The following is a 72,089-nucleotide window of genomic DNA, read 5'->3' on the forward strand; positions in this document are numbered from 1 at the left end:
AAGTTGAACGTAATTGGGCACCCTATTTTCATGTACTCTGCCATGAAAGCCAGGTTTTAATGCATTATAATCCTTGTTCTGGAACAAATACCCTCTATTAATCTGTTCGAGTGGCCATAACAAAATACCATAAACTGAATAGTTTAAACAACAGAAATTTATTTTCCCACACTTCTTGAAGCTAATAGTCCTATATTTAGATGTTGGGAGGGTTGGTTTCTGGTAAGAGCTCTGCCATTGGGTTGCACCTTTTCACATGATTCACACGGCTTCTTTGTGTGATCCTGGAGAGAGAGAGAGAAAGAGAGGAAGCTCTCTGGTGTCTCTTCTTAAAAGGGCACTAATCACATCATGAGGGCCCTATCCTCAAGAACTTATCTAACCTTAATTCCCTCCCAAAGTCCCAATTTCAGAATGCTATCACTTTGGGAGTTAAGGCTTTAACATGTGTTTAGGGGAAACACAAACATTAAGTCCACAACATGCCACTCCCACCCCACAGTCAAATTGGCCTCATAGGCAGCAACATTCAATGTTCTATTTCTTTTCCGGACAGGCATGAACCATTGGGATATCCTGGTTCACTGCTCAGGCTCCCAATGTTTCCAAAGCATTGCTAAACATACGGACAGCTATGCCTTCCCAGGCCATGGTGGCTATTTCCTCTTTGGGATGAACAGTAGTTTACTCTTTCCCCAGAGCCGAGCCTCTCACGCCAGTATACCTCAATGATAGACCTGAATGTAAATATTTTCTTATATGTTCCAGAAATGTCCCATTTCTCTACCCTCTTTCATGTGTTATTACTCATTGATTCCCCTGGTTCTTTCTTTTGTCTCCATGTCACAGAGCCCCTGTTAATTTTACAGGTGGGAATTAGCTCAGTTATTTTTGAGGATGGCTGCCATATTTCTCTACTGTTTCCTACTGATTCTGTTATCTTCATTCATTCTCTTCTTTTTATGTCTAGACAAGAAAGTCATATTATATTTATTTATGTCCTCCAATTCTCCTGCTGGTCTTCTGTTATTCTTTTCCAAATACATATTCCGATTATTTCTCTCCTTTGCTTGAAGCACATCAGAGCCATCCCAGTGCTCTTGGGATAAAAACCAAACTCCTCATCATAGCCCACAAGGCTCTGTAGGATCTGGCTCCTGCTTTTCTCTCTGACTGTATCTTGTACCATTCTTACCCAGTGTCTCCACTTGAGCTACATGAGCTTTCTCTCTGTGCCTTGGACAAGCCAAGCTATTTATGCTTCTGGCCCTTTGTTGTTTCTGTTCAGTCTTCCCTTAACTCTCTACATGGCTGTCTGATTCTACCCTCTTCTTACTGAAGACTTCCCTGGCCCTCCTAATGAAGAAAGGCCTCACACATCATCTTGATCGCATTTTTTTTTTAATTTATTTATTTATTTTAGAGGGAGAGGGCACAAGCAGGAGTGGCAGAAGGAAAAGAAGGAGAATCTCAGGCAGACTCCAGCAGATCGTGGAGTCCAACACAGGGCTTGATCTCATGACCTGAACTAAAATCAAGAGTCAGGTGCCTAACCAACCTAACCAACCACCCAGGTGCTCCTTGATGACATTCTTTATATAACAATAACAACTACTTATATTTGTTTATCAATTTGTTTGTTTCTCCCATCAGAATGCTAGGGTAGGAATTTTGTCTTTAGTATTGTTGTGTTCCAGCAGTTCCTATAATGCCTGACAGTATGGTGCATCTTATAAGTGAAGGATTAAATCACTATAACACCGTTACATTACACAAAGTCAAAATTTATTTTTTTATAAGCTTTACCTTGAAGACCTAGTTTGACCCTCCGGAAACTTAGAGAACACATCTGTTCTGCCTTTCACTTGACAATTTACCAAATATTATAGGATATTTTGGTCTCTGTGCAACTTGTTTTCCATAGGCTTATATATCGTTCAGGTAAAATGTGCTTGTGACCATTCAGTGCTCTGTTCATTCTGTCTTGGATCTATATTAATACTTTAAAAATTTTCTCTTTTGATATTTGATTCATCACCACAGCCAGACTATCCACTTGGCCATTCAGAGGAGGACAGAGGAGCAATATAGGTGGTGAGTAAGTAGGATCCAGTGTCCCCAGAAACACTTAGGAGGTCCTTCCTGGAAATGGTTAGTTATATATGTTTTTAAGTCATAGACTTAATTTACCATGTTAAGGGGCCAAGAAAGAAAACTAAGAGATAGTATAGGAAGAGAATTGCTAAACAAATGCTTTTTTCTTCTTCAAGGGTCAGCTCTGATACCCTCTTTAGGCCTTCTTTCACTGGAGAGAGTAATTTTTGTCCTGCTTGTTCAGCAGTAAGACGTTATTTAGCCTATGGTTATTAGTAGATACAGTCTTTGTGCTTTAAAAAGTAAAAACCTGATTTTACCTTCTCTCTCGAACTGTTTTTTTTTTTTTTTTTCCATTCTTATAGAATCTTCCTCTCCATCTTTTTCTCCATCTTTTCTTTCCTCTATCCAGATGCACACGACTATGCTGGTTCACTCAGGTAACTTCTTGGGACCCAGTGAACTCTTCCTTTATGTTGGATGGAGGGGAAGATGGTCCCATGTAGATAGATCCCAATTCTCCTTATCTTTCTCTTGGCCTCTGCATTGGAATAGAGGGCACTTACATGGCCATCAGTAAGACCCTCAGACAAAAATAGCCCTTTAGCACAATATGCTAAAACAGTTTTTCTTGTTATTCCTGATTATTTTATCTAACCTAGTAACTGATATTCTGATTATATATGATTTTTAAATTTTATAAGCAGATTATCAATATCCTTAAGAAAACTTGTTCAACAGAATAGAATCGAGTACAGAGCCTTTTGTTATTCCATTAAACTCACCAGGGTGCCAACATTCCTAACACAAATCTCCATGTCAAATGTTTTGCTAATTCAGATTTACCACATGAAGAGCATTTCTCTTATTTATCTTCAGCCTACACTAAAGTCTCTGTGTTGAATGAACCATTCACCTGAACCTATTCATTTCAGTATCAATTCACCTTCTTACAAATCCATAATATATAGATTGCATCAAATATATTATGCAACAATCCCTTAGCTCTTTGGAATCAATTTGAGAGACTTTGAGTGTATTCTCAAAGCTCTTTCTGACAATGAGATCTATATCATCTCCTAAGTGTTAGGTTAGGAAACTGAAGCAAATTTGAGGTTAAGGCCCAATGTTTGTTCATTATTTGATGGGTGATTTATTTGTTTCTTCCTATTTTTTCAGTTCTATATTTTATTACTGATGAAAGATGTCAATGTCTCAAATCTGTTTTGGACAGAGAAAGGGATAAGTAATGTGTATGTGTGCATGTGTATGTATCAAAAGAAATAATAATTAGCTTCTATGCTGCTAATACTGGGAACTTTGAAAATCAGTATGATTCTGTTAATTCCTAATCTAAAATTAATCTGAATATACTATTTTTGTAGGGTATTTGTTTCAACCAAATATTAGAACACCATCTGAAATTGCTTTATCATTGCATTCTTTTAGGACAAATGGTGGTTTCATAAATAAATTTAGAAGAAAATAAAAATAGATGAATACTTTAAACTGTGGTGCCAATATATTGACTATCTAATCATCAGTCTCCATATTCTTTATCTTTACTAACAGATTGTTATTCTATCATATAGTCTCATTCTTGAAGAAGTGATGTTTTGGGATATGAAGGAAAAGATTGAGTGGAAGTACCTCAAATTTTATTGTCAGTCTATTAAGATACAAGGAATGAAGTCATTTATGTTATCTTCTTTCTTAACTCCTTGCCAAACAACCAATAAACATTTATGAGCACCTATCACACTCTAGGCTTGGTTTTAGGCCCTGAAGATATGTTGGTGAGTAGGACAGAATTGTAGATAGATGAAATTCAGCTTTGACTGCCCCTTATCTAAAGAAATGGATAAACCTTACATCAGCTGATGTCTCCCTGCTGTTTAAGAATGGCTGAAGCCCCCAATACAACATAGAAGTTAAATAACTCTACATGTTTTCAAAAATCCCCCAGTGAGTTTGTGTTTTCATGGTTACCACTACTCTCTATTTCTATGTGTGTTTTTGTTTCCTTTTAACCTGGATGTGAAATTCAGGCCCTTCCACAATTTCCATATTTCCATTAAACATCCTCCTCATGCCAAACACATACATGTGGATAGTAGATATTTCTAAACATTTATTTGTGGGGAAACAGATGAGAGTTTCACTGTAACAATATAAACAACCTCAAAGTGAGCACTAATCATGGTGCCTGGACAGCTTAGTGGGTTAAGCATTCAACTCTTGATTGCATGATTTCAGGGTTCTGGGATCAAACCCTGTGTCTGTCTCCATGCTTAGTGGAAAGTCTACTTAAGATTCTTTTCCTCTTCCCCTCTCCCTGCTCACTCTCTCTTTTTCTTTTTCTAAAATAAATAAATGAACCTTTTTTAAAAAGGGGAACACTAAGCATCTCTTCCTACTGGCTACTTCAAAACTTAGTGGCTGGCAAGACTTGTTATTATTTTTCAGTTCCATGGGTTGGCTGGGGTCAGCTAGCAAGGTCCTGCTTGGTCAACTTACATGTGGTTACAAGTAGAGTCAGCTAAGCTGAAGTTTTCTGGGGTCTCATGTGGACTGGATCTCCAAGGTGGCTCAATCACATGGCAGAGAGTTAATGGGGGGTGTTAGCTGGGAGTTTAGCTCAGCGTGTCAACTGGAGCATCTATAAGTGGTTGGCATGTGGCTTGGGATTTTCACAGCATTGGTGACGAGGTTCTGAGAGAGTCTTCCAAGAGAGAAGACTGCAATAGAACCAGGTGGAATCTACCAATCCTTCCTAACACCTAAGGCTACGGCTGTCATAGTGTCACTTTTGTCATGGCCTATCCATCAGAGGAATGCAGGTCGGTCTAATCGAAGATGTGAAAGAATGAATATCTATATCTATATCTCAGTGGACAAATAGATGGCACCATACGCACTCTCCTAACTCATGGGAATTTTCCCTGATCCTCCTCCTTCCAGTGTCCAGCCATTCCTGCCATTCCTTCTTTCTTTTCTCCCTTAGTTGGAGGTAAACAAATTTGCTCCTGTTCTCAAGAAATAAGCTGTGTTCCCTCATATTGCTTTGACCCCTGCTGTTATCTATATGCTCAGTATTCACCTTCTACTCCAGAACTTTATTAAGGTCTTTTCTCAACACAGTTTCTACCTTAAGAAAAATGGAATGAGCTAAGGAAAGGCATGTGGCATCACAGCAAGATGGCAACCTTCTGTAGGCCAGAAAGACAGATCACACCAGAATCTGACCAGCCTGGTACCCTGGTCTTGGACTTTAGCTTCCAAAACCATGAGAAAATAAACTTCTGTTGTTTAAACCACCCAATCTATGGTATTTGGTTATGATAGCCACCCAAGCTAACATAAACACTGATCTCTTTCCCTTCTAACCCATTGACTCAAACTAATTTCTTTGAAATTCATATAAATTATACTCAATCTCATTTATAAAACTAAGATACTTTTTATCTCAGATGGATAGACTAATCATTTTATTAAACATTGTTTAGCAATATATGCTACCCGTTTCCCTCAATAGCCTAAACTGCAGGGCTGTTTCACAAAATAATCTTTTATATAAAACATGATTTAGATTCAGACACAGTTATATTGATCACAAATGTTCCCTGAGCCATTTTATTGACAAGATTATCAGAATAGCTTAAGGATGTTTCAGCGTTCATTAGATCGTTAGCCATTGATAAGACACACAACAGTCATCTGTGTGGTTAGATTTTAGTGTTATATTTATATAATATATAAATTTTTCTCTGTATATTATATATTAAGTATATATATATATATATATAGTATCTGTGTATTTCTAAATATGTCCCCAAATACTGCTGCTAAAATCAAAAAGTCAGAAATGGTCTCACAAGATGTGATTCTAAATTATATCATGTAGGCATTATCTCACTGCTATGCTTTTAAGAACTTTTTTTGAGATAATGGGGTAAACAATTCAGAGAACTGGGGCCACTTACTTTATGCTCTTGGATAATGATTTTGAAACTCAAAAATGAATATAAACTCACATAATGTTTTTGTACCAAATTCAGAGTTATGGTTTCAAAATTTTCACCATACTTTAATGGTATAGGAACAAAAAAAAACAGAATATATAAGGGATATTAGGTAGGTAAAACTGCATAATTATCTCAAGCAAATTCCCTAAGATTAGTTTTCTCTTAGTTTTTTATTTTTTAAAGTTAGGCTATATTAGTCAACAGATTAATTTATTTAGTTATTCAGGGGTATATTTTGCAGGTAAAATATTTTGGATGGCCTAGTGCATGCTGTGCTGAAAACGCAAAGTAATAGCAAAGACTCACTGATGTTCCTTTACTCCTTGGAAGGGAGGGGATAGTTGGATTAAATGAATCTAAAACATTTTCAGGCTCAGATTATATTGTTATCTGCTGTATAGTATCGAATTTTGAGGTCACAATAAATCACTAGTAAGGAAGTGTGAGACAATAGTGTGTGTGTGTGTGTGTGTGTGTGTGTGTTTGTGTGTATCCTCTGACTTAAGCACGTGTCTTCTGGCCTGAAGTGGACGGTGGCCATGGTATGTTTATAATTATAGAGAAAAGGAGATGATAAGGTGCTGTGCATGTTACAATCTTATTTCAGTTAAAATGTATAATATATGTAATGAAGTAAATATACAGTAACTCATAATCTTAAGAAAGAACTATAATTTCACTTTACATGTAGTTGACTGTGTGTGTGTGTGTGTGTGTGTGTGTGTTGGGTTGATATGGAAATGCACTACCAAAAGAAATTCTCTTGGAATGGCAGGATTTCAGGTGATTTGTGTGTGTGCATTACTTAAAATTTTGAACAATTAAAGAAGTACTGCATTTCAATATGATAAAATTATTTTTAAAAAGTATATGCCATCTATGTGTTTAAAATTGTCTCTTAAACTTCTATAATAGAATGTTAATTTGCCTCTATTCTTATTTTAATCAACAAAAATCATCTTTCTCTTCACCGTTTGACTATCAAAAGCAGAGTGTCTGGACTCTATTTTATCAGACATTTACAAAAATGCCTTTGCTGGGTTGTGATAAAATGGTATGCCTTCTGTTGATGTGAGTCCTGTCCTCTTGCCCATTTTATTTATACCTTTGATAAAAAAAATGTAATGTTTTGATATTATCCATTGTAAGACTCCATGTACTTTCCATAAGGAGTGTTGCCATAAATTCCTACATGAGAACAGTTGCAAGAGCAGTTTTGACTCTGCAGATGAAAGTTCTATCCTTTTTGTTGTTAGGGAAATAAAAACAATGAAATACACTGGTGTTCCCCTTTATCTACTAAAAAACTTGATGCCAAATCTATTGTCCAAAAATTGTAATAGCCTCAAGTGTAATTACTGGAGGACTTAACTCTGCTACTTTTGGGTGTACTAATTTATTTGAAATATAAATGAATTAGGTTGCCGTATGCTTGAATAGTTCAGTTATTTTACATACTTTTCATATGTGTATGGGGTAAAAATAATGTATTATAAAATTCCTAATTACTGAAAAGGACATGTAGAAACACTACTCATATACTTCATTCACTCCTTTATTTATTACTGTTTCTAGATAGAGTTATATGGGAATGTATCAAGAGTGAAACAGAAAAGGATCTTTGCCCTCATAGGGCTTGCATTCTAGAGAGGGAGTTCTGGTAGTAAACATGATGAACAAGTAAATTATATATATAATATATATATATATACACACACACACACACATATATATTTTAGAATATGAAATGCTTTATAACAAGATTAATGTAAGTTAAGAAGTATTAGAAGGTCTTGAAAATGTTTTAAACCTTAGTAGCACTAGGTAAAATACTCTTCAAGAATCTCAGTTAATATTGAATAAAATTCTTGTGTGATTAAATTAATGTTTTCATTGGACTTTTCCTTAAAATGACAGTTTGTTATTCTGGAACATGTTTTTATTGAACAACTACATGCCAAGCAATATCCTAGGTCCTGGAGACAGAGTGGTAATAAGACAGATAGGGTCTCTGTTCTCCTGGAGTTTAAATGTACGGTGAAAGAGGCAGGCAGACAGCTGTAGGATATTACGTGGAAGAAGGTTTGATAAAGAAGTGCAGGATGCTCTGGGAGTGTAGAGGCAGGACACTTGATCTTGTCAGCAGCAACATGAAAGGCTTCCTTTGAGGAAGCAGTTGTAAAATGAGAGGCAGTTTATGTGCTGGCCAGGAAATAGTGGAGATATAGTTCCTGGCAAATGGGACTTTGTATCACAACAAAGCCATGTGGGTGAGAGAGAGCAGGACAAACATTCAGAGAACTAAAAGGTGTTCGGTGTGGCTAGAGGAAGGAGTCTGGGGAAGAGTGGCGACTTCCAGGGAGAGCCAGGAAGGCACCAGCTTCACACGGGGCTTAAATCCACGTTAAAGAGTTTGAGTATATGCCAACAGTGAAAGAAATGACCGAAGGATTTAAAGTATAAAGACTTTTTGAACAGGCAGAATGTGATTGACACACACGGAAAACAATTACATCTTTCTCACTGCTTTTCAGTTCAGCTGTGTGGACTATTTCTTTCTCTGTCTTTGAATGAAATCTCTGACAGTTCCTGTAGACTTTCCAGTCACTCTTAAATACTTAAAAAGTAGGTTTTTTGTACTATCAAGACTCTGTCTCAAGCCCATGTTTCCCTCCTTCCTGGCCAAACTTCTTGTCAAAAATTATTACACTCCTCCCTAATTCCTCACCTCCTTTTTACACTTAAACCTAATGAAATCTGACATCTGCAACTACTTTTCCACTAAAACTTGCTTCTCCACAGTCATCAATGACATCTCTGCCTTTAAACCTGAAGGGAAAGTCCTTGGTATTTGCTCGGTCAGTCAATAATGTTGGACATTTTTAATGACCCCTCTTTCTCCTTGAAATAATCTCTTCACTTTATTTTTCTGACACCATATTTTCTTTGGTTTCTGTCTCCATTTTTGGCCATTCTTTGTTAGTTTCTTTTGAAAATCACCTTTCCCTTTTATGGAACATCTACTACATTACTAGTGTTAGTTACTCAAGATTCTTTTCTAGGCCCATTTCCTTCTCATTCCTCACATTCTCTCCAGCAGTTGCCTCCCCTCCCATGGCTTCATTTACCATCTATATGTCAATTACCCCAACATCTGTATCTTAGGCAAGTATCTGCTCAGTTTCAGAATGTTTGAAATAGCTACGTGGAGAATTGGAGAGAATGCTAACCAGAGAAATACAGCATAATATCTGAACCATGCTGAATTCCCAATTGAGATTAGTGGCTGTTATTCAGTATTGGCAACAATCTGCATAGTTTGGTAGATGCTTGATTTTCTGGATTTTGCCAGGTGGGTACACAGAAAGCAATAGAAAAAGGAAATTGATGATATGGTCAACAGGCTTTTGGGGGTGGCAAAGTAACCTGGATAGGAAAATGAAACCTTTAGTGGATTAATAAAGACAGAGAGAAGATTGGCCTGCAGTTTGGAGACCCTGAAGAACAGTTTATTTGAACTGATGCTTAAGAATGCTGGAAAGTTGGAAATTTGTGGTAAGAGAACAGGATGTCTAAAATTATCATTCTATAAGGGGAGAAGTTGGTTTATAATATGGGCATTAAGTGGATGGCTGCATGCAAGTGAAAGAGAATGTCCGTGGAGATTGAGATGACAAAGAAGCAAAAAACCATGTTACTGAAGGAGCCATCATGGGCATGTTGCATCTTGCTTGTAGGATAATGCTGGACTTGGAGATAGGGAATATAATCCAGAGCTGGTGACAGAGACTTGAATGGATGAAGAGTGACTTAGAGATCCAGAGACGACACAGATGAATTTTTTGGATTACTGATACATAACAGCAAATGAGTTGTGTTAGGCATTATACAACCAAGAGAGTTTTCAAATTATACATGTTCCATCTTTTTGCTCTATTTTATTGTAGTTGGTAAGAGGCTAAAGGCAGAGGACTGTGATATTTTCTGACCATCTTAAAATAGTTGTCACATAATTAAGCATTGTAATTTCAAAGATCGTCGCACAATACGCAAGAAAGTGTAAATAGCTTACTCTGGAACTATTTAGAATAGGCATTTAAAAATATCGACAGCACAGTATCACTCACCTGTGTTTATGCTTTCCCAGACTTGTGAAGTGATTATGAAATGATTTCCGTTTCATACATGAACCACTGGGGTTAAAGGGCGACAATGTTGAGGAAGAGAAAAAGTTTCAGGGTATCTTGTAACAAGCCACCGAGATTTGATTTTTTGAGAAATTTATTTAACAATGCTGCCTCAAAAATTTTATGTATAACTTGTGGGGTTTTCAGGGGCAGTGGGTGAGGGAAGAACCTCCATTTAGAAGGTTGCTGAAGGAAACATGCAAGGTCTGTGTGCTTTTCCTATTGATTACATACGCCTGGGCATTCTGGCAAGAAGCCAAGCTCATTTTACATTCCAGCCACCTGTATCTTCTGCTTGTGAGGGAGGGAGCAGCGTGACTGGGGAAGCAGGGCAGTATTTCCAGCAGGTGGTAATAGCAGGCATCACATTATAACTTTAGGAAAATCTGATACATCGAGGCAACCACATTCACCACTGCAAGTACTGCACTTTCAATAGACTACAGTGAGGTGTTACGATGTCTCATTCTCCTAGTAAAGGTTTTATGTGAACTGAAATGTCTTCCTGTGTATCCATTCACCTAACACTGCCAAGAGAGAGAAAAGGATTGAAACATAAATCTCATCTTATTACCAAACCTAAATTGTTCCTTCTGATTTTGTCTCTATGCCTGGCTCTTGCCTTGTTCCTCTGGCATAATGAATTTCTTAACCTAGAGTCTCAACAAAATCCTCCATAATTTATTTTTATCTTAGAAGTTGTCATAAAAATTCACTGACAAGGCACAGCCCAAGGTGGTGTAGAATAAGCTACCTTGATCTGTTTGTATAGATTGAGATACACTATTGCTCTCAGATGGAAACAGTGACTTTCCTCTTTGTTCCCGTAAAAGAACATCTATCAATTCCAGTGAAGGCTCAGAGCAGGAAAATATGTGAATGTCCTTTCACATATAGGAGTTAGCCGGATGAAAAACTACTTATCTCTGTTAGTACAGTTGTTTATTACATTTTGTACAAGTCTGATTAACATTTAAACACCTAAGGAAATCTTGTACAAATGTGATCTTTATATATATATTTGCTAAGATGGCGTAGCTAGAATACTATTTTTAGAATAATAAGCTTAGTGGTTAAAATGTCATGCACTGAAGATTAACTACTGGAAGGAAATTAATCGGGAGACAAGCATGGGGTTATGAGGAAGAAATCTCAGGCTCTCATTAGTGGAGTCAATCAAGAATTTTCAAGGCACAGATTTTATCCCTGGCATAATCTTGGGGTCCCTACCTTAAACTTCAGAGAATTCTTCTACATTTGTTATATTTATATCCTTTCTTAATTAAAGGTCTCAAGACTCGAAGGATACAAAATTACAAAGCATCTTTGAGGTTCTCAGCACCCATGGGATGTTTCTATATTTCAAGTGGGCCTGTGCACTCTGTGCACTTTTATTTCTGCACACCTCAACTCCAAGTGTCAAGACGTGCATGAGTACTATTATTGAGTTGGTAAGTACCTTGAAAAGACCAAAAAAAAAAAAAAAAAAAAGAAGAAGGAAAGGAAAAAAAAAGAAAACCAAAGAACAAACAACAATCAAGCTAATTTTTTTCCCCCTTTATCTTGGGGATGTCAAGACAGACAACTTCAGAGAAGAACAACGGCAGAGAGAGCAGACACAATTGTGTGGAGAAAAAAGATTTCCATTTATTTTCTTAGGAGTCTAAAGCAGTGTGTTTCTCCCTACCTCCCTCACTTTAGAAATGAAGTACCTAGCAAGTTCTTGGCAGTGTCATTTGGGCTTCAAAGCCTATTAAATGTTTTTGGCCCTGAGGAAAAAAAAATGGGTAATTGTGAGGAAATTGCTAAATAAAGCGGCTTAAGTTTCTTTGTCTTCAGGTGTGGAAATATGTGGCTTTTTCCAAACAAGCTCTTCCTTTCCAAAGCCATTAATGGAGCCCAGAGTGTGAAAACTAGGAAACTGAGAGAAGAAATAGAAGTACATGGCTTCAGGTCTGGGAGTAGGACAGGAGGGGAGCAGAGACAATGGGACAGGCTGGCTCGCTGGTGGGTCCATTAGAGGCTGCGCAGGGAGCAGAGGGAGGCCTCTTGCCTCCTTTCCATGGCTCCCAGGGCAGCTGGTGATGGTTCTCCTCGAGCTAAGCCACCCATCCAGTAGAAAACCGTTTCCTCTGTTGTCAGAGAGGGAAGCAGCGAGCTGAATGGGAGCTGGTTAGGGAAGCCTCCTCAGGAAACATCTTCCTCCAACCTGTTATCACAGTCTTGGATCATTTTCCTGACCTCCGTTATCACCTCCTTATCTTATAACCACATTAGTCTCCTAACTGGTCTCCATGTCTCTGTTCCTTTCCCCTTTAAGTCCATTCCCCATCCTACCCCCTGAGACTCAGGTAAACCATCATATTTCTTAGCTTAAAATCCTACATAGATTCCTTTGCCTGCAAAATGAAGGAGTCTTTTTGGTAGAAAAGAGAAGCCCCTAACTTGTCTTCCTCCTAAGGACAGTGCTAAGGACAGTGCTAAGGAAGTGCTAACTTCACCCTCATTTCTTGCTCCCTAACACACAACAATTTGAAAGCTATGCATCTTCTCCCCATAGTATCCCCCTCACTTCTCCTGGATAACTTTTGTGTTTCCTTCAAACCACTGTTCAAGGGCTGGTCACTTTCTCCAGGAAGTCTTTTCTAATTCCTTCATCTCTTTTCCCAAATGGAGTCCCTCCCCTTGTGCTTCCACAGAAGCTTGCCTCTTATACAACGAGGTGATTATGAAGAACTAACTTCCCTTCTGTACAGGGAGCACCTGTACAGGCAATAAAGAACGTTGCCTTTATTATTATTATTATTATTATTATTATTATTTTTAATCTAAGCACTCTTTTTGCTTACCACAAAGCAGGATACCTGTGAAATAGTAAATGAAAATGGATTCATAAAGACAAACTTTTGGTTTATGGCTGTAGCTGCTATTTTCCAAGCCTAGCATTATTTGCAATTCTTCCTTTTAGGCAGACACTCTTGATTCCCTCACTGAAAATTAATAGCTACTATTCCTAATGCCTTCAGGTCAAGGTTGCTCTGTACTATAATTTCTCAACATTTCATAGCCAATTTCTCATTATTTGAAAATTCACAGCAATGTGTCTTTAAGTTTTCTTCTGTCTATAGTAAAGCAGCTATAATATAATGTCAGAAAAATTATCTGAAATGTAGAATAAGCAAAAGGAAATACAGGGTGCTCTTTCTGAACAGAGCTGAGATTGACCTTTTATTTTGGGGGCTATTTTAAGAGCATGTTTCAGCAATAGTTAACTTGTAGAGTCTTGTCTGGTAGAGATGTAAATGTCTTTGGGGGTATTGAAAAAGATAACCCCAGGAGTTTTGAGTTTTGGCCATGTCAGATATTAACCAGTTTTTTACCTAACTTGGAAATCTGTTAAATTGCCTATATACACCTAGCTTCTTAAATGATCTTTGAACCGGTTCTATCATTTTACTGTTTACTTCACAAACCTTTGACATGTGTGTATTTTCTATTTGTCTGAGGGTCATTATTTGACCTTTTTTATTTTCTAAGATTTTATTTGTTTGTTTGAGAAGGTGGGGGTAGCACAAGTGGTGGGGGGTGGAGGGAGAGGAAGAAACATGCCCTGCTGAGCAGGGAGCCCAATGTGGGGCTTGATCCCAGGACCCTGGGATCATGACCTGAGCTGAAGGCAGATGCTTAACTTATGGAGCCACCCAAGTGCCCATGATTTTACCCTTTTGAAAATTATTCTTTAAAATACATGGTAGAAAAGCACTTGTCTTTCTGGGAATAAAAAAATTTAATCCTGAGTCACCTGTAAGTGGCTGTTTTATGTTGAAGAGACTTAGTTTCTTTATCTGCAAAATAGGGGTGCTTGCTGCTAAGGATTGGCAAGGATTAAATATCATGTGAAAGAAATTTGTAAGCTGTAGAGTGAAATACAAATTGTGTATTATTATTTGTTACAGAGTTACTATTTATGTATCCTGACATTGAGTTTTGTGTATTTTTAGCACAATGAGACTATCACAGTGACAATCCCAGGGAACCAAACAAAATTAGAAGAGTCAAAAACAGAAGAATAATTTAACACATTAATTTTCAATCACTGCTTGATTTTCTCATTTTTACCTTTTACAGACACAAGGGAACCGATGTATATTTTCATCATCATGGATATATAAGAGTTATTTAAATAAACTAATTAGAGTGAATAAACTTTTCCTGGTTGTTTGTTTTAGGTATAAATGTCTATGACACTGGGCTTGATGTTTACTTACTGGGAGATTTTCTGATAGCCTCAGTTCTTATTAGGAATCATTTGGTCTTTAAGACAACAGCTCTCAACTCCACCGTGAGCCCTAGCAGCAGCCTGGGGAAGTGGAGACATGTGGGCAGTTTTTGTTTTTAGTGATTATGGTAAGATTTGGTCTGAAGTAAAGGTTTTGAGGCTATGTAAAACATTTGAAAAACAGTGACCTAGTGAATCTCCCTAGGCGGAGAGGGGCTGGGAATGAACTAATTTGTGACCATGTACAAGATGAGGCATCACTATTTAATGAAATTTTGTGTATAAACATTTTGCTTTTCTTTAAAGAAAAAAAAATCTAAAATGCAGATTGTAAAATGGACGCATAAGGAAATAGACCTGAAGCATGTTTTGATATGAGATCAAAATAATGTGATAGTTTTTGTTTTTAAAAATATATTGGAGCTCCTGGGTGTTCAGTCGTTAAGTATCTGCCTTCCACTCAGGTCATGATCCCGGGGTCCTGGGATGGAGCCATGCATCTGGTTCTCTGCTCAATGGGAAGCTTGCTTCTCCCTCTCACACTCACCCTGCTTGTGTTCCCTCTCTCTCTTTGTCAAATAAATAAAATCTTCAAATATATATATTTAATATATATTTAAATCTATAATCTTATATATATGTATATAAAACTAAGAATCTCAATTAAATGAACATTTCTAATTTGTACAGTAAGTCCTTTTATTTTTTCCAATTTATTTTCTTTCATGTTTAACTTTTACTCTGCACTATTGATAAATGGCTTCAATAAATATCTTTCTTCCTTTCTTTCTCTCTCTTATTCTTTTCTACTTAGCATATAGTAAGTAATGGATAAGTACAATCAGTCATATTTCTCTGATGCTCCCATGAATGTGAAAAACCAGAGTCACTGAGGCAAATTTGCTCTCTAAGAATCTAGTCCAAGGGAGAAATTTATGATATTTTACTCTATCAGAAAATCAAATTTGAGATAACTTGTCTGTCACAAATAAAGACTTTACATTTGTTAGAAGTTAAACTACTAACTCTCTTAGGATTTTCCTTCAAACAAAAGCATATGAAAATTAATTTATAATAAATAAGTAATAAATTTATTGAGCATTGTCAATATGCTAGGAATTGTGCTAGGTGTCAAGGCTATGAAGACTTGTGTGTGTTTTGTGGTGTCTTGTGGGAAAAGAGAAAGACATAAAACCAAATCTCCATACTTAACTGTGCCAAGTACTGTATATAATAGAGAAACGGACATTGCTTCCTGGAAGCATGGAGGAGGAAGTCATTCCACTTTGGGGGGGGCATGAAGGGCGATTTAAGCATCACAGTGAGAATGACATAGACTTTATTTTTTTAATTAATTATTTTTATTAACATATCATGAATTATTTTCCCCAGGGGTACAGGTCTGTGAATTGTCAGGTTTACACACTTCACAGCACTCAAATAGCACATACCTTCCCTAGTGTCCATAACCCAACCACCCTCTCCTTAACAGCCCTCCTCCCAGTGACCCTCAGTTTGTTTTGTGAGATTAAGAGTCTCTTATGGTTTGTTTCTCTCCCAAACCCATCTTGTTTCATTTTTCTTTCCCTACCTCCCAAACCCCCAACTCTGACTCTCAAATTCCTCATATCAGGGAGATCATATGATAATTGTCTTTCTCTGATTGACTTATTTCGCTCAGCAAAATACCCTCTAGTTCCATCCACGTCATTGCAATTGGGAAGATTTCATTTCTTTTGATGGCTGCATAGTATTCCATTGTATATATATACACCAAATCATCTTTATCCATTCATCTGTTGATGGACACCTAGGTTCTTTCCATAGTTTGGCTATTGTGGACATTGCTGTTATAAACATTGGGGTGCACAGTCCCCTTTGGATCACTACATTTGTATCTTTAGGGTAAATACCCAGTAGTGCGATTGCTGGGTTGTAGGGTAGCTCTATTTTCAACTTTTTGCCATTTTCTGGAGTGGCTACACCAGCTTACATACCCACCAACAACATAGGAGGGTTCCCGCTTCTCTGCATCCTTGCCAACATTTGTCTTTTCCTGACTTGTTAATGTTAGCCATTCTGACTGGTATGAGGTGGTATCTCCTTGTGGTTTTGATTTGTATTTCCCTGATGCCAAATGATGTGGAGCACATTTTCATGTGTCTATTGGTCAAATGGATGTCTTCTTTGCAGAACTTATCTGTTAATGTCTTCTGCCCATTTCTTGATTGGATTATTTGTTCTTTGGGTGTTAGATTGACAAGTTCTGTAGAGATTTTGGATACTAGCCCTTTATCTGATACGTCATTTGTGAGTATCTTCTCCCATTCTATCAGTTATCTTTTGGTTTTGTTGACTGTTTCCTTTGCTGTGCAAAAGCTTTTGATCTTGATGAAATCCCAATAGTTCATTTTTTGCCCTTCCTTCCCTTGCCTTTGGCGACGTTTCTAGGAAGAAGTTGCTGAGGCTGAGGTTGAAGAGGTTGTTATGGCTGAGGTTGAATAGGTTGCTACCTGTGTTCTCCTAAAGGATTTTGATGGGTTCCTATCTCATATTGAGGTCTTTCATCTATTTTGAGTCTATTTTTGTGTGTGGTGTAAGGAAGTGGTCCAGTTTCATTCTTCTGCATGTGGCTGTCCAATTTTCCCAACACCATTTGTTGAAGAGACTGTCTTTTTTCCATTGGATATTCTTTCCTGCTTTGTCAAAGATTAGTTGACCGTAGAGCTGAAGGTCCATTTCTGGATTCTCTATTCTGTTTTATTGATCTATGCCAATACCATACTGTCTTGATGATGACAGTTTCATAATAGAGCTTGGAGTCTGGAATTGTGATGCCACCAACTTTGGCTTTCTTTTTCAACATTCCTCTGGCTGTTCAGGATCTTTTCTGGTTCCATATAAATTTTAGGATTATTTGTCCCATTTCTTTGAAAAAAATTGGTGATATTTTGATAAGGATTGCATTAAATTTGTAGATTGCTTTGGGTAGCATAGACATTTTTACAATATTTGTTCTTCCAATCCATTAGCATGGAATGCTTTTCCATTTCTTTCTCTCTTCCTCAATTTCTTTCATGAGTACTTTATAGTTTTCTGAGTAGAGATTCTTTGCCTCTTTGGTTAGGTTTATTCCTAGGTATCTTATGGTTTTGGGTGTAATTGTAAATGGGATCAACTCCTTAATTTCTCTTTCTTCTCTCTTGTTGTTGATGTATAGAAATGAAACTGACTTCTGTGCATTGGTTTTATAGCCTGACACTTTACTGAATTCCTGTATGAGTTCTAGCAGTTTTGGAGTGGAGTCTTTTGGGTTTTCCACATAAAGTATCATATCATCTGCAAAGAGTGAGAGTTTGACTTCTTCTTTGCCAATTTGGATGCCTTTTATTTCTTTTTATTGTCTGATTGCTGAGGCTAGGACTTCTAGTACTCTGTTGAATAGCAGTGGTGATAATGGACATCCCTGCCATGTTCCTGACCTTAGCAGAAAAGCTCTCAGTTTTTTTCCATTGAGAATGATATTTGCGGTGGGTTTTTCATAGATGGCTTTGATGATATTGAGGTATGTACCCTCTATCCCTATACTGTGAAGAGTTTTGATCAAGAAAGGATGCTGTACTTTCTCAAATGCTTTTTCAACATCTATTGAGAGGATCATATGGTTCTTGTTTTTCCTTTTACTGAGGTATCGTATCACATTGATTGATTTGCAGATGTTGAACCAACCTTGCAGCCCAGGAATAGATCCCACTTGGTCGTGGTGAATGATCCTTTTAATGCACTGTTGGATCCTTTTGGTTAGTATTTTGGTGAGAATTTTCGCATCTGTGTTCATCAAGGATATTGGTCTGTAATTTTCCTTTTTGGTGGGGTATTTTCTGGTTTTGGGATCAAGGTAATGCTGGCCTCATAAAAAGAGTTTGGAAGTTTTCTTTCCATTTCTATTTTTTGGAACAGTTTCGGGAAAATGGGTTTTCATTCTTCTTTAAATGTTTGGTAGAATTCCCCTGAGAAGCCATCTGGCAGTGGGCTCTTGTTTGTTGGGTGATTTTTGATGACTGCTTCAATCTCCTTATTGGTTATGGGTCTGTTCAGTTTTTCTATTTCTTTCTGGTTTAGTTTTGGTAGTTTATACGTCTGTAGGAATGCATCCATTTCTTCTAGATTGTCAAATTTGCTGGTGTATATTTGCTCATAATATGTTCTTATAATTGTTTGTATTTCTTTGGTGTTCTTTTGGTTTCTATTTCATTGATTTCTGCTCTGATCTTTATTATTTCTCTTTTCCTGCTGAGTTTAGGGTTTATTTGCTGTTCTTTTTCCAGCTCCTTTAGGTGTAGGGTTAGGCTGTGTACTTGAGACCCTTCTTGTTTCTTGAGAAAGGCTTGTATCAATATATACTTTCTGCTCAGGACTGCCTTTGCTGTGTCCCAAAGATTTTGAACAGTTGTGTTTTTATTTTCACTTGTTTCCATGAATTTTAAAAAAATTCTTTAATTTCCTGGTTGACCTATTGATTCTTTAGTAGGATGCTCTTTGGCCTCCATGTATTTGAGTTTTTTCCAACTTTCCTCTTGTGGTTGAGTTTGAGTTTCAAAGCATTGTGGTCTGAAAATGTTCAGGGAATGATCCCAATCTTTTGGTACCGGTTGAGACCTGATTTGTGACCCAGGATGTGATCTATTCTGGAGAATGTTCCATGTGCACTAGAGAAGAATGTGTATTCTGTTGCTTTGGGATGGAATGTTCTGAATATATCTGTGATGTCCATTTGGTCCCATGTGGAATTTACGGCCTTTATTTCCTTGTTGATCTTTTGCTTGGATGATCTGTCCATTTCAATGACATTTCAGTGTTAAAGTCCCCTACTATTATTGTATTATTGTTGATGTGTTTCTTTGATTTTGTTATTAATTGGTTTATATAATTGGGTGCTCCCATATTAGGGCATAGATATTTAAAATTGTTAGATCTTCTTGTTGGACAGACCCTTTAAGTATGATATAGGGTCCTTTCTCATCTCTTATTATAGTGTTTGGCTTAAAATCTAATTTATCTGATATAAGGATGGCCACTCCAGCTTTTTTTGGATGTGCATTAGCATGCTAAATTGTTTTCCACCCCCTTACTTTAAATCTGGAAGTGTCTTTGGGTCTAAAATGAGTTTCTTGTAGACAGTATATTGATGGATTTTGTTTTTTATCCATTCTTACACCCTGTGCCTTTTGGTTGGGACATTTGGCCCATATACATTCAGGGTAGCTTGAAAGATATGAATTTAGTGCATTGTTTTGCCTGTAATGTGACTGTTAGTATATATTGTCTCTGTTCCTTTCTGGTCTTCAACTCTTAGGCTGTTCTTTGCTTGGAGGACCCCTTTCAATATTTCCTGTAAGGCTGGTATGGTGTTTGCAAATTGGGACCCCACTTTTAGTTCTTGATTGTCCTGGAAGCTTTTTATCTCTCCTTTTATTTTCAGTGATAGCCTAGCTGGATATCATATTCTTGGCTGCTTATTTTTCTCATTTAGTGCTCTGAATATATCATGCCTGTTTTTTCCTGGCCTGCCAGGTCTCTGTGGATAAGTCTGCTGCCAATCTAATATTTCTATCATTGTATGTTACAGACTAGTTTTCCCAAGCTGCTTTCAGGATTTTCTCTTTGTCACTAAGACTTGTAAGTTTTACAATTAGATGATGGGGTGTGGACCCATTCTTATTGATTTTGAGGTGGGTTTTCTATACCTCCTGGATTTTGTTGCTTGTTCCCTTTGCCATGTTAAGGAAATTCTCTACTATAATTTGCTTCAATATACCTTCTGCCCCCTCTCTCTTTTTTCTTCTTCTGGGATCCCAATTATTCTAATATTGTTTCATCTTATGGTATCACTTATCTCTTGAATTCTCCCCTCGTGGCCCAGTAGTTGTTTGTCTCCCAATCTCAGACCCAGAAGAGCCAAGAGCTTGGGACCCCACTCCTCAGTGCACCCTCAGAGAAAAGTGCTCAATCCCTCCCATCTTCTTTGTCTCTGGCCATGGTCCGACTAGGCCTGTAACTGAGCATTTCTGTCTCTGTTGCACATCCCCGTTTGGAGTCTCCAAACCCAGCAGATTCTTGCTGTGCTGCTCAGAGGAGAAAGGTGAGTCTCCCTGGATCTGCCACTTGTGGGGTCCCGGCTCAAAGAGCAGTGTCCAACTGTGCCGTGGATCATGGTTTAAGGTAAACCCAAGCTGAGAGCTCACTCCTCGGTTCTTCTTTAGTCAGCTTCCCCGTTCTGATACCTGGGAGCCCTGCCACACTGAGACACCCCTGGTCTTTCTGTGACCCTGTGGGACCTGAGATCACACTATCCCCACAAGGGCTCCACTCCTGCTTAGCCTCTGGAGTGATGTCCCTCTGTGGAGCAGACTTCTAAAAGTTCTGATTTTGTGGTTCATTGCTCTGCTTCTAGCCAGGAGCTTGCCCCTTCCCTGCAGTCTATCTTCCTATCACTTTGGATTCACTTCACCATGTCCTGCCTTTCAGAAAGTGGTTGAATTTTCTGTTCCTAGAATTACTGCTCTTCTTCTATTCTATTTGGGTTTGTAGGTGTTCGGAATGGTTTGATAACTATGTAGCTGAACTCCTGTGACCTGATGTCATCTCAGTCTGCTACTCCTCTGCCATCTTGCCTCTAGCAAGAATGATACGGACTTTAAACTCTGCTTTTATTTTTTGCAAAAGTGTTTGTTGTATCCATTACTATGTACAGAACACTATGCCATTTGATTTCACTAATTGTTTATTGACATATAAGAGAGCCCTCAGTGGAGAGGAAGATTTGGCAAAAATATTAGGCTTTGAAGTCATGCAGGATGGAATAATTACTTGGGAATATGGAATACATTTGGGGAAAATGTAATCCTTAAAGACTAGAGAACATGGGGACACAGGACTAAAGCCAAAAATCTTCCAGAGCCCTGCAAATGAGGTTTTAAGGTGTGTTAATTGCCCTTTTATTTAAAAAAAAAAAAAAAAAAGCATCTGTCACTCCTGACCAAAAAAAAAAAAAAAAAAAAAAGACATTTGTCTCCAGGTCCTGAAAAATGGGGGAACTTCAGGGGAGAAAAAGGCAGATAGATTTGATTTTTTGCTCCTCTGTTTTGGCACTCTGAAGTCCTAATATCAGATTATCTATTGGAATCCACTTAGTGAATATTTAGGGCTCTGATCTTTCTATAGTAATCCTAAACCATGAATGTTCTATATAGCAAGGACTTAACTTGGATTTTGAAGCTGGCAAGGGTGACAGAAATATCAGCTTATCCATGACAACAACAGAAGCTTCCCTCTTCTCCAGCTGGGATCTGCCACAACTGAAACTACCTGCTGTCCATATTTGACTTTCTAGAAGCTATATATTAGGACCTGTGGCCAGATGATTCCAAACCAATAAGTTAATACCCTAATCTTGTTTCTTGAGGCTTTCTGGTTGATTTATCTCAAAGAGGTGACTGGAAACCTCCCACATAAGACATTTTTTTACCTTGGCTGCTAAGTGTTTTTAGTCTCATAGGAGTGCCTGATATATAACTGATGAACTTCTATTTCACTTGGTTAAAAGAAAATAATTAAGGAAGTCATACCATTGAAACATTGCTTGCTTCATTTTAATTTTACAAGCAAGTCTTAAGTTTCTATAGAGTATTTACTCTCCACATGTGAATAGGAAATACAAGTAACTTAGAAACCCCTTTAAACCCAAATTAGGATATTCTCAGCAGTTAAAAGGAAGTCTTCCTGTGAGTGATTCAAGTCATTAGGATGACAGGCAGGAGAAGCAGGAAATTTTTCCATCAGTAACAGAGGTTATATTTTCTTTACCCCACTATGTGTTTTAAAATGTATCAGTTGATTTTCAGAGTAACACAATATTCTGATTTTAAAATGTGGGACATTAGTAGATACTCCCTCTGATGTATAAATAGAGACATTAAAAAAGTGAGAAGGAGATTGTCAAGTGAGACATGTAAAAGCCAGCTTTGTTCATTAGGTTAGAGATTTATATCACAGGACAACAGTGTCCAGAGCTTCTGTGAAAAAAGACAAATGTATTCCACATTTCTGATACCCATCCATTGAAGTGACATACCGACACAATTCATCTGCTACTTCTCTTCTTACCTTTTCTAAAAAAATACAATTCCCAACAAGAATTTGGTGATATGTGTCCTGAGGGACAAGGTCGAATCCACCACATTTTATTTCTAGTTGTGAACTAGTAAACCAGTATTTCCAATCAATTAACACTGGAATGATTTGACATGCAAGCTGAGTAAAAAATTGAATAAGGTAAAAGTCTCCATGGAGTTAGATTTTTACTATCTCATAAAAAGTCTAAAGGGACAGAAAATTCATAACTCTGCTTTTAAGATTGGAAAAAAAATTCTGATAATGGGAGAGGGCTGAAAATAAATGAGAAACTGCTAATGTAATAAAAGGGGAAAGATTCTGAGACTCTCCTTTAACAAAAGAATTGGAATATTCCAAAGGAGATAAATGAAGAAAGTGAATAGGAAAAGATTTTTGTCTCTCTCATGAGTGGGCTCTTTGTTTCTGAAACAGATTGCTTAAGAGAGAGTGGGAATGAAGCTTCCATCTTACCTTGGGGTTTAACAAACCTTTTAAAATATCAAGAACATTTTTTAGATTGTGTCGGTCCCAGAAAGGTGGTAAAAGGAGAAAAGCTGATTTCAGTAAAAGGGGATACGGAAAGAAGAAAAGGAAATTCTTTTGGTGTAACTTAAAAAAAACAGTTAGTGTATAAAATTAAAGATTTCTTTGCCATAATTTCTGTGGTGCCCACTCTGAAGCCTGACTAAGCCCATCCTTGGGAAGAGGTGAGGGTAGGGGACAGAAGGTATCCAATAGTGATGGAGACACAGAGAATTTGGGTGCCTGACATACCAGATTTCCAGTCTCCACACTGCCCATCACCAACTATGGGACCTCTACTGGTTTGTTTAAACTCTTAGACCATATTGCCTGTGACTTTTAGAGGCAGAAATAACACTTCTTGCCTGAAAAGTTTGTTGAAGATTAATTAATATATTGTTGAAATGCCCTTAGCATAATGCCTAGTAAGCTCTCAACAAGGAGAAGATACTACTCTCTGTACTAGGTTCACTACCATTATGACTGCAGAAAAGAAGGGACCCATTGAAATGAAATCCAATGCTTGTTAATGCTTTAGTAGCACATTTGAAATAAAATGTTCATAAATATCTGGTCAATGAAATTCCAGGTCAATGATTCCCTAGAACCACAAGTTTAGATTTGGTCTCTGTAGTGGCTGTGGATACATGAGAGGGCAGATAAAGAGAATCTGGTGACAGATTGAAAATATGCCTGGCTTAACTAAACTTCTTACAAATCCTTCACCCACTCTCACTAGTTTGAGCTACTTGCTATCATAATTACCTATCTGAGAAAGAGGTCTTTCACTTCCTCCTGGCAAAGTGTATCCTTTTCCTTGCCATTCTTAGCTATCTACACTGGGGAAGTTGCATTGTTTTGCCTCTTAATTGGAAAGCAAGGGTGTGGAAACAACTCATGTGAGCTCTGCCTGAGTCAGGTTCTGCCACTCTTAGGCAGATTATTTTTAGCAAGCCGGATTGCCTTGGGATTATCAATTTCCCAAATGTAAAATGGGAACACTAACATCAGTTTGCTCAAGTTGCTTGAGGATAAAATGTTACAGTGTTTGTGAAGTGCATAGCCCAAAGGAAGCACTCAGCAAAACCCAGCTCCCTCTCTGCTCTTCTTGATACAGAAACAAAACCACAGCAAAAGCTTTACAAACTCCAACCAAGCGAATTCCCAGGGCATGATAACATTTTATGTGCTGTCTACACAAGTGGCTTAAGAGGGAGGTCATTGCTGCTCTCCCTCAAAAATTCATAACACTTATTGGACTTAAGTGTAAACATCTTTTCTGATAATAAGACCCTGGTTCTCAGGATGAAAGGTGCTTAAAACTCAATGAAGAAATAATAGCAAATTGGATCAGGGAATCTCTGTTTTATTAGGATTGAATTAGAGTAAGAACCATATTATTTTATTAAATGCTACTTTGAAAAGGATGGGAAAATATAAATCCTAAAAGCAATTTACAGTTTTTATGGCACTGTCTTCTTGGTTCTTTTTAGTTCACTTCATAGTGATAGTGAAAACACTGTTACTTGATTTTCACTTGACAGGTTGGATGTTTTTAAGTGTTTCTACTGCTTTGAAGGAATGCTTGACCTAATTCAAAATTCTTTTTTTTTTCATAAATTCAACCTTTCATGATTATCTTTACCACGAATCTTTCTTCAGACAGCTCCTGAAAGATAAAATTGTATTTTCACTAGGATTCATTTACTTTACGTAGTTATCCTTTTTTTCTTTTTAGAATTATATCAATAAAAGCAAACCAGAATGTAATGATTTTTAAAAATTAAGCCAACTTTTTTGTCCATGTTTTATTCTGTGTTTGTATTCTTAAGGAAGCAGGTTACATTATTTTGTCTCTTCATAGCTCTATTGTTTTTATTTCTTCAGTTTAAATTTTTGTACTAGACCACCAAACTATGACAAGTTAGAAAGCATAATCAAATAAATGCCTTATTTTACATGTCTATATATATGTAAAAACAAAACTATGCCCATGATTGACAGAGACATGTTCCAATATTTAACATTCTTTTTAAGGGCTTTGTTCATTACTTGGGCTCCTTTCAAGGGGTTTAATATGAATAAATTTGTACATAACAATCTACCAAAGTGAGATTTGGGCTAAAAATTTGTAGACCTCAGATTTCTAGTACCTACTTTTACATGTGAGCACCAAACAACCCTATCCAAGGATAACATTCAGAAGCACAGATTCTTTCAAATGTTATCTTGGAGAGAATGGGAGTAATTGGACAATTTTTCTATGGCAATACAGAATTTAATTGAAAACAGAAAAGGAGTGACCATTACTGAGAATTTATTATGTGTCAGGTGTTATAATCTGTGTTTTCTCAAATTTTAACTCAGTTAAATTCTCTTGCAAGTTTAGATTATACCCAATTTTACATCTTAAAGTTCAGCAAGATCAGATATCTCCCAACACCACAAAGTTAGTAAGTGGTAAACCTGTGATTATCAGTCCAGATCTGTGTGATGTTATAGCTCATGGTTCTTTTTTTTTTTTTCTTTTTTCATTCATATCATTGGTGGAAGACGAAGACACTGCTTTTAAGATGTTTTCGTGCTGTTGCAATTTATCAAGGAGTTTTGGTGAATTTATGCTACAATTGACACATTTTACATGTTTTTCTATATATGTATGCATTCGCTGGTTCATTCATTTTTTTTAAAGATTTTATTTATTTATTTGAGAGAGAGAGAGAGAGAGTGTGTGTGTGTGTGAGAGAGAGAGAGATATCAAGAGCAGGGGTGAGGGGTAGAGGGAGATGCCAACTCTCCACTGAGCAGGAAGCCTGATGTGGTATTCCATCCCAGGACCCTAGGATCATGACCTGAGCCAAAGGCAGACACTTAACTGACTGAGCCACCCTGGTGCCCTGATTCATTCTCGCAACAAATAATTATTGATTGCTTACTATATTTCAAGAATTTTCCACAATCTGGTTTTCAGCGAACAATACAAAATTTCCTGATCTCATGGCATTTATGTTTTACTGTGTGTGTATGTGCCAATGTTATATCAAAGATTTAGTTTCTTACTCCCATATAGCTACTTTCCCTCTTAGGACCTCCCAACGTTTAGGGGATACATAGCTTCCTAGAATAAGAACTACAGGCTCCAGCATGCTTTGCAGTTGAAGATGACCCAGAAAGAAAGTGGAAGTCTAGTCTAGTGTGGTCATTTCAAGAAGTTTCTGACAAAGATAGCTGTTGAGTCCCATTGCCACTGTTCTTCCTTCCATCTTTCTGCTGCTTGGAATTTGGGTACATTGGCTAGGACTCCATCCTGAAAAATGAGGACAAAGGACACCCTATAGGATGGCAGAGCAAAAATCTAGAAGTATCTTGGCTCCCAGATGATGGAGAAGCTTCCAAGACAGATCAGGATTGCCTGATCCTGAGAGAAATCAATTTTTTATCTTGTTTGGACTCCTGTTACTAGCAGCTGAACTTAATCCATATTAAAACATTTATGTTTAAATGGGCAGTTCTTTTTTTTTTTTTTTTTTTTTCCTGGCCAGTATACATTTATATCTTCCCCCTTTGTCAACACTTCCCTACTCCCACCCCAACCCCTATACCCATGCACAGAGTTTTCTTATGGAAATATTGTTTGAGCTCCTGGAATCAACTGTGCCTGAATTTACCCTCCAGATTTTTCAATTACAAGAGTTAATACATTCTCCTTTTCACTTAAACCAGTTTCATTTTGCTAGGTAAAGAGTTTTGACTGAAAAGTATGCATATACTTATTTATTAATTCATGTGTTTATAACTTATTTATGTTATAACCATGTTATATGTTTATAAATGTTATAAACATAGATCAGAGTTTGATTAATGTGTAAACATGCTCTGTAGAGATTTCTCCTAGTACTCCCATTTTTATAGTTGAAGTATCTGAGCCATAAAAAAGCTAAATAATTTGCTTCCAGTCTCAGTAAAAACTCATGATTCCTTAAGATCTAGTCAATTGAAAGTTGTATCTATTTTTTGATGTTGTCTTACCCACTGAACGTCTAAAATTCCAATGCTATAATACAAGGTATATTTTCAGTTTTATTAGTTGTACTAGTATAGTTATTCTTGAGAGAAAAAAGTCCTGTATATGTGAAGATAAAAAGAATATGAATAACACCCTTCCCCCATTCTTTAAAGTTTTATTGAACAGTAGAAAAGTATAAGGATGAAATATGTCATGGAGCTCAGTTTCTTCCCAGTGCAGAACTGATTTCTTGAAAATCCTTCCTAATATGTTCCTCGGTCTGAGTTTTAAAGTCCCAAATGCTGAGGCTTTTATCAATTCTCTTTGAAGATTTTATCTCACATAGTAGATTGGAGCATACCAAACACTTCTAAAACCCAGGGTAAGCTTGTTTATTGCTGTCACTAGTGAGATTTAGCTGCCCAAACAGTTTCCCATCTTTTTTCAGGAATATCCTCATTGACTCCTGGGTCTTGCTCTTGTTTTGAACATTCTGCTGGCTGCATTTTTGTATAGATTAAGTCCCTTCTTTCTTAGTATACCTGTTGTACTTATACTGAATTCTGAACCCTTTCCAAATAATTGTGAAATATATCAGAGTGAAAATTATTTCATACTTTAGGGGAAGAACATTTAGGTTTCCTTGTATAAGTATAAATTTGACATAGAAGATCTAATTCCACTAATTACCATTGCCATTTACCTAACACAGGTAAGTTTAAATGTGTAGTTTTAAAATGTTTTGTTCAAACTTCAATAAATTGAAATACTTTCTATTTCCAATGTTCCAGTTGAATAAAACTATTTTTTATATTCTTCTTGGGAAGGCCAAAAATTAATTTTCTGGCCAATAGTCATTTATTAAAAGTCTCGAATAGCTCCCCATTCCATTCAAAATAAGACTCAAACTCCTTAATATGAACTCTGAGGTCCAACTTGACATAGCCTTGTGGGCCTTTCCAACGTCACTTCTTTCTCTCAGTGATGCTGGCTACCCTAAGCTTAAAATACATGACCAGGTTCTTCTCCTAGTCTCATCTTATCAACTACCTCCTGGTCCATGTCCCTTTTGTTCATCTTCTTTTTTTTTTTAACCCTCTTCATTTACTGCTTACCTCTACCTGCCATTGTTAGTATCACTTTCTAATTCCTTTACTAGATTGTAAATAACTTGGTATAGGAGCAGGGATCACATACTGATTTCCATGTACCCCCTTTTGTTTTCATTTCTTTGTTGTTGTTGTTTTAACACTGCTGTATTTCTTCTCTATCATACATTGTTTACCTCACAATATGTGTTCTAATATTCAATAAATGAGTATATATAAAAATAAATGTATGAGCTTGGAGTAGAAGAAAATAATTATTTTGAAAAAGAACGAGGTCATATGTAATTTAATTCTACTATGAGATTATTCTAACAGTTGATTATGGATTCAAAGAATCATAAAATGTTATTGTTGAAAAGTAATGAAGTTATCTAGTTTAATACCTTATTTTTTAGATGAGGATGCTGAGATCCAGAAGGAGAAATAACTTGCCAAAGGTCATATAACTAATGACTAGCAGACCTAAGACTAAATCTCATAGCTCCTGGGTGTTCTTGCAAATGAGTATGTCTTACTATACTTGTTTTTGAATCCTTAATATTTGTTATGGTGTTCTATTTGCACTAAAAGAATTATTGTAGAATTCACAAGAATCACTGATTCCCTCCTCCCCTCACAGCTTTTCCTTGTCATGCTTTGTACTCATAGGAAAATGTGACAATATACATATCATTTTTATTAAATACTATTTGTTGAATATATATATATACATACATATATATGTATATATATATTATGAAATACATATATATATATGTATTTCATAATAGGAATCTGGCTGGATTTTTAAAACTGTTTTTGGTGCTGAAAGAGCTCTGGATTGTTATAGGCTACCCCTAGACCTCTCTCCATGCCTTATACTCCTACCTCCCTTAGCCTTGCTGTAGCTCCATTCATCAAACTGAGGAGGGAAATGAACCAAAAAGAGGGCCAGTGAAGCTTTGTGCATCTCGAAGGAAATGAAGCATTGCAGGTATAGCAAGGAAAAGAGGTGGCAATGCTGTGGGCTGTATAATGTCTGGGAACTGCTTGTAAGGGATATGTAACATTTAGTGTTGTAGACAACTTATGACACCATTTAGAGTTTAAAACTGCTTTCAACCAGGGAGAGTAACTTGTAAAAATAAATAAAGTGATTGGATTTATTGTGTGAGGTGAAGGAAAGAGAGGGCTAAGGGAAAAGTGGAGAGAGAGTTGGGATTATACTCTTAAGAACGCAGAACTCTATCCATTTTGTTGATTTAAAAGTTGTCTATAAAATATATAAATATTAAAAGGTCTAGAGATGTTTAATGGCTTTTAAGGTAACTTTTAATAAGGTACATTCTCCTTTTATTTGATCACCAGTTAGGGAAACCACTCTTGCTGAACCATTAGGACACAGACTAATATAATAAAACACAAAGCTTCTTGGTAGATGTAGCAATATTGTAAAGCTTGATGAGAATGAAAAGAGTCTAAATTAAGCAATAACAATTGGGAAGCAGGACATTTCCTCGGGATTAATGACAGGCTGGGTGGAGTTGATGGACCATGGCTAGCCAGTGGGCCATTAACCTCAGTTGATCATTAATTCCCAAGAAATACCTGATGGTGGGGTCATTACTATAATTATCACCTTAAAGAGGGAGAAGGATGGTAGATTCCAGAGTAGTGAAGTTAAAAGAGTGATGATGATTATTTCATATAAAGCACAGTGGCTTACAGGCCAAAGGACTATAAGGTTCTTTGAATCATTTCTTGGTTGTCAGCTCTGTTTGTAAATGGAAATGAAACAGAAATTGCTCCTCTTTTTAGAGAGGATTGCATGGAGAAGGGGAACAAAAATGCATGATAGACATACACATGATAAAGGAGGTGACTTTTTCCTCAAACTAGCTTCTTGAAAAATGACTGGTGGAACATTGAGTGCGTTTCTGGTGATGCAAGATTTCCAACAACGGTGGAGTTAGGTCATGTTTAGGATTTGACATTTATACTGCGTCATTTGAATTGGTTTTATTTGACTCTGTAAATGATGGGGGTGTTGAAGGGAACTAGCTGAGAAGTGAAAGGCCTGGCTACACAGGAAGTGTGATCTTAGGTACTTAACATTCTCTAGATTTCAGTTTCTTCATCTGTAAAAGTGAAGGGGTAGGTTTAAGGATCTCCAAAGACCAGCTTAGCTCTCAAGATTCTCTGATGTGTATTAAAGGAGTCAAAGATCTTCTTGGAATAAGGCTTGTAGAACTTTGAAATAGTGAAGTAAACTACTGGGAAAGGAATCCATGAACTCCTAGAGAAATAAGCAGCTTTATGTGGGTGGGAGTGATGCTTCCTAATTCAAATTATTGATAGTATTTATTTGTTTTTGGGATTGACTCATTCTGGGTTTCAGGCTTCTAACAAAGCAAAAATTATTTAAATGGAAATTTCCTACTGTTTTAATTGAAAATTGAATTTGAAAAAAAAAAAAAATCCTACAGGTGACTGGTTCCCTGTTCTCCTGTTGTGCAATCCAGTAGTGCCAGAGGGCAGCTTTACTGGTGGTAATAGTTCAAAGCTAAAGACTTCCATACATAATGGAATTTGAATTGGGAGATTAAAGACACAGAGGGCAGAATAAACTCACTGCCTTGACCTTAAAATTCTGCTCCTTTCCATTCTCTCATCCGCAAGAACTTTCTAACATATTCATTAATTCAATCATCTGTTCTTTCAGTGTTTATTAAGAACTTTCTGTGTGCCAGGCACTGTGCTATGTGTTGAGAAGCCAAAGGTAAATAAGACATAGGCCCTGACCTCTTGGGAATCACAATTTCACAAAGATTGATATAATTAAAAGAAAGAAAAAAAGACATTCAATTATAAAAGAAATAAATTCACAAAAGAAGTAGTCTATTCTTTCTAGAGATGTCATGGAGCTCAGGTAAGGTATCACAGAAAATCTTCTATTTCAGTCTTAAAGGATAAGTGGAGATTATACAGTGACTCCAGTGGAGATGGTTTTCTTCACAAAAACACAAAAATGTGAGCATATGTAGTAAGAGAGAATCAGCAAGTAATTCAATATGACTGGAACTGAGGGAAGATGACTAGATATGAACCTGAAGGGGTAAAAAGTGTTCAGATTATGAAAGGCCCTTTGCATATTATGACAATCGGCTTGGACTTTATCCTTAAAGTAAGGGTAGAATGGTTGTATATTATACATATAATATATAGCATATTATATATATACACACATATATTATATTATATATTCAAATATAATATATATAGTTAAAGGAGGTATTATTAATAATTATACCAGGACTACTGTAACGTATAGTCAGCTAGCTATAAGGAATAAAACCATTTTAACCAGGAACATGTTGAAATTAGACTTCCATTTGAAAAAGATCACCCTGGAAGCTGAGTAGAGAATGGACGAAGTCTTACGTATAGAAAGCATTAGAATAACAAGTTGATTTGACCTGGGTAGCAGTACATATAGTAGAAAGAAGGGAAAATGTGAACAATATTTAAAAGATGGAAAACAAAAGATGGAACAATAGCTTGAATATATAAAGGTGAAGGAGACGGAGGCATCTAGGACCATTCCTGGTTTGGGTAACTAGGTAGTGGTATTAGACAGCATGGAAAAGGGAGCAGAAGGAATTGGAAATTAAAGTGATTCTATAGACAGAACATTTGTGCTCACCCAAAGCCCCATGTTGAAACATAATCCCTAAGGTGATGGCATTTGGAGTTGGGGTCTTTGGAAGTGAGGAGGTCATGACGGTGGAGCCCTGGATTAGTGCCCTTACAAAAGACTCCCTCTCCTCATTTGTTCTCCTCAGAGTTCTCCCCAGAGAACTGCCTCTCTTTATATGTCATGTGAGGACACAGCAAGAAGGTGACTATGAACCAGGAAGTGAACTCTCACTGGAAACTGAATCTGTCAGAGTCTTGATCTTGGATTCCCAGCTTCCAGAACTATGAGAAATAAATGTTTGTTGTTTAAGCCACCCAACCCTGGTATTTTTGTTCTAGTTTTGAATGGACTAAGACATGTGGGAAGGGGGCAAAGACAAAAGATAATAAATTTGGTTCTGGCCATATTGTTTCCCAGATTCAAGTGCCTGCAAGATCTGTATATGGAGATATTTTGTGGGAAGTTGAATATATGGGTCTGAGTTTAAGGGAGATATCTAAGCTAAGAAAAAGAATTGAGGACAGAATCCTTAGGGATGCCAATATTTAGAGGGTGGCCAGGAGAAGAACCTCCACCCATTCCCCAAAACTCAAAAAGAGAGTCCAGGGAGGAAATGGTAACGGAGCAGCAGCAGAGAGCTTAGAGGAACAAGTATACAAATGGCAAGAGAGCAGAGTGTGAGCTATACAAAGTGTGGAAAGTGTTCACTGTTTTCGGCAGTTAAGGGGTTACTGGTGACAATAGTAAGGAGAAGGTTATAAAATAGTAGTGTCAAGGAAATTGCTTAGTCCACACTGTTGGTTAATAACAGAGTCATAATTCAAACCTAGTGTCTCTAACTCCAAATCTGGGTTTTTTCCTGCTGTTCCAGTTTTTTCTCCCTTAGTTCATCCTTGCTTAGTTCATCCACACCCAGGATGTTCTGTATGCCATGGATGAGTCCTCAAGACCTAGTGAAACCTAGAATAGACTCTTAGCTCTCCTGGTCTTGGATTTCTGGTCTCTGTTGACAGTACCAAATACTGAAGTTTCTTTTTGCCTGTGTTTATAGTTGCTAGATTAGACCTTCTTGTAAGCCTCAGTGCCTAAATGAACCGAGCCTGATTTTGCCTTTATTTTGAACAGCATACACATCTCCCTGTAGGATAAAAGTATTCATCTGTCTCACATTTTGAGTTCATTCAATAAGTATTTTTGAATACTTATTGTATACTTGATAATGTTCTAAGTGTTAAGTAATACAAAACAGGTATGGTCCTATATAATCTCATTTCCCATTTGGGAATAAATTTCTGCTCTTCTGCTGCTGTAATCCCAGAATGTCTAGACCCAACCAACTCCTGATATGGCATTTACCTTATAATTAGAAATTAGTTAGAAATTGGAAAAACTTAAGTAATAGCGTTATTTAAAATAGTTATGAATTTTCAGTTGTGAGCATAAAAGAACAGTATTAGAGCTGGAATAAGTATGCTAAGTAATGTTTAATATATTATCTCAAGTCTAAAATTTAAAAAGTTCCCTGGAGATAACAGGTAATATGGCCAGTGCTGGTGTATTTTTTAAGATTGTATTTATTTGACAGAGAGAGAAAGAGATAGGGAGAGAGAGAGAGAGAGAGAGAGCACACAAGCAAGGGGAGTGGTAGTCAGAGGGAGAATGGAGTACCCCAGAAAATACTCAGCAGGGAGCCTGAGGAGGAGCTCGATGCCAGGACTCCAGTGAATCATGACCTGAGCTGAAGGCAGACACTAACTGACTGAGCCGCCCAGGTGCCCCCAGTGCTAGTGTATTTTTAAATTCATGGTGAGCAGGGTTCCTCTAACCAAAATTATTTTCCAAAACAATGCATGTGTTTGGTGTTTCCAGGTATAATGTATAATACATTGCCTTAATGTCGATTAGCAAGTTTGAAAAAGAAGCTTGGTGAGTAGCTAAAACACTTAATGGAAACCACAGGATTTTGTTCTATCTCCTGTTACCTTTGGAAAAATCCCCAGACTTCTCTATGTCTGTTTCCTCATCAATAAAGTGATAGTGTTGAACTTTATAACCCTTAAAATCTCTTCTGGCTTTAAGATGTTGCGATTCAATTGCACGCTAATGTCCACAGCAAAGAATAGGAATCAATAAATGTATTTATTCTCCTACTGATTATATACTGTTAACCTTCATTGGAGATAATTGTTCTTGCATGCTCCACAACACACATTTACCAGAACCTAAGTAAATTTTTTTTTTTTTCAATGAATGGAATGGATGTGTCAGAACTATGGAAACCATTTCGAATATCCTTTAGGAAGCAACCACATCCTGTTCCCCATTCACCTTTGGCTGTACTCACCGGCAAACCTCCAAATCTTGGTCAAACTAACCATTTGTCTTCTCTGAATAAAAAAAAAAAAATCATCTCTCTTTGTTTATTGGCTCTATAGTAATTCATGGATTTTAAACTTGCTTGAGCCTTCAATATTACCTGCCAACATCTTCTCTCTAGGTGATCCTATGGCAACTACTCTAAATGTCTAGGCCTCCTTTAAAGCTCATAATACAACTGAGCTAATTATCTTGACCTTCTTTTTCACTAAGAAGATAAGAAATATCATCATATGGACATGCGTCTTTACGAATTCTTCTCCAACACTTACCCAAGATTTTATCCATCTTTCTTCTTTCTCTTCTCAATGGAAGACAAGTGTTTCCTTTTTTCTGAAGTGTCCTGATCCACTTTTACTCTTCATTCCATACCAACCTGTCAGCTTAGAACTTCGCTTCATCAGCTCCTTCCTTCTTTTGTTAAAGATTCCTTTTCTTCTCCACAGGCTCCTTCTCAGCCTCAAAGGTACTGGAGTATCCCAGAAGACACTTCCTGAGGCTCCATTCCTCCTTAATGTCCTGGATTCTGTGTTCCTGAATCTCATTCTTTTCATCCCTTATCAGAGTGCTCTGACAGTATATTCTGGATGTACTATAGCATCCATTCTTTCAATATTTTGAAAACCACATCCTTCTTAAATATCTCTTTTCTTTTGGTGTCCCAGAGAAGGTCAGAAACAGATTTCTCCTTGTCTCACCTTGGGATTCTTTTCTGATCTATATTTCACCTTAACTTTTGAACTTACAAAGTCCCTTCCTCTCTTTTTAAACAGATTTATTGAGGCATAATTGATATACAGATGCTTTAAGTGTACAATTTGTTAAGTTTGACCATTTATAGACTTGTGAAACTATGACCACAATTAGATAATGAACATATTAACCCCCAGAAATTTTCTTACCCCCTTCCTCCTTTTACCCTGACCCAGCTTCATCCTTAGGCAATCAGTGATCTGCCTTATGTGACTATAGGTTACACTACATTTTCTGGAATACTACATAAATTCATACATATACAGTATGTATTGGCTTTTTTTTTTTTGGTCTGGTTTCTTTTACTCAGCTTAATTATTTTGAGATCATTTCATATTGTTGTATGTGTTAATAGTTCATTACCTTTTATATGTGAATAGTATTCCATTTTATGAATATATTACAATTTTTAAAAATACATTTACCTGTTAATAGACATTTGGATTGTTTGCAATTTTTGACAATTACAAGTAAAGCAACTGTAAATAGTTGCATAGAAGACTTTATGGGGATATTTGCTTTTATTCGTTTTGGTAGCTACTTAGAAGTGAAATGGTTAAGTTGTGTGATAAGTGTATGTATAACTCTTTAAGAGGCTACCAAGTATTTTCCATTGTGGCTGTACAATTTTATATTCCCACTAGCAATGTATGAGAGTTCCAGTTGCTTTACATTCTTTTTAACACTTTTCATGTGTTTGTCATCCTTATATCTTCTTTGGTGAAGTATTTAAAAAAAAATTTGCAGACACTTTTTAATGAGCTGTTTGTTTTGTTGTTATTGGCTTTTGAGGGTTTATGTATTCTGGATATAAGTCTTCTGTCAGATGTATGATTTGTAATATTTAAATATTGTTTCCAGTCTGCTGTGGCTTCTTTTTCACCCCCTTATCATTTTTTTGAAAAGCAAAAGTTTTTTATTTAAATAAAGTACAATTTATCATTCTTGTTTTTTAATGGGAGATATTTTTTGTATTTTATCTTAAAAAAATCTTCATCTAACTGAAGGTCACAAAATTTTCTTCTGTGCTTTCTTTAAGAAGTTATGTTATAAATTTGTGTGTGTGTTTATGTGTGTTTTAAATTTTAAACTAAGGTCTATAATGTAGAGTATGGATCAATGCTCACATTTCACATATGGATATCTAATTGTTCTGGCATCTTTTGTTGAATAGTTTGTCCTTCGCCCACTGAATAGTCTTTGTTCCTTTAATGAAAATCAATTGACAGTGTAGGTGTGGATCTATTTTTGTACTCTCCATTTCTGTTCCATTGACCTATTTGTCTATCTTAATGCCAGTGCTGTGCTATCTTCATTGCTCTGGCTTTGTAATGTGTTAAAGTCCAGTAGGATAGTCCTTCAGCTATGTTCTTCTTTTCCACATTGGTTTGGCTATTCTAGGCCCTTCACATTTCCATATGAACTTTAGATCATTTTGTCTGCTATGGATATGGTGTATTGCTCCATTTATTTAAGTCTTCTTTAATTTATCTCAGCAACACATTATAGTTTATAGTGTACACATGTTGTATATCCTTTGTCAAGTCTGTCTGTCGGTGTTTCAGGGTTTTTTTTGCTATTATAAATGGTGTTGTCTTTTTAATATCACCTCCCATTTGTTGTTAGCAGTATAACCAAAGACAGTTGATTTTTGTATGTTGGTCTCATATTCTGCAACCTGTTAAAGTCACTTTTTAGTTCTGTCTTTTTTTGTAGAAACCACAAGATTTTCCTGGTAAATGTCATGTCATCTGTGACTAAAAGCAGTTTTATTCTTTCTTTCCAATGTGGAAGGCTTATATTTTCTTTTTCTTGCCTCCTGATTTGATCTTCCTTACAATGTTGAATAGAAATGGTGATAAAAAACATTATTGTCTTAATCCTGATCTTAAAGGGAAAGCATTCAGTCACAATTAGGAATGCAATTAGCTGTAGGTTTTTTTACAAATACCTTCTATTAGTCTGAGAAAATTTCTTTACATTCTCAATTTCATGGGAGATTTTATTTTTTATTTAAAATCAGGAATAGATGTTGGATTTTGGATCTTGTCATAACCTTTTCCTGATTTATAGAGATGATCGTATTTTTTCCTCTTTAGTTTGTCAACACAGTGGATGACATTTATCAATTTCCAAATGAGAAATGAAACTTGCAATCACTGGATAAACCCACATGGGCACTATATATTATTCTCTATATATTCTTGGATTAATTCACTGAAATTTTATAAATAATTTTTTCATCTATCTATAGAAATATGCACTTTTCTTTTCTTATAATATCTTTGGTTTTGGTATCAGATTAATGTCAGATAGAATGAGTTGAAATATTTCTTCCTTTTCAGTTTTTTGTAAGAGTTTACGTAATTGGTATACTTTTTTCTGAATTGTTTGGCATAATTCACCAGTGATGCCATGTGTACTTGGAGTTTTCTCTGTGGGAATATTTTTAATGAAAATTTCAATTTATATGATAGATGTTGGGCTAGTCACCTTACCTGTTTCCTCTTGAGTGAGCTTTGGTAGTTGTATTTTCCAAGGAGTATGTTTATTTTATCTAAGTGTCAAATTTATTGTCATAAAGTTGTTTATAACTTTCCCTTATTACATTAACTGTAGAATCAGTATTGATTTTATTTTTCTCATTTCTGATACTGCTAAATTGTGTCCCCTTCTTTTTTATCAGTATTCCTATTTATAAGTTTATAAGTTTTATTGATCTCAAAAAAAGTAAGCTTTTGTTTTATTCATTTTTACTGTTGTTTTTCTGTTTCCCATTTCATTGATTTCTGCTCTTATCTTTTTTATTTCTTTTATTCTCCTTATTTTGAATATAATTTCTCTTATTTTGTTTTCTGATTTCTGAAGATAGCACCTTAAGGTAGAGTTAATTCTACAAATTCCCTTCTAAGTACTATTTTAGCACAAATTTTGATACTGTAAATTTAAATCTGCTCTAAAAAATAGTCTTAAATTTCAAAAAGGTCCTTAATTTACCTTCACTTTTGAAAAGTATTTTTGTAAGATAGTGAATTTTAGGGTTTTCTTTTTTTAATACTTTAAAGATGTTGCTCTATTGTCTTCTTGCTTTCATTGCTTCCAACAAATCTGCTGTCATTCATATAGTTGTGTTTCTGCATATAGTTTTTTTCTCTAGCAGCTTCTAATATTTCTTTCTTATCATTGGTTTTAAGTAATTGGCTTATATGTGTCATGGTAGAGTTTTCTTTACATGTATTTTGTGCTTAGGGTTTGTTAAGCTTTTTTGATATGTTTATTCATAGTTTTCAGAAAATTTGGAAAATATTCAGCTGTTATTTTTTAAAAATATTTTTTCTGTCCCTTTTCTTTTAAGAACTCCAATTGTTCAAGTACTTGGTCATTTAAAATTGTCTTATATTTTACTGAGTGTCTGTTCATTTTTTGTTAGTCTTTTTTTTTCTTTGTGTGTTTCACTTCGTAGTTTTGATTACTATGTCTTCAAGTTTACTATCTTTTCTCCTGAAAATGTCATCTCTCATATTTCCAGCCTGTGTATTTTACAAAGCAGACATTGTAATTTTCACTTCTAGAAATTCAAATTAGTTTTTTTATATCTTCTATTTAAATGTTCAATCATTCCTGTAGCTTCTTGAGTACACAGAATTCAGTTATAATAACTTTTTTAATGTCACCTATGTCATATCTGGGTTAGTTTTGATTGGTTGACATTTTTTCTTCCCAGTATAGGTTGTATTTTCCTTATTTTCTGCATAGTTGATAATTTTTTATGGATGCCAGGCATTGTGATTGCTGGGTCTTGTATTTCTAAAAAATATTCTTGAGCTTTATACTTGAATGTGGTTGAAGTACTTAGTAATTGTTTAATCTTTTGAGTCATCCTTTAAGCTTTGTTATGTAGTATTTACTTGTTCTCACTCCTTAGTTATTTAACTTATAAGATTTTCCATTCTGGGTATTGGGGATAGGCATCTGCCCTGGCTCTGTAAGATCCCTGGGTAGTGTCACGTTTAATCCTTTAGGTAGTTCTTTCCCTGACCTCAGGTCATTTCCCCACAGGAATGCACTGCTTGCTACTTAACTGAATACTCAGTAGGGACCATCTGCAGATCTCTGGAATTCTCTTTCTGTGAATCTCTCTTCCTTTTCAGTATTCTGCCCCATAAGCACCAGGCATTTTGGCTTCCCTAAACTAGCTCTGGCTTCTCAACTTGGGATTTTCACTGGGCTCAGCCTGGATTTCCCCTGTGTCACCACCTAGGAATTTTCTCCAGAAAGTAGTGGGGCAGTGGTAGGGCTCCCCTCATTTGTTTCATGTTTCTTGGGGATCACTTCCCTTCACTTACAATGAACGGAAAACCATGGTTTTACATATTTTATCTGTTATTTAATTCAAAAGGAGGGTAAATTTGGTTCCTGTTACTATATTTTGTTGGGAAATCTTGTTTATCTCCTTAATTTTTTTGAGGCCAACAACTTTTTGTGTAGATCAGTTATCATGTAAATTACAGTTACTGATATTTAAGTTTGCATTCTCTCTTCAATCATTAACTTCTTAAGGGCACAACGTCTTTATTGTTTGCCAGTATAGTGCCTAATACAGAGCAGGTGTTCCATAAATGCTTGTTGAATGAATAAAACTAAAATAGAGGTAAGCACATGTTTCTGCAGTAGACTATTGTTTTACATATTTTATATGTTTCTGTGATGGCCTATTTCATATTTGGGTATGTCTACAATATGTGTATTTTATATGCTATGTATGTAAGTATTATGTATGAATATATATCACTGTGCATGTGTATATCCTTTGCATTGCATTTATAGTTCTGTAATTCTCTCTCTTTTTTTTTATACTGCCAAGAGATGCTTAGTAAAAGCTTTTTTGCAGCAAAGAAAGGTTGATTAGGTTTTACTTCAGCAAAATGAACAACAAGATTGATGCTTAAAATGTAAAGGTGTTACCTGCCTAGCCTTTACTCACTCTGCATATTAATAAGTATGTAAGCATGATTGCTGAATATTTAAAAAGAAATACTATTTCCACAGCCCAGAAAGGAAAACTCTATCACAAATGTTAAAGTTGAATATCTCGTGTATGTCTCTTTATAATTTCTTTGTAAAAATATTTTGTAATTATTTTGCAAAATAAATATGTAGAAACACATACCTGTATCTGTTACCATCACAGTTGGAAAGCAGTCTTTCGAATAGTTAGGTCTGCTCCTCCCAGCTTCATTCAGAGCTCCAGGGGAGTAAGGCCTGAGAGAGAGCAGAGCCTTCTCTAGTGAGCATGAAATTTGGTAACCTTAGCCCTGACCTTAACTCTGCTGAAGTGGTGAGACAGAGGCATTTCTCTGGGACACCTGAGAGGATACAAACCATTAAAGTTAACAGTGGATGAACTCGTTCCATTACTTTTAATAACATTGTATCTGTTTGTCTGCTTGATGTAATGATAACTTAGTGAAGGAGAATTAATTCCACATATTATCTACATAAAGGATAATGAGGGAAATCAGTTTCCTCTAAGGAAGTTTCATTAAATTTGGGTATAAGCCAATCCACTTTAGATTGGTCCCCAGCTTTTGGATGACTTTCAAGCCTTGAGGCTCTGAGAGAACATACAAGGCCATTTCTGAATCTCAGGGAAGCAGACGCAGAAGGTTTCAGAAGACCCTTGCCACTGAAATTCCCTTCCCGTCTGGAAAAGCAAACTGCTAGTTTGTTGACCATCAGGTGCAAAATATAATTTTTTCTTACATACCAACATTGTGTCTGCTGAGCTAGGTTTAATTCATATGATTTGTGCCTAAATTATTTGATCTGTGGCTCTGATGACTCCTTGAGGCATTTCAAGTAATGAAAAGAACAAACAAGCCACTAAATAGTGAATTAATAAATATTCAGCGTCAATAAGGAGATATATTTTGCATTTTTTTTTATCAGGAAGGTTAAACCAATGTCTTCCAAGTTAGTTATCAGTTTTGAAAGTCTGTCCTCATTGAACTCACACTAAGTATTGACATTATATGTAATGCTAATGATTCTTGCAGTGAAACACAGAATATTCACAATAGAATATATAGAATAGAATCTTACTGATTTTGTGGTGACAAAATTAACTGGGAAAACAATTTGATGTCTCAAACACAACAAAGCAAATTCACTAAAATATGCTTACTTTAAACCGAAAATAAAATTTCATCAAAGGTAAAGCCAGCTGAATGACTTATGAGACTTGCTCGTGATCCTTAAAATGTTTCCTACAGCATTCTTATGTACTAAAACATTACTCAGACTAGATGGGGAAGAGCCAGTCTTAAATATTAAGCATGTTGAATTACAGGATTTATTTTAATTCAGTTAATTACTTTTTTTTTTTTTTTTGAGAGAGAGAGAGATTGCATTGGGGAAAGCAGAGGGCAGAGGGAAAGGGAGAGAGAGAAAATCTTAAGGAGGATCTACGCCCACCACAGAGCCTGAGGTGGGGTCTGATTTCAAGACTCTGAGATCATGACCAGAGCCAAAATCAAGAGTCAGTCGCTTAACTGACTGAGACAGCCAGTAGTCCCTAGTTAATTACTTCTAAACTACATGTAACATAAACCACAGTGTTAGTATCTGCTGGAAGTACTTATATATTAAAATAATAAAATCAAAGAGTTGAGGTAACCATTGAAAGAGTTGAAAGGATCCTGCTCTTCGGTTGGATACTTTATTCGATGATACTAAAGTAACTTAATAGACAAATTTAAGTACTTTTGCCTTAAAAACAAAACAAAAATCTTATTCCTAATATTTTGAGAGTTCTGCAAAATTGTTTTTTTTTTCAAGTATTTTTTTCTTTTATATATTGTTACAAAATTATTCAACTAGTTAAGAAGAGCATCATAATAAAAAATAACCTTCAGCCTTTACCTTGTCTGCACTTCTTCAAATTCTAATTTGGTGGAGGCTACATAAATAAAGTGTTGTTATATTTACAATTCCAGAATAAATAACACAACAATGGAGTGTAAGTTTCTTTGGGGACTTGAATTATTCACAAAATGAGTAATTGAGCTAATCCCATACATAGATTTTCAATTTACAATTATTATGTGCTTAATCATTATGGTTATTTGGGATCATGAAGAATTTACTAATAGGGTTTTATGAAAATGAAACAATTGTGGAGGATGACATAATATAGCTAGAAAAAGGCTATGGTCCAATAAATCCTGAATAAAATAATTGTTGATTGATGGCAAAAGGTTTACATTATCTCCCACATTGGGTTTCTATGGCAGGAAGCAGTCAAATAGTAGGCAAAACAGAGGATGTTAACACTTTTTTATATATACTGGAATTTTTGCTAAGGACAATATAAAAAAGATACCATCATATTAGACAGTTATATTAGGACCAAATTTTAGTTTCATTTTTACGCCAGAGTAACTATTATAAATTACCTAAAGGAAGAAAAAAAAACCACATTTCTTTCATGTGCTGTTCAGTGTGTAGTATTGTACTATATTTGCCTTAAAATATCATAATCATCCTCTTCTTCCATAACTGTTAAGTGGGTAGGAGGTCTTTTATTGCCAGCAAATTTATCTTGGACTGACTTCTGTATAAACCATGGGCTTATAAATCTAGGAACACTTAGGAGGATGCAGAAATTTATGTTTATCACCATGCATTCATGACATGTATGTCATCAACAATGGACTACCATATACTTCTCCTGGGGAAGGCTCTGTGGTGTGGCTTTGAGGGACAAGGGATGATGATGACGATGATAATAATGAAAGTTATGGAGTAGTTGCTAGTCATTCATTCATTCAATAAATATTAATGAGGAGAAACAGAAACCATAAGTGTGTTAAGTATATCCTATGCCAGATAATGATAAAGTCTTTGGAGAAACAAGGAAAGAGCGATGCAGAATGTGTAGGGGTGTTTTTCATATGGGAGAATTAGCAAGGACCTCCATGGTCATGAGGTAAATAAAATGGTCATTGTTGATAAAGTGAAGAAGAAAACCATGAAGAAATTTGGGAGAAGATCTTTTCAGGCAGAGAAAAAAAGGAGCACAAAAGTACTGAGAGAAGAATGTGCTGGGCTTGTCAGAATGGCAGGAGGGCCAGTGCAATTGGAGAGAGGTGAATAAGGGGACATTAGGTTGGAGAAACTGGGCAAAGGGGTTGTAGGGTCATATTATAGGGCTTCGTGGATCACTGATAGGATTTTAGCTTTCTAAACAGAGCTTTGACAAGGTCAGATTTAACTTTTAATAGAATCACCCCACTTCCTGTGTAGAGAAATGATTTTATGAAGGCCAGGGAGTAGCAAAGAAACCATTCGGAAGGCTTTACAACAACCTAAGATGGAGTTGATGATAGAATGAGAGAGATCAAGCTCAAGAGAAGAAGGATTCTGAAGCAAAAGCCAACAGAACCTGCTGATAAATTGGATATGGGGTGTGGGAGAAAGAGAAATGTCAAGGATGACTCCAAGGTCTTTTGGCCTGTACAGCTGGAGAGATGGAGTTGCTGTGTACTGACATAAGGATAGTAATGATGATGATAAGTTTGACTTTTGTGCATGCTAAATTTGAGATACTTACTGGGCATCCGAGAGAAGATGTCAAGGCAGATGGAAGAAATGAGCCTGGATTCAAGGAATTAGTTCAGGATGAAGGTGTAAATTAGGAAGGCTTATCAATGTCTATCAATGTCTATTTGAAGACAGGAGATATGATGATGAGATCACCTGAACACTGAGTGAAGATAGAAGGGAGCTTTGAGGACTGAACCCTGCTGCCATAATGTGTGACATGCAGGGAAAGGAGGAAAACTCAGCCAAGGAGCTGGAGAAGGAGTGGCTAGTGAGGTAGAAAGAAGGACAGTCTTACATGTGTGGTGACCCTGAAGCCAAGTGGAAAAAGCATCTCAAGAAAGGACAAGTGAAAGTTGAGCCCTCAGAAGGAGGGAAGGAGAGAATAAGATTGTGTTTACCAGGAATGGGAGCATGTGGGAAGTGGGGAAATGTTAGCTAAAGGGTATAAAGTTTCAGCTCTGTAGGATGAATAAGTTCTGGATAGCCTCTGTATAGCATGATGACATTATTAATACTGAATTGTGTACTAGAAATAGGCCAAGATAGTAGATCTTAATTGTTCGCATCAAAAAAGGTAACTATGTGAAATGACAGATACATTGATTAGCTTGATTTTGGTAATCACTTCACAAAGTATATGCACATGAAAACATCACATTGTACACCTTCAATATATACAATTTTTATTTGTCAATTACACCTCAGTGAAGCTGGGGAGGGAAAAGAAATGGCAAGTGATCAACTATATCAAGTGTTCTTGATAATTCTAACCCAAGAAATTGGATTGAGAATTAACTATTTAGCATCGAGGACACCAGAGAAGACCTTGAAGAGAGCCATTTGTCAGAGTTCTAGGGATAAAAGTCTGATCACATGGCCTCAAGATGAGGAGGTTAAAGCATTAGAGGCAAGAGTGTAGGTAATTCTTTTGAGTATTTTCATTGTAAATGAGAGCAGAAAAACAGAGCTAGATGTGGAATCCAGTGAGGGTTTATTATTATTATTCACTGGAATCAAAGCTGCAGCATGGAAAATATTTGGCATATTTATGTAATTGATGGGAATGATCCTATAAGGAGGGAAGAAAATGATGATTAAGGAGAGGGTGGCGATTACAGTGATGGGCTTGTGTAGATGAGAGATGACTGGGGTCTGGAGATCATGTGGAGGGGCTGGGATTAGATAGGCGCCTAGACCCATCACCAAAGTAACAAGATGGTAGCTAGATGCTAGGTTTTCAGAAGCAACTGAGACAGTAGATGTGGTGGTTTTGTGGGAAGAAGTTGTTTTGTGCTACTTCTACTTTCTTAGTGGACAGGGAGCAAGTTCATCTGCCAAGAGTGAGGAGAGAGAGATAGATGCTGGAGACTGGGGGACAGATGGGAAAGTGTAACATAGTCATCCAGTAGAAAGAGACTGAATGAATTAATGAATGGCTACTACTGAATGAATGGCTAACTGTTTAAACTTATTATTATTATCTCAGTTGTATCCACACAGTGTCTCTGAAAGACAAATATTTTTGTCACTGTTTAAAGATAAGGAAATGTGGCACACTGACCTAAGTCTATAGGTGTATGCTGAATACTTTAGGTTCTTTTGGTGGGTAATGGCATAAGATTAATATGTAAACCAGCAAAAGATCTGTCATGGATAAATTTATCAATAAGAGAAGGACATGCAGGAGCTAATTCTAGAATGTGGCCCTTTGGGTTAAAGGAAATGGACCACACCTGTACTATACATTTTTGAGAACAAGTTAGCTGCCCATGCTTTGAATTAGGACTCAAGTTATGTGGCATTTATCATCCAGATAACCTGAGGTCTTTCACAAAAATATAGACATAATGATATTAAGCATTGTCAGAGAAGTGCAGGAAAGTTTCCACGGCCATGAAGGAGAGTCACTGGGATTTGAACCTAGATATGGTTGACTTCAGAGTCCATGATTTCCACATGAGGCTACATTGTTCCTTCCACCCATAGGATACAGCTCCTTCAAAGCTTACACTCAAAATAGGCAAGAAGACCCATGACTGACATGACTAATAATCACACAAAGCATGATATATCATGGTCATAACTGGCCAATATTCCTCTCATCTAAGTTTGAGGGAAAGAATATTCACTTCTGACTCGTGTGCAAAGAAGGCTTAAAGGAGGAGGAGGGACTTACATTGGCTTCTGAGGGATGAATAAGACTTGAGAGGGAGAGGGGAGTTGCATTTTAAGAATAGGGAATAAACCTCTTCATGGTGATATCACTCTCGGAAATGACACTGCATGAAGGCTTGAATTTTTTACTTACTATTCACCTGTGTACATTTTCCCGCAAAATATGAATTTCTTCTGGTGGGATTAGGGAGAGACTGTTAACATATCTCCTTCTTAATTAAGTATAGCATTGAACAACCTTTATGAAGGAAACACAGTATCTCTTTTACTTGTTACCCTGAGATGTTGGGCAGATCTCTGGGAACTGAGTTTCTTCACCTGTAACACTGGGATGTTAATACATTTCTCGCAGAGATAGTCTGAGCATTAACTAAAATAGTATGGGACAGTGTTTTATAAAGTGTAAACACCAATATCTTAGATGTTGTTATTCAATTTCACCAAGTACAATAATGCTAGAGGAAAAGATAGAAACAACAATAACCAACTTTTGTTTTGTTTTGTTCTGTTTTGTTTTTTGGATCTTTGGTTGTGGCCTTATGGCAGTTTGGCTGAAGGATATTTTCTATGGTAATATAATAGCTTTGAAAAGATTTGGGCCCTATCATTCATGTTAGACATGTCTATCCATTTACGAAAGCATTGTGGTGTATCCAACTTGGCCACCAGCTGGCCTGATAGAATGCAAAATAATGATAGGACCCTCAAGTTGTTCTTGATTGGCCCAAATACTTCAACAGTAAAATAAAGGAAAAATAAAATAAAATAAAATATCTCAGTTCTGTTATTTTTTATTTCCTGCAAAACATGAAAGCTGGTAAGTTTTGGGCTTTCTTACCCAAACCGTCAAGTTGGATAGACCTTTTACTAATGATAGAAGAATGCAGCAGTTTCTCTTCCAGAAACCTGCCACTTAGAGATTAAAAACTTCTTCTTCAGCAAAGCATTCTATCTTTGGTGGAGCTTTCCAGAAACAACCCCCTGCATGGTGCTGACCAATTTGATCTCCAACGTTCTTCACATGACATTCCACTTGGTTATTAGGGGAGGCTGATAGACAACATGCTATGTACACTGGTTATTGGTCTTTTAAAATTGTCTAAAGAAGTCCCTTTGGCAGCTCAAAAACTTCATGTTCAATTCAATCATTTAAGAAGTTTTCAAAGTCATCATTAATTTCTAAAGAGGAAACACATGCTAATGATCTTGCATTCTCTATATCCAGAAACTTCCCAAGTGCATCAGAAGTCAAAGTCTAAATAATATTTTATTTCTTCTTCTTTTTTTGGTTTCTTTTTGCTTTAGATATATCATATTAGCCTTTTGTATGTAAAAACTCATTCCTTTAGGTGGAATATTCACTAAGAGACTAGAGAAGCCTTTAGGAATGAATGGAATCATGGTAGGTTAAAGATGCGAGTATTAAGGGTGCCCCTGAGAGGCTGAGCAACTCTGGAGTATGTAGAGTTCTGCTCAGCACACACCACCCTCACTCAGCTGCCCTGGGGCAATTTAAGGATCTTCAGCATAATATTCTTTTACCACATTCTCTGGAAGGGCCTTCTCTTCCCTTTTTGCATGACTCCACCGTGTGTTTACTGGCTTCCAAATAATTGGCGACTCACTTGAACCATTTCAGTTCTGGGTCTTGGTCTGTTAGCCAATGCCCAACTACTGTGGAAAGGATGCTAGAAGGAACAGATGCAAAAGAAGTTGTTTTCTCAATGATCACATCCCTTTCCCTCCTGGAGCTTACTGGCTTCAGTGTGTGGCTGCCACTTGCTCTAAGATGGAATAGAGGCGTGCTTCTCAAGCTTTAGTACATGTAGGAACACCCAAGGATCTGGGTAACGTTCAGATTCTGCTCCAGCAAATGTGGGTAGAACCCAAGATTCTGCATTTCTAACAAGTTACCTGGTGATGCTGATGCAGGGCTCTGGGGGACCCAGTTTGAGAAGCAAGAAATTCGAGGATATATTGGTGAGGGAGGCTCTTGAACATTCCAGTTAGACTCAGGCTCCAGTAACAGAACAGGGCATAATATGATGTATAACAAAGAAATATTGTTTTTTAACAGCATTTCCCCGGCCTGTCCCCTGGGATCTAGCATAAAATGATTTCATTCTATTTATCAAATACTCTCTGCAAAACATACTGCTATAAAAATCAGTTAAGCCTTTGTGACCAAATAAAATGACGAAAGTGCTATAATTGTCTAAAGAGTGATATACGAGAAATTCACCAGAGCTATCTGGGTGCGCAGGATCTTATAGCCTCTTTCATCCATCAAAGGTTTTCCTCCACAGATGTCAGCCAGGAGGTTATCTGTATCGTAAACACTATGCAAAGCTTTTTGGATCCTTTCTCTGGGACAGGTTGCCTTCATTGACTATGTTATCAATCAGGGCATAAACCACAGCCGTAATGTTATCTGAGACTCAGAAGTTCACGCTAGAACGCTAACTGCTGGGGAATTAGGAGTCGTGGGATTGCCCGAACATAGAGAGTATTGTGCTGTGAAGATTATGAAATCTTATTAGAAAAAGCTCTGCCCCAGATTTGTAGCAGTTAAAATCAGAGTTATTTCTTTCATATACCTTAGGGAAGAAGAAAAATGTTGGAATGTGTTTGTATTTACTCATATGTACTCCCAGGATGCAGAGCGGCAGCAGGGGCTGCTGCCGTCCTCACTTATTAGTACGAATTTCCCCTTTGGGGGGTTATTTAAAAATATTTGTACATATTTCAAATCCCTCAATCTGGTTTGTGGCAAATGGTTGCTTAAGCAGCTTCTTAATTATTTCATTTGAGTTTTTGCAGAAAGACTATTGCAGATATTTGGCACAAAGCTTAGGCTTTTGAGGCCTTTTACTACCCCCTGAATAGATTTCAGGAATGAGAAAAAAATCAAGGGGTGTTAAATTATTACTCTCTTTGTGTAGCATGAACAAATAGAATTGATTGTGGACCTCAGGACAGGAAAGAAATACTTGCACAGCTGCATGGTAATAATTTTTATGTGTGTTAAAATTATGTTCTTGCTATTTTGTCATAATATTCCAGAAAGAAGCTTTGGAAGAATGACACGGTTATAATAATAGTAAATGGAGTCACTTTGTAGCTATCAGGTAATAAATTATCTCATGAACTTGGGGATAACAGGTAAGCAAAATCATTTAAAATCTATAGTAGATAAATAGAAACAAATAAAAGCAAATGTTACTTTGCAGTATATCAGGTGGAATCATTCATTGGAGGGGACAAATGAGTCAGGTGCCAAACTTGGACTTGAGTAAATTTTCATTAGCAGATCTATACCCAGTCTTTGTTCCTGCCTTTATATTTGCACTACCACAAACAGCTAGAGAGATGTGCATCGAGTGTGGAGGCAAGCAGGCTAGTAGAACTTATGGACCGAGGATATTTGAGACCCTGGGTTATCCTGGATTGTCATGTGGCCAATTTATTCCTTGCAGTCATAGGGAAGATCAGATGGTGTCATTCCCTAACTGGTCCTATGGCGACCAATTTGAAACAGCTGGGCCTGGTACTCAGAGACAACCTCAATTCTGTTTCCCTGCTTTTCTAGTGATCTAATTATGTAGGCTGTTGCATTTCATTCTAAATATTTATGCATATCCATATGTTTTATAAGAGTAGGCAAGACCAATAATATGTGGTGGGAATGACATTCAGCATTGTGGAGCTGCCCTCCTAAACCAGATTGTGCAGGGAACAGCCAATTAGGAAATATAATGATACAAGCTTCACTCACGCTGTCTGTCTTCTTTCACTTCCTGTTGTGTATTTTGGGAAGATGTGGCTGGTCATGAAGACATTTGAATATTAGGATTTAGGAAGAAATCCAAAGTTTGAGTGATTGCAGTGTCAGAATTTGGATCCTTCTGATTGTAATTATGTTGAGTGGTGCTCTCTACACATTGATGGTTCTTTCTGGTAAATAAAGTTATCAGGGCAAAATAAGGTGCGATTACACTTATATGTGTATGTGTGTGCCTATGTGTGTGTGTGTACGCTTTCAGGTATAAGTATATCTGTGCGTATGTCTGTGTGTGTGTGTGTGTGTGTGTGTGTCTATATATAGATATATATATCTGTATCTACCTCATACCACATGAACATTTTGGAAAGTATTCCATTAAGAGGGATGATCTATGTTCCTGTTTCTGAGTTTGGGCGGGGGAAGGAACATTAGGGAAGGCAAAGGTAGATGTGGCAACTCCAACATAACAATTTTTGCAAAATACATCCATTATCTTCACAGTATCTCGATCATATTGTGTTTACTGCTTTGAAAATTAAAATAATAGTGCCCAAACAGTTTCAGAGCACTGAATGGTCATTGAAAGCATCGTGCTTACCTCCACTCATTTTAAAGGACTGAAATAAACTCCACAACTCCAAACCATGGACAGAGGACTCTGTCCAGCCCAGTAGGAGATACAAGTTTATTCTAAGCAGACCATGTCTTCAGGTAGCCTGCCATCTGGTTGAAAGTTCAAAAAACAAAACAAAACAAAACAAATAGTAGAGTTAGAGGTTACATGGTGCAAATAGTTCATTTTTCCAAGAAGGAATCTGAAAAAGAGAGGTTGGGTAGATTTCCCCAAATCACACAGTTGCTAAAGGGCAGAGCTGAGATGACAGTCCAGGTAGTCTGACTCCAGAGTTTGTGTTTGTGATCCTATGAAGTACCCTCTCTCTGTAGAAGGCGTGACCTGAGGGAAGTTTCTTTCAAATTCATTTTAAGGATCTGCTGTTTCTTTCTTCTTTCATTTCAGAATTGGCTGCCTTCATTTGCAATTCTTTCTGCTTGTGTGGTGGGGGGAGATAGGCACAAATCAGCCAATTATACAGTTAACTATTTACTTTTCTTTATGAAAAGCAAGAGGAACAAAGGGTGCTATGAAAGTATATGTCAGGGGTAGGAGAAGGAGTGCTTGAGGAAGTGGTATTTGAGCTTAACACTGATGAGTACCTAGACCTTCATTGGATGAACGGGGGTATAGACAGTTGTGGAAAACTAAGTGAGTTCTAGGTAGAGGGAACAGCTGTGCAAAGACCCTGGGGCAGAAAGTAGCATGGTGCCTGGGAGGGTCTGAAAGAGTATATGACACAAGGCTTGAGAGGCCAATGGGAAGTATAGGGCCCTGAAGACCATGTTAAAGAATTTGGTGTTTATTCCTAAGAACAATGAACTTTTGAAACTTCTTGAAGGTCTTTTTTTATCTTTGTCCACATAATACATTCAATGGTAAGAGAGAAAAAAAACCTGACATTTAAGTATCTAATTTTCTTTTGGAATTTAGACTGGAGCTTTCTTCCTCTGATTATCTCAGGTAGGAGTCAGCATCCTTTCAAAGCAAGGCATGAAGCTGGCAACTGCTATTATCCTGGCATATAGAGGAAGGACCAAGCCTTATCAGGGGCAGGACTGTTGCTGCTTGGGTTGTCAGAGGTCAACTTTGTGTCTCTGGTATGGGGCTCTCTGCCGCCTATGACTGGGAGCTGCAGTTTGCCTTTCCACACATCTCATGTTTGAAGTCCTCTATAACAAGGTTTCCTTTCAGACCATCCTTAATCTTTTATTTTCAGTGGGTTTAGAGGATCATTCAATCAGTGCCTGAATTAAAAAAAGTCCCAGGTGTCTGGCTGGCTCAGTTGGTTAAGCTACTGCCTTCAGCTCATGATCTCATGATCTCAGGTCTTGATCTCAGAGTCCCAGGAATGAGTCCCACATCAGGCTCCCTGCTCAGAATGGAGTCGGCTTCTCCCTCTGACCCTACCCCCCTCTCATGCTCTCTCTCTCTCAAATAAATAAATAAAATCTTTAATAAGTAAATAAATCAAGTCCCCCAACTCATACACTTTCATTTCAGAAGTTTACACATCAGAAGTTAGGGTGAACCTTGCACATATCCCTTCAATCACCAAATAGACTTACTTCACAGCCCCCCAGCCCCTGTGCCTGAACCTGTGCTCTAGGCATTGCCATATCTCCCAGAAGTGAGGTTATAAATGGCAGTTCTGGAGGTACCAGGGAGGCTCAATCGGTTCAGCATCCTACTCTTGATTTCTGCTCAGGTCATGATCTTAGCGTCATGAGATTAAGCCCCACGTCAGGCTCCACACTCCTGGGGAGTCTGCTTGAGATTCTCTCTCTCTCTAAAATAAATGAATAAATCTTAAAAAAAAAAAAAAAAAGGCAGTTCTGTTCCTGGGCAAGTCCATGATTATGTTAACAACCTGGTCTTCTGAGTCCAGGGAAAATGCACTGTGTAGCTCAGAAGGGAGGAAAGGAAGAATAAAATTCCCTTCCCTCCCTCCTTCCCAGGAATGACTTTGAAAGAGGCACATTTCTGTCAAATTGAAGTGATCCAAGAAAATCCTGTCTGGGTGGGGAGGGGAGCTGCAAGGATAAGTAGAGCCTGTGATTGAAAAGGGTCTCCAGAGTAGGACGTCTACGTCGGCTGGCTGCAGGCGGCTGTGGGTGTGGAAGTGCTTTGAGGGCACTGCCTCGGGCTGCGGTCGTGATGGCACGTAGCTCCTCTCCAAGTCTGGGCAGAGTCCCCTTGTGGAAAAGGAGGACTGGATGACAGCTCCTTAGCTTCCTGGTTTTACAGAACTGAAGAGAAAACCAATACTGCAGTGACTGGGACCTCTACCTCTCTGTCTCTCTCTTTCCCTCTGGTGCCTGTTTCTGCAAAATCATAGAAACGTAGTAGCAGGCTTTCCCATTATCAAGGAGAGAGTAGCCATGTCATGGAGAGGCAATGGTAAACACAAGCAAAGATCACAAGTGAGGGGCACCTGGGTGGCTCAAGTCAGTTAAGCATCTGCCTTCAGCTCAGGTCATAATCCTGGGGTCCTAGGATCCAACCCCACATCAGGTTCCCTGCTCAGCAGGGAGTCTGCTTCTCCCTCACCCTCTCCCCCTGCTAATGCCCTCTCTCCCTCAAATAATTAAATAAAATCTTGAAAAAAAAATCTGAAGTGAAGCTCCAACAGTGGCCACAGGCCAGCTCAGCAAAAAAGCAAGGGCAGAGGTGACAGTTGTGGGGGTTATGGGAAACCATGGGAAAATCCAGAGTAAAGCTGCTGTAGGGCCCCTTGGCTGCTACCGAGGGAGCAGAAGAACCCCACAAATGATCCACAGCCCTCTGAGTCAGATGACAAAGCCAGCAGCTGAGCAGATAAATGCAATCCCAGAAATAAGAATTTAGGCTCTCCGGGAGCAGAGACCCTGTCTTAGGTCTCCTTGAATTCCCAGAACTTCTGTCTGCCAGGCCGCCAAACATATCTTTAATTGCTAAAGGGAAGAATCAGCCCTCAGAGACAGGAGGGGGCCTCTAGAACTATAGATGGGCCAGACGGCAGTACTCAGAGATGTGTGCCAAGAAGGAGATGGAAAAAGATTGTCCTTTTTTTTTTTTTTTTTGTCTGCAAAGGCCTGAAAGAGATCTCATTTCCCTGGACTGGTGGAGCTAGCCAATAAGGAACTGCCTGTAATTATATTGGAAAATTACAACGGATATTTAGCTTCCCTCAGAGACATGTTATTTGGATATCTTAAATACTGGTGACTGAAGTCACCTCACTGACCTGAACAGTCTGCTTGGCTGCATTGTTTTAGGATGTGAACTAAGAGAGAAGTGTTTGTGAGAAGTGCACTACTCACCAGGTTAGGGTTTCCTTGTTTTGTGTCCCACTGATTGCCAGTTCTTCTGTGTAATCTGCCAAAAATGAAAGAAATGCTCCTTGGCCAGATACCTGAGCAAATGGAGTGGACCAGACCCTTCCTTTTGAGATTCATCATCTAAACAGCTAGAAGGCTCTGGATTCAGTCGACAGGGTTTTGTTTTTGTTTTTGTTTTTTTCCAATCCAGTGTGTCTCCTAAGCTTGAGGCAACATAGAGCCCCCTTATCATATAACAGATATTTTCTATATTTTGGAAAAATGTTGTTGCTGTGGGTGGCTTGGAAAAGCAGATTGGAATTTTATCTGTTTGGGGCAGGTCATGGAGTAACAGGAAGTTGCAGTTTTACCTGGAGAATCTGAATGACTTCTGGAGCACACGTAGAAACAATGGCCCCTTTTCTTGGGGGATCTGGATCTATAGTTAGAATAAACGTGGTAAAATCTGTCATTTTGATCTTCCTGTCACTAAATAGACTAAGGCAAATTGCTTCACTGTCCTGTGTTCCATTTCTTTATCTTCATTCTTTTTTTTTTTAAGATTTTATTTATTTATTTGAGAGAGAGAATGAGAGAGAGAGTGAGCATGAGAGGAGGAAGGTCAGAGGGAGAAGCAGCCCCCCGCCAACCACCTCCCAGCAGGGAGCCTGACTCCAGACTCTTCCAGGACTCCAGGATCATGACCAGAACCAAAGGCAGTTGCTCACCCAACTGAGCCACCTAGGAGCCCTCTTTATCTGCATTCTTAAACATCTTAGAAGAATGTGCAGAGAATGAAAAGGTGTCTTATTCAATGAAGCCTAACTGGGGTTTGTTCTAGTTAAGCAGAATTAGCATTTTCTATTTACACACATAATCCTTCTTTACCATCCCTACAGTAAGACCCACAGAAGTCAGATGGCATTCTCTGCATTCACAGATCCCGAAAGCAGTGCCCAGAGAGTTTGAGGGGATAACAGGATTCCTAGCTGGGCGTGTCCTTTCTTGTGTTCCTCCAAAATGGGCTGTTGCACAGGCAGCTCACAGAACAGGGTCATGACTGAAGAGGAGTTCCGCTCAGCTCGCTTCTTGAACCAATTCTCCGCTCCTAGCTGGGCTTGCTGCCTTTGTAGCGATTTGTCAGGAGTAGCTTCTATTTTCATTACTGTGCTCTTTGCACAACAGAAAGGCCTTTCTAAATAACTGGGGACATTTATCCACTAGGTGGAGCTACATCCTTTGTTCTCCGATGGATGCTTTTCCCTAAATTAAAAGGAAAGAGTATTTGGTTTGTGTGGAAGCCTAGCAAAGAGTATACATTCTTCTTTTCTCTCTCACCTTCTTGTGGGAGCTACAGTCTTTTCACCAATGTAAAGAGAATGGGCATGTTTTCATACTGGGAATGTGAGCTCTGACGCATTAAGGTGTCTTGTGATCTATAGAGAGACAGTGGAGTGGAATCAGACTGCCTCATTTCCAATTAGTTCCATGACTTGTTCGATGCATGAGAAATTGGAAGTTATTTAGCTGATCAGTTATTTTACTTCTCTCCAGTTGCTTTATCTGCTAAATAGCTGCTCTCTAGGATTGTCTTGTGGAGTAAATGAACCTACAGGAAGTACTTAGCCGATAACTGGGATCATAGTAAGCTCTCAGTAAGTGTTAGCTGTTGTTACATGTATTTCTTTTTATCCTAGACTCAGGGCTCACTGGCTGAGAACCTCATGCTTATTTATAAAAAAATGGGGAACTTCATAAGTTTTGTATTTCTGACTGGAGCATTCTTTTGCTTTTCTTTGAGTTCCTGTACTCCCTTAACCTTCGTATCTGTATCATCATATCATATCATATCATATCATATCATATCACATCACTTATTTGACAGAAACGGAGAAAAAGAGTGAGAGAGAGAAGCAGACTCCCCACTGAGCAGAGAACCCAATGCGGGGCTTGATGTGGGGCTCGATCTGAGGACCCTGAAATCATGACCTGAGCCTAAGGCAGACACTTAATCTTCTGAGTTACCTTTGTAAACCCCAGCAGGATCTCTTGTTTTCCCTAAAACAGGGTTCCTCATCCTGTTGCACCAGCCAATCTCTTGCAGGGCTAGTAAAACTCAGATTGCTGGGCCACACCCCCAGCATTTCTGATTCAGTAGGTCTGGGGTGGGGCCTGAGAATGTGCATTTCTAACCAATGCCGGAGTGATGCTAATGCTGCTGATGCAAAGCTCACATCCCACTGCCCTAGGAAGGATGGTTTCTATCTCCAGCATTACTGTCCCACCCCATGGCAGGTCTTTTTCAGGCCAGGTATTTTATGACTACAGGGCAGGACTGGATGCCCTTCTTTTAAAGCTGTGCCTGCCCAGACTAGCCTCCCTTTCTTAGCTCATCATGCTAGCTAAAATGCACATGTGTTTTCTTGGGAAACAAACAAACAAACAGACAGACAAATCTTGTTATGAGGTCTGCATCTCCTTTTCATCATTTCTTATCTCCATTCGTCCCCCAACAAGTTCACTCTGACTCCCACTGGACAAACTCAAATCTTTGCTGTTGAATGTTCTTGGGGGCCAACATTTGGGTGAAAAATAGCAAGGGATCCTTCCAGGTGAAACAATGACCTTTGTATGTATGGTACATGGCATGGTAAATGTTCAAATAGTATATAATTGCTGAATGAATAAATGCTGTAGGGAAAACTTCCCATTTGCCAGCTGTGTGACCAGAGGAAAGTCACTTTATGACAAACACAACCTACAAATATTAGGTAACACTATATATAGCTATACATTGATTACTAAGACATTCTTTTAGTTTGAACCATGTGAAATTGCTTTTATTTAACTATTTTTTGGTTTACAGAAGAGGCAATATTATATGGCTCAACCTAATAAAACTTCTGTATTTTAAGTTAGACACTTAATGGAACTATTCTTACAATATGCTTTTAATTCCGAAGAACAGCCTTCCTGCTCCTCTTTGTCTCACCGCACATACAAATGTTGAGAGAATGTTTAAAAAATAAGCCTGATGTTGGCACTGTAAAAATTCGATTTTATTCCCAGTCCGAGATGATCCTTCATCACTATTTTCTCATTGGAAGAATGATTCTCCTTCATTTGGAAGCAACTGGCAGATGTTCCCTGCTGAGCTGGCTCTTGGTTTTTGTGGAATGCTGCGGTGTAGAAATTCCATTGTGTAGGATTGTCTTCCCTCAGCCATTCTTTCCACCCCTACCCCAGAAACTGCCTCTACCTCCCCACTCCCAATCAAATGGTGCGTCAACCTTTGTTTTAATCTTCTGCAATACTATCCATGTCCTTTTCCCATCTCTCTGCCTCTCTTTACAACTAACTTGAGCACAGGCAAGTGAGATTAGCTTTGCAAACATACTACGTTAACTGTGAAGTTATTTTTTCAGTTACGCAAAGACCAATGTAAAGGTTTTTTTTTTTTTTAAGATTTTATTTATGTATGTATGTATCTATTTATTTATTTAAGGTGGGGGAGCAGAGGGAGAAGGAGAGAGAAACCTTTGCAGACTCTGTGCTGAGTCCAGAGCCTGTCACAGGGCTGGATCTCACAACCTGGAGATCATAAGCTGAGCTGAAATCAAGAGTTGGGCACTTAAACCACTGAGCCACTCAGGCACCTCATCCAATGTAAAGGTTTTAAGTCCATCTCTGACAAATTCCAGAATTTTTGACTCTAGAAAGTCAATAATATATTTTGGGAAGAGGAAATACCTTACTATTATTGCCTACCATCATTAAATATCAATTATATACTAGATGGCCATGGTCTCTTTTCTTTCATTGGAACATGTTTATTAAATCATTTTACACCTGACATTTTACAACTGTTATGAAGAAAGGTTAAAAAAAATGAAGATTCTTGTTGCCAAGAGCTGTGGGAGGAGCTTTCTAAGGAAGGACTAGTCTCAAAAGATGGACAGAAAAAGATACAAAATAGACAAATTTTACATGTTTCATAATTTTGTCTCATTTGGCCAGACATAGGGATAATTGCTGAACTATGAATTTAGCTATATAATAACTTGGTATTTTAAACCAAGATATTTATTCTGTTCCTTTCCACACAGGAGTACTCATGCCATATTCCAGTTTGAATCTTTCCACTGCTCAATTGCTGGTGTGACTTGGGGCAAGTTACTTAGCTCCTTGGTGCCTCCATTTCTCACCTGTAAAAATGAACAAAGTCAAAGTTCTTTTGTAGGGTTATTGTGAGGATAACATAAGTTAATGTGTTTCAAGTGCTTAGAGCAACAATTGTAAGAGCTATGCAAATACTAGGGATTTTTAGTGTCAAAGAACATCCCCCAAAATGCTAAATCATAAAACAAGGTATATAATCAATAACTACATTCTCCTCTATGAGCTACTGGAGCCTTGGTCCTTTTTAACAGTATCTGTACTTTTTCATAAATCATCAGTTTTAAATAGTTTTGAGATTTTTATATCTTTTAAAATCATTCAGTACTCTAATCCAGTGGGTTTATTATCAGTAAGTTCTTTTTTTTCCTCCTTGATATTTAGGCTAAAACTTCTCTCTTCCTAATTCCAGTCTATTCTTCCTCATTAACATCCTTTTGCTCTGCTGGTGACTTTTTTTTTCTTTTTCTTTTCTTTCTTCATGTTTACGTCTTCCTGGTATTTACAGAAGTGCAAGAGAGAATTTGTGACCTTAAGCAAACTCTGGGAGTGTACTCCCCAGGGGTCTTTCACAGGCATCCAGTTCTCAGGCTCCAGAGCCTGCAGACAGCGCCCCCACACTGCCGCCCGTGTCTCTGCAATTTTTCCTGACTACAGGCAGAGAAAAAGCAAAAGCCACCCATTTGTGAGTTAGGAAGAATGGGGTTCGTTCTATCCTCCTTTTGAATTTCTTCGAGGACTTTAAATTATGGGGTAAACTTAGGAAGCACCCGGCCAATCGTCAACATTTATACTGTTGTGTTCAGAATTGGGGTGAAGGATTGATTACAGCCACGATTTCCATAGTGAGATCAGGGGCGGGGGTGGATCTCAGAGATCCTACCTGCATTTAGATTGTTTAAGCATGCTGAAACTGTTTTTCATGCTTTGAGATTTCATGATAGTTTCATTTAGTCATTGTATCACTCATATTTGAAACAAAACAAAACACTTAAAAGGTTTATTTGTACTGGCCATGTATTTTATACCTTGATTGGATTCTGGAGTCTTTTAAACCACAAAAGGATGCCCAGACCTCAGCATTGAACTTTATGGGACAAATTACTTTTATGTCTAGTGAGCTTTTTAAAGTTTTTTAATGCATCGTATTGCTTTATTAATTTCAAGATGTCATGGTCAGAGTCCAGTTAGGTTAAGTTTTAGCGTCTGTTAAGAAGTTATGTTTCAACTACTTTTCTTAGAAACAAAATTTTTATAAAACGAATCTTTGATACCTTCAATGGGGAGAAAAAATAGCACCATTTTTATTCTATTACAAGAGTGATCATTTTAAAAATAAGGAATTTGAAGAAATCCAGAATCTGAGAGATTATGCTCTAGTCATGCAACTGGATACAAAGAGAAAACGTTGATTTATTCAAGCAAAAAGTCAGAGTAAGCAAAGGGATGGATTTCTTTGATGGTTCACAGTATTCATTCTAGGTTCCCAATAAGGTCTTACTCTTAATATCCATCTGAAGTGGTAGCTAGGATATGACACCGAAGTAATTCAATTCGAATATATAGGTTCTCATTTTCTGTTCTCTGTCCCTCTGTTCTGTTTAAGGCAAGTGTGGGCATAGGTGTAAGTGAATGAAAATTAGTGCAGAGAGAACACAAAGTGAATATCATCTTAAGCCATCTGATGCCTTGACTTAGGGGCATCATAGTAAATAGTAATCTCTCTTTAAAGAGAGGACCAGAATGATATGGAATGATGGTATTAGTGGCTGCTGGTGATATAAGTGGGATAATGGACATCGACCCTGGGGATATAATGTGTGCTGGGATGAGGAGGTAGTTTATGGCAATGTCCTCCTCTGTTAGAGTGTGGGGCCCAGCAGTCTCCTCCAGATGTTTTTCCTCAGTTATATGTATCCACAACTGATATGAGTATTTAGAAAGCACCTTTCTATTGTTCTGTCCTCCACTGAAATCTTCCTGATCAGGACCTAAGTTCAAAGATGGTTCAATGAGGTGCCAACTCAACTGACATATCCTCGCTGGTGAGATGTTTGGAGTATTCTCATTGATCCGAAAGCAAGGAAAGAGATATGTGGTCTCACTTAACTTACCTCCAGAATGTCCTGTCCTAAAAAATGGGACTTGGCCATCAGGCAAACATAGGCAGATGGTGAAGAGGTTATTGGGTCCTTGGTCTAGTATTATGGTTTGGTTGTTTATTTTTTAAAAGATTTTTTTTTTTTTAATTTGTAAGAGAGAGAGATTGGGAGAGAGAGAGACAGACAGAACAGCAGGCAGAGAAAAACAGACTCTCCACTAAGCAGGGAGACTTGATCCCAAGACCCTGGGATCATGACCTGAGCTGAAGGTAGACGCTTAACTGACTGAGCCACCCAGATGTTCCAGGTTTGTTTGTTTAATTGCTTTTTGTAAAATATTAAATAATTTCTAATAAAGATTACTAAGTTACTAATAAAGATTAATAAAGAAGAGCCATACTATAGTTCTTGTACAAAGAAGAACTGAAACCCAGAGAGCTTCACCATGTTTCTCAATGTCACAAACAGTAGAATAGACAAGATCAAACTTAGAAATTTCTCTTGCCTTGTTTTTTAATCTATTCTTTTATGCTGCATACACCCCTTTTAGTATATGGCAAAAAGAATAAACTGATGTCAGAATTTACTATAAGATTGAAATAGACTTGATTGGTTAACTTTTTTTTTTTCCTAGAAGATTTGCAACATTAGGACAAATGCTGAATATTTCTGAATTCTAATTGTGAAGCACTAATGTGCATTAGTGCTTAGCCTTGGGAAATTCTTACTTTGGGTACCAAATTAAAACTAATTCACACTTACTAACTAACTAAACATTTTCTTAGCATGGCACAATGCTCACATTTCTACCATAATATTATACTTTTCCTACTATTTTATAAAATTATACTTTTCCTACTATTTTGCAAAATTGCATGTGGAGTGATACATTTTAAGCTTTGAACCATGATTCTTCACGGCCTCCTGGAGGATTGTGATGCAGAGATCCTAAAGATACTAATGTTAACTGTCAGATGGCATTATAAGTTGTCCCAATGGATGGCATATCCTGCTGTGTAGAATGTCATTATTACGAGACACATCTTAGAACATGGCGATACAGTAATAATTTTTCTTGAACATTCTTCTATGTCCATTATTTCTAATCCATCAACCCAGCTAGGTGCCCTATACAGTGTTGTTTAAACAAAAATGTTATAGAAAAATGTATATGTATAATATTTATACATATTTATGTATAATATGGGGAGAAGCTGGTTTCGGACGACAACCCGAAGTCTATATTTAATTGAATTCTCATCTTATTTATTATCTTATATTATATTAAATCTTATTTATTATCAGAAAAAAGCACAACCAGACGTTTCTACTTAAATTTGAGCCCTGGAGGTTCATCTATATGCTTTAGTTGGTGACCCAGTTGGACTACTAGATGATGACATTCATTGTGAGCTGGTGCATGGCCATTCCCCTGGAAAGCCCAAATCTTGATCATGATTCGGGAAAGAGTAGTCTTGATCATGAGTCCGGAAAGTGCTTTAGGATGACGATTTACCTGGCTGAGCATTAGTCATTCCATGCTGGACTTGGAACACAGATATTTCATTAACTGCAGGAAGTATAGCATGTTTTCTGACAAATATCCCCTAGAAATCAGATTCCAAAGTTCCCTTTATCCTTGGGTGGTTTAATAATCCACACATTCTCTGCCTTGCTTTGTTAGAGCCTGGACCCTTGCCATTCTTATGATAAAGACAGTGGGGAATGTCTCACCTATCTTGGTAATTTGAGCTTTTGTCCCATTTTCCAGGCAAGATTTCAAACTTTTAATTATCCACTTAGTAAAACCCAGATGTCCCATTTCAAAGGCCTATTCCCATTAGGGAATTTTCATTTCCAAGCAATAGTTGGATGAAATCCTAGAGTTTTACTGCATCCCACTTCCAGTACTTCAGCTTCACTTTTCTTTTTCCCTGAGTAAACAGGACCCTAAACTTTTAATTCTGAAAACCTATTTTAGATAGAATTGGGAGTATACCACAATCCACACTGAAGCTTTCCATCTAAGCCCTAACTGGTTCTTTTCAAAATATTTCTTAGCATGCATTTGGTTCATAAACCCTCTTGGGGTGCTAAGAGGATAAGTGACTTTCAATTTGAAAATACATTACAAAGTGTTCCATCTCTTAAAGTTTAAGGAATACCCTGGTCAAGGTCTTAGAACATTTACCTGCCAGTGATTTTGATAAACGGATTCATCACTGAGTTGGAAAAGGGCCAGAGTGAGATGGCTCTTAGACCAATTTACTGTGGCCATGTGTATTGACAGAAGAGTATGGGTGTTGTATGACCTTGTTTACACAGGATATTTCCACAGCTGTGCTAGATGAAAGTCTCAACTTCAATTGCTTATCTCCATCGACCAAATTGGCTGCTCTAATCACCTGTTGATGGTGTTCCACATGCAATAGCCATTTTCCAATTTCCACAGAAGATACTTGGGAATTTAAACGGGTCGTACTGATATGTAGGTAAAATAACAATGAGGATTTAACTTTGATAATCACGTTAAGACTGAAACGAAAGCACAGGTGATTAAAACTGCTACTTCAAGGTGGCCTTTATATGACCTAGGGGTGAGGTACTGTGCTTCACAAGGACAATTTCAAGCTAGGATGTAAATTGTGGCCCTTACTGATTAAGAAGTGACATTTCATTTAGATTTCATACTCTTCAGTGTGCTTCTACAGTCATAAAGAAGCACAATAACTTTATTTGCAACAACTGGAAAATGCACAAATGTGAAGTCCTCACGATGGCTGGCAGAAGCACAGATTTCTAGTCCAGGGTCGTAATTTGTGTTGGATTCCATACGAGTGGTGTCCTGGGAAGCACGGATCTGCAGAAGACTGGAGTGACAGTGTAGAGACTTCTACAGGAGTCTTCACAAGATTTGCTCCCTGCACCCTACCGTGTCGCCACTTCTGACTTCTTCACCTGCTCCAGACACTTGGAGCCTTCGTGCTGATATCTGAACACACCAGTGTGCTCTCTGACCTCATGGACTGTACACTTGCTGTTTCCCTGGCCGTCCTATTTAACATTGTAACTCTTCCCACATTTTTTGCCTTTTTCCACTTAGTTTTCATTATTTCATTATATTTATTTCATTATTGTCCCCATTTCACATATTATCCATGCAGTTCATCTTGTATATTGTCTGGTGTCTCCCCTACTCTCCCAAAGTCTATGAGTACAGTGATTTTTTTTTTTTTCCCCAATGTTGTAGCCTCAGCACCCAGACTAGTATCTGGCACATTGTAAGTGTTTCATAAATATATCAAGAATAAATAAATGTTATAAATAGTTTTCAGTATATTATTAAAGATATCTTAGAGTTACTAGCACAATAAGGAAGTTTTGCCCTTTGTTTGTTTTTTTAAGATTTTATTTATTTATTTGACAGAGAGAGAGAGAACACAAGCTGTGGGAGTGGCAGGCAGAGGGAGCGGGAAAAGCTGAGTACCCACTAAGCAGAGAGCCACTAAGCAGAGATGCTGGAGCTCGATCCCAGGGTCCTGGGATCATGCAGGAGTCTTGAACTTTGTATACAATATGTTTTAAAAATTCAGAAAATTTGATGATTTTTCCCATTTCAATGGGAGAACTTGTAAAATATTCCATGTATAGCTAGGTCAGTCTCTGATTTGAAATGGAAGATTCTATCTCTGTAGATAGAAACCAAGAGACCCTTATAGAAGCTTATAGGTTCTTCTGTTATTTCTCAAAGGACAAGAATCTTAATGTGGAGGCTTGAAACAAAAGTGACCTCAGTTGGTGTGGCAGCCTAAGAGTCAACAACCTAGTGTCATGGCTTTTATGAAAAATAAGATTTAACATTAGAGAGACAATATCAATTTCTCATTTATGTCCCAGATCTAGCCATCTTGATTCCTCTGATCCCAGGCTTTGCCTGCCTTCCTGCTACTGCACATGGATTTATACCAACTCAATTTACAGAATTCATTTGCTCTCTCCTGGAATATTGCTTTTGTGAAAACAATGTCAGTCCTCCCATTCAGTCCATTTGATAATTTATCCTCATTTGGCCAGATTTTAAGGGAATTCATGATTTGTAAAAACAAATGTAGTTATTCAGAAAACATGTTTGCTTTCATGGCATTTTATTTGCAGTATGTTTTCTGTTAAGTATATTTCAAATAATTGATAACATATGTGGGAAGTTATACATAACATTATATGAATCTTCTGTGTGTCTCAATTGTGAATAGCCAAATGTTCCTTCTATAGGAGTGACTTTTTTTTTTATTGATAATTACTCATCAGAGACACAGATGTGTTCTGAAATTGGTAAATGCATATGTGTATAGAAAAATGCAAATAATATTAACAGTCACTTTTGTTAGGATATACCAGTTTCCAAGGTTGATACTGGGCATCATTTCTTTTACGTTGCTGTAGAAATTGAACACTACTTATATGATTAGGTGTTATAATGATAGACGGTAATAAGGAACATAGTGTTTAATTCTCACTGGCAGATTCCCCCAGCACACAGGCAGAGGGGATGGGCCATCTTTAGGTAGCATGTGCTCCAGTCTTAATGCATATGAGTTTGTGGCATTTCTTTAATAGTCCAATTTGTTTTATATTACCAGGTGGTTTTGATTAATGAACCAAAACAAGTGAATTTGTGTACAGAAGACAGAAAGAATTATAACTCAGATGGTTGCTTTTAGGTCAGTACAAGTTATAATAGAAATATATAATCTTGTTACTGATGCAACATTAATTCCTTCCATATTGAGAGGGATGAAGTACCTAATTAAAATTCCAACATTTCCTTCCCCCTTTTAATCTTCCTGCAGACTAGCAAAAATCTAAGAACCATGAATGAAATATTTTAACTTTCCAGACACTGAATATTTATCAAAAACAGCTTCAATGCTACCGAGTGGGGAGAGGTGCAAGGAACCGTCTTTAACTCCTCTCATTCTTCTCCTGCCTTTTGAGGAGTGGAAAGCAACTAGCCCTGCCATGCCCTGAAATTCAGGAACCTACAATATGTGTTTTCCCATTTCTGTTGTTTAAAAAATACTTTCACTTGGGGCTCTTCAGTGACTCAGTCGGTTAAACCTCAGCTCTTGATTTCAGCTCAGGATATGATCTCAGGGCCCTGGGATGGAGCCCCATATCAGACTCCAGTGGGAAGTCTGGTTGAGAATTCTCTCTTCCTCTTCCTCTGTCCCTTCCCCTGCTCTCTCTCTCTTTCTAAAATATATTTAAAAACATTAAAAAATACTTTTACTCAAACAGTTTTTCTTTCCTTTACCTAATAAACATGAATATAGTACTTATTATTTGACCAGAGCATTCTAAGTGCTTTAAAATATTTACTTTTCTTTTCCTTCTCCTTTCTCTTATGTGTCCTTTTGTCTCTTTTTATCTCTCTGTTCAACTGCACTTATGTATTACCAAATTCTGAACAAAACTTTCTCTTAGCACTAGGTAAATTCAAATAGCACATAGATTCCTCGAGGGTGTACATAAGCTTCAAACAATAAAAGGGTATCTTTGTGTAAGAGATGGTAGGGAGTTCTGTGGGTTATCTGGATGGCAAAATATTCACATTATTTGCACATACTCTGTAGTTTGGTAAGATTGTTTTTCCTTTTTCCAGCTGCACTCCTTTATGCACTTTTACCTGCAAGTTGAAAAGGCTTCATGGTCAAATAAAGCTAGTGGCTAAGCAGTGCCCCTAGTAAGTGTCCCTCTTAGAAAATCATAATATATTCTTGCTTATTAAAAGATCGTACAACCAAAAAAACCCTACGGGTTGTATGGTAGTACCTCAACAAATTAAACAGAATTATACAATCTAATAATTCCACTATTGGATACATACCAAAAAAACCCTGAAAGTAAAGACTCAAGCTATCTATACACCAATTTTTAAAGATTTTATTTATTTATTTGACAGAGATCACAAATAGGCAGAGAGGCAAGCATAGAGAGAGGGGAAAGCAGGCTTCCTGCTGAGCAGAGAGCCTGATGTGGGGCTCGATCCCAGGACCCTGAAATCATCACCTGAGCCGAAGGCAGAAGCTTTAACCCACTGAGCCATTGAGCTTCCCCCTAAACACCAATTTTTATAGCAGTCTTATTTATAGTAGCCAGCCTGAATGTCCATCAACAGATGAATGGATAAGTCAAATGTGGTATATACATTCTGATATACAACCATATATACAATGGAATATTATTCAGCCTTGAAAAGGAAGGAAATGCTGATACATGCCATAAAATGAATGAAACTTAAAGACCTTATATAAGCCAATCACAGAAGAACAGATACCATACAATTCTGTTTATGCGAGGTACCTAGAATCATTAGATTCATAGAGACAGTAAAATGGTGGCTATCAAAGACTGGGGGAATGGAGAATGGGAGTTATTGTTTAATGGGTACAGAGTTTCAGTTTGAGAAGATGAAAATGTTCTGGAGATGGTTAGTAATGAGAGTTGACAACAGCGAGAATGCTCTTAGTGCCACTGAACTGTAACTTAAGGTAAAATCAAGATGGTAAATTTTATGTTATGTATATTTTACCACAATAAGGAAATGAAAAAAAAAAGAAAGAAATCTGTTTTTAATCTGGCATTTCCTACTTGATTTAATCATGAAACACTTTTATCAAGGAACAGTTATTAATATTTGGAGAAATAATTGGAGCCGAGTTATGAAAAACCTGGTCTATACACTCAGCATTGAATTCAGTAAATGTGAACTTCAGTAATTTCACTTCCATGCCTAAAACTCTTCTGTGCCTCCTTTGTTCACATGATAGTTCAGGCTCCTTCCTTATATATGAGCCTTCTTGGTATTTGAGCACACCTGTAGAATTAACATCTTCAACTTGAACAGTGACCCTAGTTGAGAGACATGTGACTGCTAAATCTATAAAAATTGACGATGGTGAAACAAAGAAAGGAAATGGGTAAAGATGATGCAGAAGACTTCAGTGAGGTAGCTGTTGGATGGGGACTGCCACCATCAAAGGGACCATAAAGGAGTAACAGTTTAGGAAAGCAGGTGATAATAAAATTAGACTCAGTAAAACTGATGAATTCTAACCTTCTTAATGATCCTAGAACTACAGGAAAAGAGAATTATGGTCAGGATCACAAAAGGCAAAGAACTTTGGGAGCAAAAGAAAAACTGAAGGCATTCATTTTGAAAGAAAATGGACTGGGGTCTTCTTGCATTTGGATGTGAGTTATCAAAGTCTCCTTTTCTTGGGTGAATTTACAACCAATGAAATGAAGGATCTGGAAGTAGCAGAGAAAATAAATCATTGAAATAATATGTTGATAAGGTTGCCTGGACAGTGTCCTCTATTCTGATTCACTTTCTGTGTTTTGGGTATTTTTTTTTAATCACTTCTGAGAAATTGAGATTAAAGAATACATTTTAAAGGCTTTCATTACATCTATTATAAAAGCAATCAGAGAAATTAGGCAGAATTCCACTGACTTTCTGTTTTCTCATAATGAAAACTATACGCAATAGTCTTTATGTGTTAAGAGTAAAGAATGCAGCAGTTTATAGCTGGACAGGAGAACAAAAGGAATCTCTGACCTCTGGAATAAAATATTCAAAATGTCTTACTCTTGAACCAAATAAGGGAAAATTGTCTGGTTTTCATTGAGATATTCAATTTGAGATATAGTACTTGCTAATACTTGCTATATGAAGACATTATCAAGTTTTCAGCAAAGGAAAAAAATTATGTTCATGCTGAGCCTATTACTATGAGTGATGTGGCAGACAACAATAGTGGATTTTGAATAGTGTAAATGAGGACAGATGACAGGCCTATGTCCCTTAGGTTCAGTGCTTAGCACAATGCTGAGTACACAGTAGGTACTCAAAATATATTTGTTGAACAAATGGATCAATGATCGAATTGGTTTCTGAAGGTTAAGAACAGTTATCATCAAAGAGCTGAGCTGCACTGAAATGTGTATCTTGAGTCCACTTTAATATTTTCACTGACATCTAAGAGTTAGGGGAGGGATCACAGGGTGTAAAGAGTGTTAGCACTCAGGAGAAAAAGCGATGGTTTATTGTACTTCCAACAAAGGTCAGTCCTGGGGAGTATTAATTGTGAGTGAGACTAAAGAACATTTGGGCTGAATGTCAGGGGAAATTTTTGAAGAGTAAAGTGTGTTAAACTACATAACAGAGCCAGGGGTAGAGACCCAAGGGAACAGATGGAAGTTTCAATGGCCGGACAATTTACAAAGGGTCTGGACCCAATCATGAAGAAGTGGTAAGGGAATCTTGTATCTCGAAGGTATGTTACTAACAGAGCTTTCAGGTTTTTGTTTTTGTTTTTGTTTTTTTTAGCTTTCAGTTTTTTTTTTTTTTTTTTTTATCTTGTTTCTGTGTTGTGTATAACTGCACTGGAGTCTCCTAAGACACAAAGAAAAAATATGCATGTGTGTGGTTTGGTACAGCGGCCTTTACAACTTGGGGAATATCACAGTGATACAACACTAAAAGGAGTTTGTGTATTTGGAAATTGTTGCTACGATTAGGCAAGATTCTGAGAGAGCAAGCAAGAAGCAAATGATTCATTCTGCAGTGTTTTGAAATGGTGTATTTATCAACTATTCATATGATTAAATATAAATGTCTACAACAAAGGAGTAGAGTCCAACTCTAATTAGAAAAAGTGAATTAATGAATTCCTTTTAGGTCTATGATTCTTGCTAAATTAAATTTGAGGACAGTGATGCCACATAGCTTAAATGTACTCAAAATTTCTAACATCCCCTGGAGCTAAAAATCCTCTAAAATCAGCCTACATAATGAAGCCTTTGTATAGTTCAAATTTGCTTATATTATATAGAGAGAGTGTCTTTGTGCTGCATATTTTGTATGTTAATTTTAAAAGTTGGACTATTCTCATCAAGGAAGTGAAATTACAGGTCATTCATGGAATCCAGTAAGAAATTTGGTTATACAACGAAATTGTTTTAACTAAAAAAAGTTCAATTCAACCCCAACACAAATTTGCTGCCTTCAATTTCCTAGTGCTACTATCTAAATTGACTTGTCATTTTAAGAAGGTCCACTTTAAAAGAAACTGTTATCTGTCTTCCCAACTTAGTATTTTAACAATTTAATAAATAAAGCATAAGGCACATGATGGATTTCATAGAATAACAATATTTGTGAAAATAAATTTGGATGTCATCAGTTATCCATAGATAAATATATGGATACATAGGTAAGAGAGAGAAAGGGAGCTAAAGAAGAGAAAGACCCAGAGAGAAAGAGAACTGAGATCCTCTAATGTTTGTATCTTAAACAAAATTGTCATTTTGAATATAATAGAATCTTTCTGCTGGTGATTCATGATTTAACTGTTGGTTTTTCTAGTGGTTGATAAATATATCACATGAAGAATCTTTTTAAAAACCAACTTTGCAGTGATATAATGTAAATAATGTTTAAATTGAATCATATGAAAAAAAAAAGCTAGGTGGATTTTCAGCAGTTATAGGCTATATTGCAAGTGGTCTGACTTGAAGTACAGGGTACATGGAATGTTCAAAATTAATGCTATAAAATTTGCACATTTATGGGATGGGTTAATGGTGAGCTAGAGAGAGGGCCTCAGAAGGAGGAATTGTGGTGCTATGAGGAGAATCAGGATGGCTTAACCTTTTGCTGTTCTGACTGCCTGCTGGACATCTCCCCGTGGATGTCTCAATGGCAACCCCAAATCAATCATATCTCCTCTCTCAAATGTGCTCCTTCTCTTCTAGTCCCCGTTGTACTTAAGGATAACCCTAACTACCAGGTGCCCAACCGAAAGCTTAAAAGCTAAGGCAGATGTGTTCTGAGATACCCGTTCCCAGACCACGAGGAGGAACCTGCCACACTTCTCTGTAAGGTGCCAGAGAGAGGATACTGATTTCTACTATATCCCCAGTGCACAGTCACTTCAGTTTGTAGGTGTTGACGTGAACACAAACTGCTTTGAGCAGAATTGCAAATGTTGTTTATAAAGTCTCTACAGGATGAACATAGCCGTCTTTTTACTGACCAACTCTACCTTATATTGGGCCATTTAAGAATTGTGATTATGAAAAGGCAACAGCAAATGATATAGATGTGTACTGATTTTCACTCTCCTTTTCATTTTCAAAGGAAACTTCTTTGCTATATCACGTTCTGTTAGCAATAAAATTTTGTGAGTGGAGGAATCGCAGTATCTCTTTTTGAATGGCTTTAACTTTGTGCACCAAGCAACCTTCTTGAGAATGCAAGTGACAGGCGATTCTCCATTGACATTCCCCCACAGGCTCGTCTGTGGCAGAGCCCAGGGCTCCTGTGATTGAATCATGCTCATTCTTAATTGCACCAACAGTTCTACCAATGATTCTTTAAATCATCAGATTAGAGATGATCAGTGATTTTCAAGTCTGCTTAGACTTTCCCCTTTCAAAAGATGGGCTGACCTGGCTTTCTTTTCTGAGTCATGACTCCATATATTAGATACCTTTGTTTAAGAGCTCAGAGATTGCCAAGTACTCCTTTAAGATTGTTTTGCATAGGATAAGATGGGGACACTTAGGTATAAACATAAATTCCATTAAGAAAGTAAATGAAAATTGCCTAATTCCCATAAAACTCCCATAATATGTGATTATAATAATAATAATAATAATAATCAGAACACTACATGAAGTTTTCTTGTTGCATAAATGCAAAAAAGGAAATTGGTCTCAGGGTAGGGTTCACTTTGAACCTTTCTTCACAGAATAAATCAATATGAGGCTAAAGGGTATATCCAATATCCAGTGACATGAATGATCTTTTGTGAACAAAGAGGGAAACATGCCTTTGACTAACATACTTATATGAATATTTGGACTGTAAAAATAAACAAAGGTTGTAAAGGTGGCTCCCACAGTTGTGAAATGATAATGACATCCTTCCCAATGTGCGTGGCAACCTATTTCTTTACAACAGAACCAACAGTCATGTCCTGAGGTAAGCCACCAGTTTCCAACCTTACTCCCCACTGAAATTAATTTCATTGCTGAGAATAACAGCAAGAAGATAGAAGGAATGCAAATGCCACAAAAATGTGAAATACAGAGTGACTTTTTATTGCCTAGTTGTCAGACTGGATAATAGGTTTAGGAAGTTTCTGTATAACCTGATTCTGGTCCAGAACATATGGATTTTCTACTTCTACAGAACAAGTTTCCAGAGTGGTTCTCCGCATGGGCAGCTTTCCTGCCCTATCATGATAGGTGCCTGTACAACTTAAGAGCAGCCCTTCGATCTTCCTTAAAAGCCAACACAAGTTATTAGAGGAAAATCAGACTGACTAATTCCCTTCAGAGATATCTGACAGTCATAGGAGTCTTTTCCTGCTTTCCTGCTCCTGGGAAGCTCTTGGTTTCATCTCAGTACTGTATGGTATCCCATCTTACAGACTCACAAAAAGCTGGTTTGGTCACTAGAACGACAATGACAGGACTGCCTGTTGGCCCGTAACTCCAAGCCTGTCTTCACTCAAGGCCTCTACCCCACTGCCCATCCACAGTTAGCATCCGGTGGCTCTATGGATTTCTCTCTCCAGATTTGCTAGGTGTAATTATAGTTTCTCATTTACAGTGGAACATTACACTCTTTTTGGAGCTACCTCATATATCTGGCAGCTGACTAAGGTGATCATATGTTCTGTTTTTCTTTCTTTCTGTCTTTCTTTAAAAACCAGGACAGGTCTTTGTTTTTGCTGAAGTTTGCCTTTTCTCCTTGTTACTGATGTGCAGACTCCTTTGTGCTGACGGCCAAGAAAATTCTGGACTGCTGCCCTGTTTGCCTCCAGAGACTGATGCAAAGTCTTCAAAGTAAAGTCAGTGGGCTTTTTTTGGTTGTTTTTTCAAAATAGAGTTTACCAGAAACAAGACATCTTCATGCTTATGAAGACCTTGCTGTCTACTGCAAAACTTTCAAAAAGACTGACAGCCTGGACTTGGCCTTTCTGAGGTTTACAAATGCACTTGAAACCTCTTGAAAAAAAAAAAAAAGGTTTCAGCAAGGACAACAATAAAGTTAAGCCTCA

The sequence above is a fragment of the Lontra canadensis genome, unplaced genomic scaffold (assembly GCF_010015895.1).
Source record: "Lontra canadensis isolate GAN:19392208 unplaced genomic scaffold, GSC_riverotter_1.0 scaffold14, whole genome shotgun sequence".
Taxonomy (NCBI): Eukaryota; Metazoa; Chordata; class Mammalia; order Carnivora; family Mustelidae; genus Lontra; species Lontra canadensis.